Source organism: Vipera berus (genome assembly GCF_964194415.1).
Source record: "Vipera berus genome assembly, chromosome: 5".
NCBI lineage: Eukaryota > Metazoa > Chordata > Lepidosauria > Squamata > Viperidae > Vipera > Vipera berus.
Window position 1 is genome coordinate 29757967 of NC_138207.1, and position 66065 is coordinate 29824031.

The 66065-nt window shown below is 38.7% G+C and overlaps 1 long non-coding RNA gene across 1 annotated transcript; it reads right to left on the reverse strand.

The window, feature by feature from the left end:
* Positions 1–9233: 9233 nt before the first annotated feature.
* On the reverse strand, positions 9234–48109 carry LOC308668407. Its single transcript, XR_014026508.1, has 3 exons — positions 48080–48109; positions 18744–18857; positions 9234–10013 (listed from the first exon to the last, which is right to left on the reverse strand). It is a non-coding gene; the product is annotated as an uncharacterized lncRNA (long non-coding RNA).
* Positions 48110–66065: the final 17956 nt, after the last annotated feature.

Genomic DNA, 66065 nt, shown 5'->3' on the forward strand with positions numbered 1-66065 from the left:
GAAGGTAGGATTATTGAAAAAGCAACAGCCATATTTCCATGATTCCAATGTAATTATGACAATAGTTAGAGAAACATTCGAGCTCTTGCCCAAGCTGAAAATTCTCGGTGTGTAAAGAACAAGTATTTGAATTTTCTAGCAATGCAGCTATTTTTCACTTATAAACAACTTGTTTCTTTTGAATGTTTGATATCTAACAATAATGCAAAGGCAATTTAGAGGTTGAAGCCAAAACTCAAGTAGGTAGGATTTGCAGATTTATTGCACAAGTATGAGGGCACAAGGGACTCTTATTCTTTAACTTTCAAGGATAGTTTTTGCATTGCCAGCTATTACAGAGATGAACAATGCTATACTATCCTTAGAAAAACCAGAGGCAAATTATATTGTGCTGCTGCTATTGAAACAAACACATATTTGTTGATCCAAATAGTTCTACTATATTGGAGTTTGTAATAAAGTAATAGTTTTGAAAATTTGGGCTGGAGATTATAATTTTCAATATTTTTTAAATTAAAATTGCCCTAGATTTTAGATCTCCTTCATGGATTACTGCCTTGTCGTGGCGAAGGGGCTTGCGTAATTCAATGAAGCTATGAGCTATGCCATGCAGGGCCACCCAAGACGGACAGGTCATAGCCGAGAGTTCTGACAAAACGTGATCCACTGGAGAAGGAAATGGCAACCCACTCCAGTATCTTTGCCATGAAAACCCTATGGACAGTACCAAAAGGCAAAACGATATGACGCTGGAAGATGAGCCCCTCAGGTCGGAAGGCGTCCAATATGCTACTGGGGAAGAGCAGAGGGCTAGTACTAGTAGCGCCAGAAAGAATGAAGCGACTGGGCCAAAGCCGAAAGGACGCTCAGCTGTGGATGTGTCTGGTGGTGAAAGGAAAGTCCGATGCTGTAAAGATTTTTTCTCCATAGGAACCTGGAATGTAAGATCCATGAATCAAGGAAAGCTGGACGTGGTCAAACAAGAGATGACAAGACTGAACATCGACATCTTAGGTATCAGCGAACTAAAATGGACAGGAATGGGTGAATTTAATTCAGATGACCATCAGGTATACTACTGCGGACAAGAATCCCTCAGAAGAAATGGAGTAGCCTTCATAGTCAATAAAAGAGTAGGAAAAGCAATACTGGGATACAATCCTCAAAATGACAGAATGATCTCAGTTCAAATCCAAGGCAAACCATTCGAACTTTGGTGCTGGAGAAGACTCCTGCGAGTCCCTTGGACTGCAAGGCGATCAAACCGGTCAGTCCTAGAGGAGATCAATCCTGACTGCTCTTTAGAAGGCCAGATCCTGAAGCTAAAACTCAAATACTTTGGCCACCTAATGAGAAGGAAGGACTCACTGGAGAAGAGCCTAATGCTGGGAAAGATCGAGGGCAATAGAAGAAGGGGACGACAGAGAATGAGGTGGCTGGATGGAGTCACTGAAGCAGTAGGCGTGAGCTTAAATGGACTCCAGAAGATGGTAGAGGACAGGAAGGCCTGGAGGAATGTTGTCCATAGGGTCGTGATGGGTCGGACACGACTTCGCAGCTAACAACAACAAAGATTTTAGATCTTTTCTTGTTTTTTTCTCAAAAGAGCATAAGTACTCACATATATCTATTTACATGATTTTTAAACTCTATCACCTCACCTTGCAACCCAGTATGAAAAATTATATATAGAGAGAACCATTGTGCATGATGTATAGTTACTCTATTTAGATGAGTTTATATGTGTCACTTTAAACTAGGCATAGATAAAAAGATAGATTTTGTTTTTCCTTTTTCATAAAGTTTCATTGGAGTGGCAGCAGATCCCATAATTACATGCCATTGATGTAAGTGTGAATAATTAGGAGAAATTCTAGAAAGGTTCCTTTAAGAGGAATGTTCTATTCTTATTCCACAATCTCATTTTCACTTCCAGTGGTAGGGCTGGTTCTTCTGCTTCCAGTCAGTATTGACCTGTATGGACTAGCAATAACCCCAAATGTTCTTTTGAATTTTTCTACCAAATACATGGGCAGACAACAGAAGAATACCAAAGATTATCATAAAGGAAAGATTCCTCTAGTACAGGGGTGTCAAACTGCTGGCCCACGGGCTGGTTTCATCATACCGAAGTCGTGCCCAACCCATTGCCAGTAATGCAAAAAGAGTCGCAATATGTTGCAACATGACATTGGGTAATTTGGCACCTGTGCTCTAGTACCTTTCCTTAAAAAGACCAATGGAAAAAGCTGCCTAGAGATACTCTCTCTTGGGATTTAAAGAAGCATGTGAAACCAGATAAATTGCAAACCATCAAACAGATTACTGTGTAATGGTAAACAACTTTATACATGTCTTGTAACTAAATATAAATCCAAATATTAAATAATAATAATAATAAATAAGTGCCAAAATGCCACATTTTATTTGTGAAAAATTCTCCAAACTTATTTTCTTTCTTTCTTTCTTTTGAAGGGATTTTTGAAGGCAGATTCTTTCATTAAACCAAAGAGCTAGAAAGGGGGAAATATTGGCAAATTTCTCTGCACAGCAATAAAGTGAATTAATAGACTGACTCAATCTAACAAAATCTCCTCTGCCCTTTGAAACCATGATCATTGTCCAGTGAGTCTCCAGATAAGTATTCTGTTGATTAATTAGTATGGCTACTATATCGCAGCTGGTAAGTATTGAAATAAACAACATGAAAACTAGCAATGGTTATGTATACTTATAACTGTTTAGTTTTAAAGACACCAAGCATCATACCAAGTATCCATTACTTTGGAAGAGTAGAGAAAGAACACTATGTTTCATTTTTGTTCTGGCTAAAAGCAATCAACTATTGTATATCATTCCATTCTAGTCTATAATAAAGATTATAATCTAGACAATCCATGCCAATAAATCATCAGCCTAGTCAAGCCAAGAAGTCAAAGGAAACCATTGAATGTTAGAAAATCTTCTGAATCATGAGTGAGGAACCTGATAAGCTGTTCATGTCTCATTGTTAGATCTACCTCAACTTCATCAAACTCAAAGCTAAAATCACAACACATTGATATGAAGTTTGGGATCAGTGAGGAAGAACCTATATGATATCTTGCAAAGATTTAAAACCACACTGCTAGCCAGGAAAAGGCCAGAACAGATTTTTAAAATGATAAAAAGAGATTATTATTGGCTTTATTCTTATCTGCTTTATAAAGTAGGTGGTCAGAAATGAATATAGTCAAGATTGAGTGAACTAGAACAGTGCGTGGTTTGTAGAATTTAAATTGCAAAATGAATATAGAAGCTGAAACAAGGAGAGTATTAATTAAGGGGGATCTGCATGCTTCCAACTGATTCAGAAGAAGTATTTCAGAGCTTAAAGCAGGGGTCTTCAAACTTGGCTATTTTATGACTTGTGGACTTCAACTCCCAGAATTCCTCAGCCAGGCATCTGTTGCTGATGAATTCTGGGGTTGAAGTCTGCAAGTCATAAAAGGGCCAAGTTTGAAGACCCCTGGCTTAAATCAATTGGACATATTTTAGCTTGCTATGAAAGCCTAAAAAGTGTAACTGCTACAGTATTTGGAAAGTTAATGCAACTGCCAACTTAAAGAGATAAAAAAATAGTAAGGAATGTTAATTTTATATTTTTATCCTTAGTGTATTTCATACTTGTTTTGTATTTCTACTATTCTTATATTTCAGTGAATCAAAGAGTTCTCTAATCCACCCAGAGAACTTTTGTAATTGAGTTCATTACAAATGAACAGGCAAGCAATCAACCTAGACAACCTGCTCTAGGCTGATAAATTTATGCTCCCCCTACCACCTATTAATACATTTGTACTCGAGCAACATAAATACCAGAGAAGAAAAAGAACAACAACTACTATGACTACCATGAAACTGGGTAATAATTGCAAGTTAATCTTGCTGCTTTACAGCTGAACATGAATGCTAGATCCATCTACCGGAGGTCATTTGAGATCTATTAACATCTTTCTCATCATTTCTGTTTCTGTTTCTCCAGGGCAAATTACAGGAGGCTGTGTTCAGAGCACAGATTTAAATTTTCTATGCAGTTGGATATTTGTTGTAACAATTAACATATCAATCAAAATATTCATAAAAAACAACTCAAATTTGGCATAAAAATATGCTATATATATATGTGTGACTACTGCCTGTCAATGGCCTTCAGGATAGGCTGACACAGGAGATAAAGATTTGTCCCATGTTTGGGGCCTAGCAAGGTAATCTAATAGTTAACAAGCATTTGTCATATATCTCCCCTTGCTTCTCTGCTAACAAAGCGAGAGAGATCCTGTGGCCTAGAGGTGAAAAACAACTGCCTAATGTGTAATCAGCCCAAGTTCGAATCTCGGAAGGGTATGGCTGACTGATGAAAACTAATAAGTTTGAAATGCATATCAGTCTCCCTTAATTCTTTGTTAGCAATTTAAAATTTACACAAATATGAGCTGTCACCGGTGTGACTACTGCCTATCGATGGCCTTCAGGATAGGCTGACACAGGAGATAAAGATTTGTCCCATGTTTGGGGCCTAGCAAGGTAATCTAATAGTTAACAAGCATTTGTCATATATTTGTCATATATATAGAACCTTCAATTCTACGCGGGGAAAAACCCGAATGACCAAAGATCCACATACAAGCACCCACGAAAACCTCAGAAAACAAACATATATATATATATATATATATATATATATATATATATATATATATATATATATATATATATATATATATATATATATATATATATATATATATATATATATATATATATATATATATATATATATATATGTGTGTGTGTGTGTGTGTGTGTGTGTGTGTGTGTGTGTGTGTGTGTGTGTAAGTTTTAAATTGCACATTAGGCAGTTGTTTTCACCTCTAAGCCACAGGATCTCTCTCGCTTTGTTAGCTGAGAAGCAAGGGGAGATATATGTCAAATGCTTGTTAACTATTTTTAGATTACCTTGCTAGGCCCCAAACATGGGACAAATCTTTATTTCCTGTGTCAGCCTAACCTGAAGGCCATCGACAGGCAGTAGTCACACCGGTGACAGCTCATATTTGTGTAAGGTAATCTAAAAATAGTTAACAAGCATTTTATATATATATATATATATATATATGGATCTTTGGTTATTCGGGTTTTTTCCTGCGTAGAACTAAAGGTGTAGGGGCGACGTTTCGACGGAATCCCATCTGTCATCATCAGGCTGGTGGCTTCTGCTTCCTTCTTCTGGGAGAAGCATGTGGCTGTTTGTTCCTCTTTTTTAAACTGCCAGAGGGGGTGTGTTCTGTGGGTGGAGGTGTGCTCTGATTGGGTGGGGGAGTAAGTGTGTTCTGATTGGGTGGGAGTGTGTTTTGAATGGTGGGTGTGTTCTGATTGGGTGGGAGTGTGTTTTGAGTGGATGGGCTGGTCTCAGCTGCCAGCCTTAGACCTGAGCTGGTGAGTTGTGCTGCTTTTGTTCGGCTTCGTGTTTGTGGTGGTGCCATGTTTTTATAGTGGGTGTCAGTTTGCTTATTGTGTGGTTTGGAGGGGTTTAAAGTGGCTGATGTTGCAGCTGTAGTTAGGTTTCTGTTTTGTGGTTGTGCCTCGCAGAAGCCACCAGCCTGATGATGACGGATGGCATTCCGTCGAAACGTCGCCCCTACACCTTTAGTTCTACGCGGGGAAAAACCCGAATAACCAAAGATCCACATACGAACACCCGCGAAAACCTCAGAAAACAAATATATATATATATATATATTTATAATATACATATATATATATATATATATATATATATATATATATATATATATATATATAGAGAGAGAGAGAGAGAGAGAGGGATGCGGTGGCTCAGTGGGTTAGGACGCTGAGCTTGTCAATCAGAAGGTCAGCAGTTTGGCAGGTCAAATCCCGAGTGCTGCATAACAGAGTGAGTGCCTGTTACTCGTCCCAGCTTCTGCCAACCTAGCAGTTCGAAAGCATGTATAAATGCAACTATAAAAATAGGGACCACTACGGTGGGAAGGTAACAGCGTTCTGTGCGCCTTTGGCGTCTAGTCATGCTGGCCACATGACCACGGAGACGTCCTCGGACAAACGCTGGCTCTTCGGCTTTGAAACGGAGATGGGCACCGGCCCCTAGAGTTGGAAACGACTAGCATGCATGTGCGGGGGAACCTTTACCTTCATATATATGTGTGTGTGTGTATATATATATATATATATATATATATATATATATATATATATATATAAAATCAGGATATTTTTAACTTTCTAGAACTGTGTTCCTTTGTCCATGTCCCTATAGATTAGAAATTAAGTACCTGCAGCATTTTGTTTTTACCTCATTAATTGGAATGACAGAAAAAGTCATACTTCCACTCCATGGTTATAAAGAATTTGTGTTGTTCAGGTACAGCTTAAATAAAGCTAGCTAATTTCCACAGAACAACCATCTTCTGGGTTTTCAATCATTCAATTCTGTGGGAAACTGATCAGAACACTTTCTCTTTTAGAAAAGGTTCTAGTTATTTGATATGTTTGGCAGAAAAGATTGCAACTATAATTTTATTAGTACTGATTAGAAAAAAGGTAGAATAATATATTTCAAATATTGCTGTCATAGAGAAACCAGAAATTACCATATCTGGGATCTACAATTCCATATGTACTATTGTGAGAATGCATAACAAGTCTATCAACTCTTAGCATATCTGCAAACTATAACAAAATTCTCAGTAACTATCCAACATGGCATGTTAAATATTCATATATGTATTGCAAATTATATGGTCACAGTAAAATCATGCTGTTCATTATTGTGATATCATGTTAACATTGTTTTGATACTGAGCAGACACACTTGCACATTATGCTCTCAAAAACATGCACATTTTTGCATATACATTTGATCGTACATTTTGTACAGTGGTACAAAAATAACAAATGAAATGTTGGGGCTTCATAAATCCAACCCCAACCCTCATAGCTGTATCCTAAGATATGATACTTTTAAGTCACATGGTATGGGTACAGTGGTGGGATTCAGTTAGTTCGCACCACTTTGGCAGAACCGGTAGCTAATTTTTTGTGGCCCAGGCCCAGAATGGACTTCCGGAAGCTGCATCCACACAGAGAACCGGTTGTTCACATATTTGAATCCCACTACTGTTTATGTAGTATGTTTTTTTCTCCACAACCTAAAAAAATAATAAGATGAAACAAGCAATGCATTATGAATTTTATTCTGTATTTGCTTCCCTCTTCCATAAAGTACCAGTAAATGAATACATTAATCTACAGATTAGAATAAAGATCATAGTGTGTTGTTTCATAAGAGCTCCTTAACATTTACAAGACAAATGATGGTTCTAATGAAATGAAATGTATTATGAATGGAATTTTGCTTTTGTTTTGAGTCATTTTAATCTATAAAAAGAAGCATTTTAGGTTATTTATTTTATTTTAATTCCATTTATATCCCGCCCTTCTCCGAAGACTCAGGGCGGCTTACAAGCTTAGCAGTAGCCTTCATTCTATGTATATGCCTGCTTATTAGGGCTTTCATACACCCCACAAGCGGCATTATTACAAAGTCAGCTTAATTGCCCCCAACGGTATCTAGTAAATTTGGCTGAAAATGTAATTATTTTTTTTTTCTCACCGCTACTTAAATGCTCTGACAACCTAACATACAAAGCAGTTACAATTAGTTACAACTCTCTCAATTTTGACAATCCTGAGAAAGAATGTCAATTTCTTGAGAAATTAGCACATTGTCTATGTGCTATTACTAAAAAAGTACAATTAAGAACTTAACCTAGTTTTTTAAAATCATATAACTTATGGTATCTTTCTTTGCCAGTAACAGGAAACTTTAATTTATTTGGTGAATACTAGAGATGTGGAAAAACTGTAGTTCAATTAATGAAATGTCTTGACTTTCATACCTAAAACCTATATTTTATTATAGGTTTTAAGTTTTTTGCTATTTTTTTTAAAAAAAAAATCCTCTAGGACATCCTTTGTAGAGCCCATGTTTCAAGCTACCAAATATATGAAGCCCTTCTCAAGATATTTGACACATTTTTGTCATTATCCTAAAGATTATCTGATAGTATTTCTGTGAGAGGTGAATATATTCTTGTTGGTGATATCCAAACTGTTTTTTATTCTTCTGCAACTTCAGGCAGAATAGCAAGAACACTAGCACTTAAGCTTATATACTGCTACATAATGTTTTACAGCACTCTTTTCACAGTTTACAGAGTCAGCATATTGCCCCCAACAATCTGGGTCCTCATTTTACCAATCTCAGAAGGATGAAAGGCTGACTCAACCTTGAATCCCATCAGGATCAAAATCCAGGCTGTGGACAGAATTTGTGTGCAATACTAACCACTGTGCCCCAGAAATTCTGATAACCACAACTGGTAGGAAATCAGTGGGAAGTAGTTTTGACTAAATATTAACATTAGATACAAATATATAAGAAAAAATGTTTCCATATGCTTCTTTCACATATCAGAACATTCTGATTGCATGTATGTATACAGAAACACACAGCCTCTAAAGGCAGATAGATAAGCTATAAACAAAGCATATTTGTGATGATGTGCCCAATTCTGACTCAGTTTGGAATCTTTTTCATTCTAACTTGCATGTAATTTTACAAAATGGTAAAGTATATTTGATGAAGCGAGTCTGCAGAGATTGAGCAATTGTTTTCTGAGGCAGAACCACAACATGCTGCATTGTGATAATGACACTACTATGCTAATCAGCCAAGATGGAGAGAAATCTATTGAGCTTGCATAATTTATAATTTCCAAAATAATTAGCAGCTGTTAATACCCTCTCAGAAACTGGAGCAAGCAGGAAGATCCTTATTATCCTGCTATGGCATAGAGGCCATTACTGATAATTCTGTAAGAGTCTAGAATTCCCACATCATGCTCATTTAGAAAACAACAACAACAGTGATTTCTTAGTACCTCTTTTCCCAGAAGCACAAATTTTCTTTTCCCACAAGAAAGTTTTTTAAAAAACATGATTAACACAGGCCACTTTCCCCATGTTTCCTGTTAGAGAGTAACTATACCAATCTCTTTACCATCAATAAAGTCAATGGGAGAAAAACGTCTTATTAAATTTCAATGACACATTACATTGACTTAAAACCCATATATTTGTGCTGTGACATATAATTTTAAAGAAGGCAAAATAATGTATACTAGGAAAATAGTCTCAGGAGAGGAAAAAGTATAGCTCAGAAAGCTCAAGGTCACTTGGATTACACCAGTACCCCTTTTGATACTCCTCACAACTCTTCAGAGAATGCTAGCACAATTTTTTAAATGATGTTGGGGATGCTAAAAGGTAATATCAGCTACTTACCAAGACTGGAAGTATTCTTTTTAATTCCTCCCCACCCTGCCTTGGGTTACAGCCCTATCCACTTTGGCCTTTAATATACTTTAAGATGATTGAAGCAAAGTAGTCTAGATATAGAATCTAGCACTTGTTTCTTGACTGACTCAGTGGTTTGGAGTTTTTTCTCTGTTTATATAAATCAAAAGAATAATAAAATGATTTGATCAAAATGTAAACAAAGCTTTGGTCACTTTTATCCCTTACAGTTTAGAACATTCTTTGAACTGGGACAAATTCATATTTTGCAAATAAATTTAATGGAAAGGTAAACTAATGATGATTAGACATTAGCTATGGGCTTCAAAAATCCATCTGAGCACTAGATGCAACAAAGCATTCATTTTCTATATCTTTTGCTATTATCTAATGGTTATTCAGATTTTTGCAACCCAAATATATAGTTGTGATTCATACCATATATCTGTTGCAATGGTGTGAAATTTTGTTAGTAGGATACAGGACTTTTCTTTTCTTTTCTTTTCTTTTCTTTTCTTTTCTTTTCTTTTCTTCTCTTCTCTTCTCTTCTCTTCTCTTCTCTTCTCTTTTCTTTTCTTTCAAGGATAATGGAAGGGTTAGTGGATAGGTAATCTGGAAAATTACTTCTTCATTATGTTGAATGATTCATGTGTATATTTGCATCTGTGCCCTTGCATTGTGTAGCTGTACATATATGTGTATATATGAATGCTATTCCGTGCGCCTTTGGCGTCTAATCATGCTGGCCACAGGACCACGGAGACGTCCTCGGACAAGCGCTGGCTCTCTGGCTTTGAAACGGAGATGAGCACTGGCCCCTAGAGTCAGAAATGACTAGCACGCATGTGCAGAGGAACCTTTACCTTTACCTATGAATGCTAAGAATAAACACCAACTTAATGCAGATAATCATAATCATATGAATGAATGGGATTGACTCAACATTTATTGCCTTGCTTTGAATGTGGAGTGCAAACAGTGCATCTTTCAGGGAATAGAAAGCATTGTTCATCAGCTATAAAATCTCATAGAGTGCAAAGCTTCTCTGAATTTATTCATAATCCTTTATGTTGCATGGTAATGTAAGAATTAGACAACATTCAATCACAAATGCTCAATAAACCTTTTTAAAATATTATTCAAAGAAACCCCCACACATAAAAATCAAGAAGGAAAATCACTAGTATTACTAATAATCCCAGCATCAAAGGGCTTTTTACCGTAAAACAACCTTTTCCAACCTAGTGCTACCCATATGTTTTTAGACCAGACCTGCTAGCAATATTACAGGTATGAATTATGTTAAGTAATGCTTGAAATTTTGGTCTAAAATTTCTGGAGAGCACCAGGTTGTTTTAGGGGGTCTATTCAGAACACCTGTTAAGTTTATGGCCATGTAAATATTACAACTATAAATTACAATTATTGTATTATTGTAATTGTATCATTGAATTATTTTGCAGTGTTTGTGCATAAATTTGTGGGGGAAAGTGTGTTATAGAACAAGAACTGGCAATGTGGATGTTTTTTTAAAAAATATTATGTGTCATTCTCACTTGACAAACTGCTAGCAGATTGCAGATTGAAAAAAATTCAGCCATAGATTACATTTTAAAAGATTGTTGGGAGAAAAAAAAATATCACAGGGGATGTTTATGTGCTAAGGTTTAAAATATGACAGTATTAAAAATAAGCAAATACATTCCATCATAATCAAGCCAATGTATTTTATCTAGGTTTTCTTTAAAAAAGCAATTACCTACAAACACCATCAAAGGTGTTTTTACTGAAGATTCTCACTGTATGATTTGCTTAACCATAAATAAATGTGCAGATGGTTACATGTGTTCAGTTTCACATCTTGACATGTCTTATTTTTAATCGTATCAAAGACAGTTTCATCTTTGGTAATCCACTACTATGTGTCAGTTGAAGGGAAGGGGATTCATGGAGATTGCTGACAAAACTGTTGATGTGTATGCTCTTACCACATGTTCCTAAATTATCTTTCTCATTATGACTATTGAGAGGCAAATGGGCAAAGGTAGAAGACATACCGGTAACTGAGGTTTAACAGAACAAATAATAAGTTTTGCCAAGAAGAGACTTCTTCATCATACGGGAATTCAATTGAACAAACAAAAGACTCAATCATATATACAACTTCTGTATTGAAGTCTTAGATTTATCAGACTTTTTACACACTTTTTACTAGCATATTTAACATTGAGATTATAGATAGACAAAAAAACAGTGCTACATGAAAGCAGAAAATTTATGGTTTCTATGGCTGAGGCTATATATTCTATTTTTCTACCTATGTTTGATCACTAAGCTAAACTACAAAAGTCTTCTAATTAGGAATGGTATGTGCTACATCTCAGCCACTTGTTTGTCCTACCTGCCTGTTCTATCTTATCCTCATTTGCTCAATTGGAATGTTGGAAGAAGAGGTGTTCCTGCTTTATTCAGGGCCTACAGTGTGTGGGGAGTTGAACTTTTATTTATACTTCTTGAAGTATAGCTTCCTCCAGATCTTCTGGCTGGACCAACAGAAATCAGACAAACTAAAGGGTGGAGTTATGGCCATGGTCTCATTTTCTATCAGGTACATACACTTTCTGCATGCATACCATTGAGGAGTCCACTCTGTAATTCACTGAATGCATGTAGCTAGGGTTATTTGATATCCCAAAAAGGGGAATATTTCCTCCTCGTTGTCCTCATGTCCTTCATCCCCTATACATACCTTTTAAATCAAATATTGTCTCATTTGGGAGACATCTTGTTTTTTAAAAAACAATGTACTATTTTACAACAGTAGTCTTTCACATATTTTAACCTTGTGTAATGACTACATCTGTCTTTACCTTATCTGCCAACAGAATCAGCAGCCTACATTTACATTATCTAATTCATTTCTTGATTCCAACTATTAGCGTCAATCTATCCTCTTTAAATTTCTCTGTAGTCTGGCGATCACATGACTTGTCATACATTTCTATGATAAAATTTTAAAAGTACAACGTTGTTGATTCTACAGTATATTATTGCTAGAATATCTTCTTGAAAATTTCCAGATTGTTGAAAAATCATTTTATTGAAATTGCAAGGATTGAATACTGGTATTTATGATGTGGTAAAAAGCTATTTTATATGCATGTAGGCCTAAGTACATTACAGAAGAATCTTGACAGACTTGAACACTGAACATTGGGTGCTGTCTAACAAAATGAAATTCAATGGTGAAAAAAGTAAGGTTCTACATTTAGGCAAGAAAAACCAAATACCTAGCTCAACTGTGAGAGGGATCTCGAAGTCCTAGTGGACAATCACTTAAATATGAGCCAGCAGTGTGCTGCAGTTGCTAAAAAAGCCAACACAGTGCTAGGCTTCATTAACAGAGGGGTAGAATCAAGATCATGTGAAGTGTTAATACCACTTTACAATGCCTTGGTAAGGCCACACTTGGAATACTGCATCCAGTTTTGGTCACCACAAACTGTTGAGACTCTAGAAAGAGTACAGAGAAGAGCAACAAAGATGATCAGGGGACTGGAGGCTAAAACATATAAGGAACGGTTGCTGGAATTGGGTATGTCTAGTTTAATGAAGAGAAGGACAAGGGGTGACATGATAGCAGGGTTCCAATATCTCAGGGGCTGCCATATAGAAGAGGGAGTCAAGCTATTCTCCAAAACACCTGAAGGCAGGACAAGAAGAAACAGATGGAAACTAACCAAAGAGAGAAGCAACCTAGAACTAAGGAGAAATTTCCTGACAGTTAGAACAATTAATCAATGGAACAACCTGCCTCCAGAAACTGTGAATGCTCCAATACTGGAAGTTTTTAAAGAAGAGACTGGTCAGCCATTTGACTGAAATGGTATAAGATTTCCTGCCTGTGTAGGGGATTAAACTAGATGACCTCCAAGGTCCCTTCCAATTATTATTATTGTTATTGTTATTATTATTAGTAGTAGTAGTAGTAGTTTTTGCAATTTTTTGCTATAATTTTTGTTGTGAATACCAAGAAAGTTAAACAATTACCATGTTTTATTTTTCCCTCCATTTGTCCTCCTTTACCATTGTTCGTGTCTTCCTTTGCCATGTCTCTCCATTGACCAGGATTTCCACAAAGATCTCTATCACCTTATAAATCTTTATTATTAATATTAATATTATATTACCTAAGATATTTGCTCGACTTGCATTTCTCTCATTTGATCTTTCTTTCTCTTTTTTCATTGTTCTGAATTAATCTGTACCCATCACGGCCAGTGATAATCAACAATTCAGCTAAATTGTGAGGGTCAAAGCAATCTAATTGCCTTGCATTCACTGCAAGTGAGACCACAGAAAATAAGAAAAGTAATTAGCAGATTTATTTGCCATCTCAGAATCGCCTTAGTCTTTTTCAGTCTGTAAGGAATTACAATATTTTTTCACTTTGGCTTTCATTTCACCTGCTTATCTCTTAATATTTCAAAAGTGCAATATTACTAGTAAAGATTAAAAGTGATAAAAAGAATTCTTGAAATGTTGGAATTTATTATTTTCCCCCTTAAAATAATGATCAAAAACCTTTGAAAAACAGTTATTTAATGATAGAAACATATTTGTGCTTTAAAAAAGAATGGTCAATTATCCCTCCAAGATCACAAAATTCCATATAATTCCTTTTCTGTCCCTAAATCCCCTTTCATTGAAAACATGAAGCTAAAATATGACAGCTAACTGATAAGAAAAGGGGTATAAGATAATTATACCATTTGTGTTGGAGAAAATATTTTAAATAGTATTTTCTTTTAGGATTAAGACATTATAGATAACTCTAAGTTTTCCTCCATGACAAATTGTAACCATAATCACGCCACTATTGTCACCAGTGCCAAATCAGTATTGCCCTACCCGGGAATGCTTTAAAATTAGTTTCATATCTTATATAAATATACTTCTATTTTTTTAGAAGGCATTTTCCATGCAGACGTTCCTTAATCATACGATAAAAAATCAGTGAATGATTTTAAGAACCTATCAAACAAAACCACCCCAAAATGGAATTATAGAATGAAGAGAAGCAAAAGCAAAGTGATCTCAGTGAGGAAAATTTAGCAAATGGCTTGGAAAATTTGCTAGAGATTAAAGCAGACATGAGGCTTCCATCTTATTTCCAATTACGTGGGAGTAAGACTTATTGAACTGATGTAGTTATTAAAATGCTGAACTATGACAGGAGATACCTAGTTTCATAATATCAATTAACATATGAAGTTATTGGATGCATAGGACTAACATATTTGCTATCCAGGGCCCTCAGTATTAGGTGTCTATAATAAAGTCCTCTTCATGGATTACTGCCTTGTCGGGGCGAAGGGGCTTGCATAATTCAATGAAGCTATGAGCTATGCCGTGCAGGGCCACCCAAGATGGAAAGGTCATAGCAGAGAGTTCTGACAAAATGTGATCCACTGGAGAAGGAAATGGCAACCCACTCCAGTATCTTTGCCATGAAAACCCTATGGACAGTACCAAAAGGAAAAATGATATGATGCTGGAAGATCAGCCCGATGCTGTAAAGATTTTTTCTCCATAGGAACCTGTAATGTAAGATCGATGAATCAAGGAAAGCTGGACGTGGTCAAACAAGAGATGACAAGACTAAACATCGACATCTTAGGTATCAGCAAACTAAAATGGACAGGAATGGGTGAATTTAATTCAGATGACCATCAGGTATACTACTGCAGGCAAGAATCCCTCAGAAGAAATGGAGTAGCCTTCATAGTCAATAAAAGAGTAGGAAAAGCAATACTGGGATACAATCCTCAAAATGACAGAATGATCTCAGTTCAAATCCAAGGCAAACCATGCAATATCACAGTAGTCCAGGTCTATGCCCCAACCACCAGTGCTGAAGAGGATGAAATTGACCGGTTCTATGAAGCCCTACAGCACCTTATAGAACTAACACCAAAAAATGATGTTCTTATCATCATGGGGGATTGGAATGCTAAAGTAGGAAGCCAAAAGATAACCAGAATAACAGGCAAGTTTGGCCTTGGAGTACAAAATGATGCAGGGCACAGGCTAATAGAATTTTGTCAAGAGAATACGATGGTCATAGCAAACACTCTTTTCCAACAACCCAAGAGACGGCTTTACACATGGACATCACCAGACGGTCAACACAGAAATCAGATTGATTATATGCTCTGCAGCCAAAGATGGAGAAGCTCTATACAGTCAGTAAAAACAAGACCAGGAGCTGACTGTGGCTCAGACCATGAGCTTCTCATTGCAAAGAAAGTAGGGAAAAGTGCTAGGCCACTCAGGTATGAATTAAATCATATCCCTGTTGAATATACAGTAGAGGTGACAAATAGATTTAAGGAATTAGATCTGATAGACAGGGTGCCTGAAGAACTATGGACAGAGGTTTGCAACATTGTAGAACAGGTAGCAACCAAAACCATCCCAAAGAAAAAGAAATGCAAGAAAGCAAAATGTCTGTCTGAGGAAGCTTTGCAAATACTGTAGCTGAGGAAAGGAGGGAAGCGAAAGGCAAGGGAGAAAAAGAAAGATACGCCCAATTGAATGCAGAATTCCAGAGAATAGCTAGAAGAGATAAGAATACCTTCTTAAATGAACAGTGCAAAGGAATAGAAGAAAACAATAGAATAGGGAGGACCAGAGATCTTTTCAAAAAAATTGGAGAGATGAAGGGAATGTTTAATGTAAAAATGGGCATGAAAAAGGACCAAAATGGCAGGGACCTAACAGAGGCAGAAGAGATTAAGAAGAGGTGGCAAAATTACACAGAAGAACTATACAAGAATGAGCTTAACATCCCTGATAATCACAATGAGGTGGTCACTGACCTCGAGCCAGACATCCTAGAATGTGAAGTGAAGTGGGCCTTAGAAAAGCTGAGCAACAACAGAGCTAGTGGAGGTGACTGTATTCCAGCTGAGCTATTCAAAATCTTAAAAGACAGTGCAGTAAAAGTGCTACACTCAATTTGCCAGCAAATTTGGAAAACTCAACAGTGGCCACAGGATTGGAAAAGATCAGTTTACATTCCAATTCCAAAGAAAGGCAGTGCCAAAGAATGTTCAAACTATCGCACCATTGCACTCATTTCTCATGCTAGTAAAGTCATGCTTAAAATCCTACAAGCTAGACTTCAGCAGTATGTGGATCGAGAACTACCAGAAGTACAGGCAGGATTTCGAAGAGGCAGAGGAACTAGAGATCAAATTGCCAACATACGCTGGATCATGGAGAAAGCTAGGGAGTTCCAGAAAAACATCTACTTCTGCTTCATTGACTATGCTAAAGCCTTTGATTGTGTGGATCATAACAAACTGTGGCAACTTCTTAAAGAGATGGGAGTACCAGACCATCTTATTTGTCTCTTGAGAAACCTATATGCGGGCCAAGAAGCAACAGTGAGAACTGGACACGGAACCACTGATTGGTTCAAAATTGGGAAAGGAGTCCGGCAAGGCTGTATACTGTCGCCCTGCCTATTTAACTTATATGCAGAGCACATCATGAGAAAGGCAGGGCTAGATGAATCAAAAGTTGGAATTAAGATTGCCGGAAGAAATATCAACAACCTAAGATACGCAGATGATACCACTCTAATGGCAGAAAGTGAAGAAGAACTAAAGAGCCTTGTGTTGCAGGTGAAGAAGGAGAGTGCAAAACCTGGGTTGAAACTTAACATTAAGAAAACCAAGATCATGGCATCCGGTCCTCTCAATTCCTGGCAAATAGATGGGATTTTATTTTCCTGGGCTCCAAGATCACTGCAGATGGGGACTGCAGCCAAGAAATTAAAAGACGCTTGCTCCTGGGGAGGAAAGCCATGACAAATCTAGACAGCACACTAAAAAGCAGAGACATCACCCTGTCAACAAAAGTGCGTATAGTCAAGGCTATGGTCTTCCCAGTTGCAATGTATGGCAGTGAAAGCTGGACCATAAAAAAGGCTGAGCGCCAAAGAATTGAGGCCTTTGAACTATGGTGCTGGAGAAGACTCCTGCGAGTCCCTTGGACTGCAAGGCGATCAAACCAGTCAGTCCTAGAGGAGATCAACCCTGACTGCTCTTTAGAAGGCCAGATCCTGAAGCTAAAACTCAAATACTTTGGCCACCTAATGAGAAGGAAGGACTCACTGGAGAAGAGCCTAATGCTGGGAAAGATTGAGGGCAATAGAAGAAGGGGACGACAGAGAATGAGGTGGCTGGATGGAGTCACTGAAGCAGTAGGCGTGAGCTTAAATGGACTCCAGAAGATGGTAGAGGACAGGAAGGCCAGGAGGAACGTTGTCCATAGGGTCGCAATGAGTCGGACACGACTTCGCAGCTAACAACAACAACAATAAAGTCTAAATAAAGAAATAATTGATCTGCATTGTAAAAATATGGATACACTAGGACAGGTGTGTCAAACTGCCGGCCTGCAGGCCAGATACATCATGTGCCCACCCCATTACCAGCAATGGAAAAAAAGTTGCAATATGTCACGACATGTCACGTGACAATGCGAGTTTGACAACCCTGCACTAGGATCAGCAAAGAGTCAGAGAAAACTCTAATCTCTAACCCTCTGATGATTTATAGACCACATAGCATAGCTTCACTGTAATCTATCTAGTTAATATTCCTCACAGTGTTGCAAGTATAAAACTGGTGGGTGTAAGAAAATGTTTGCTGCCTTTCATTCCTGGAGTAAAGCTGGTGGATGAAAGCAATCACTAAATATCTGAGATATGTGTAGACATGTATAGCTGCCTATAACTGAGTTTCTACTTCAGAGTTTGCTAGAGGCAGAATCAAAAGCTTTATTAGGTTTTATTGGTTCCTTGTATCATTTGATTACTAATGAGCTGTTAGCTATAGTATAGCCTTCTGCAATGGTGGTGCTGTAGGGCTGCAGAAATTATGCCTACCATTTAGAAGAAGGTGTTGGTGCTTAAAACTTTAGTTCCTAGTCTGAGATTTCTTACATTAACATTTCTCAAGCTGAACTCCACGAAATATATTGGAACACAATTCACAGTACTTCAACATGGCTGTTTAGATATTAATATTTAGATGTTAATCTAAATTTCTATATGTTACTTAGAATACACAGAACTGGACCACAGATAATATTTATAGTATTATTATAACAAATATGTAGGTTTGAAATGAAGTGGAAGTGTACCAGAATTGATCGTAAATACACACAAATCTTTCTGTCTCATTTCCTGCATTGCCAAGAAATAAGTTTCTCTATCTTATTTCTATACTTACCCTCTAATTAATATGACACATTGCCACATGATTTCTGCTAATATGCATATTTTTGTATTCATTCTTTGAGTACTGTAATTCTTCCTAATGTGCTTATTTAATTGGACAACCATTCTGGAAAAAAATCAGAAAGGTACAAATTAATAACAATTGTTTTTTATGTTGGATTTTGTATCATTCCTAACTTGCACTATGCTGATAATGCTGTTCTCATAACCCCAAATGCAAAGGATCTGCAAGCTCTTCTACCTAAAGTCTACTACAAAAGGTGACAGTAAAAAAAACACTTATAAAAAGAACATACTTTGCAAAGACCCACCTCTCTGAAAAAGGCTCTAAAGCTGAGAAAAGTGGAAAGAAAGAGAAGAGGATAACCAGAAGCAGGTTGAATGGACTCAGTTACAAGAACAATAAATCCACTGTTGGGAGACATGAAAGACCAGATTAAGGAAAGATGATCATGGAGAAAATCTATCTATGTGGTTGCTTTGTTGTTGTTAGCTGCGAAGTCGTGTCCGACTCATTGCGACCCTATGGACAACGTTCCTCCAGGCCTTCCTGTCCTCTACCATCTTCTGGAGTCCATTTAGGCTCACATCTACTGCTTCAGTGACTCCATCCAGCCACCTCATTCTTTGTCGTCCCCTTCTTCTATTGCCCTCAATCTTTCCCAGCATTAGGCTCTTCTCCAGTGAGTCCTTCCTTCTCATTAGGTGGCCAAAGTATTTGAGTTTTAGCTTCAGGATCTGGCCTTCTAAAGAGCAGTCACTATGTGGTTGCTAGGACTTGAAAATAACAGTGGCACATAATCTAACCTGTACCTGCCAGACACTCTGATATGCTAGAGAAGATTATATTAAATTTGATTAAATTTAAGCCAGAATCAAAATATCATTAAACGTATGAAACTATTAGAACCAGAATAGAACCTTATGGTTTCTGATAAATATGCAAGCAGCTGAGATATTCCATTTTGCTACTTAAGAATTATAATTCAGCTAAGATTTAACCCATCATAAATGCTACAAAATTAATAAAGCATTAAGCTTATAAGCACTTTTCCTTCCCATGTGGATCTTAAAGAAATAGGGTGATTAAGAATTAAAAAGAACAGCACAAAAGATTATTTGGCTTGAGATCTAAACAATATGAAATACATGGGCTTTGCTGCAGAATATTTCATTAAAGGCAGCTTGATAATTAGTTTTACAGCAGAGAAAAAAGTGTAATGGCTTTAACATAATTAGTCTGTCTTTTTATAATGCAGTGATACAGAGTCCTGTCAAACCATAATAAGATCAAAATAGATTTCAACTCTGCTTATGCCTGTAGTGATGATTTCTTTTAGTACAAAGCACCATTCATTTGTGTTTCCTGCTGAGTTCCTACCTATCAGAGTTGTACTGAATTTTTCTTAAAGTAAAATTTCAAGGCTCCTGCTTGGGAGCTCATCAGAGAGTTTTACAAAGATGCCCAATCAGCTACAATAAAGCTATTGAAATTCAAATTGTTAATGCATATGCAAAAAAAAATCATAGGTGAACACAAAGCCTATTTTCTGAAATATACAGCATTCCTGCAAAAAGCCTGATTTCTCATTGTAGAACATTATATGGGCTCTTTCAGAGAAAGCATTTGTGCCTATCCCATTTCCCCAGAGCTGTTTCTATGATGTCACCCTCCTTGAACACCCTATCAAATCTCTTCTGACTGTGCTGCTCAAATTGCACAATTTCCATTTCATTATTTGCAGTGCTGAAGCTCTACAGTGATTGGGTAGCAGGCTATTTTCCCTTTTGTAGAAACTCTTTTTTAATCCATCTTATTGGGACTTTTGAATTTCACAGAGAATCATCAGTCCTGAACTTAATCTTTTGAATTAGTTTCACAATATCTTTGAAAACACGCTAGATTTATTCTTCCTTGCTTATAAAAGCAATAGATGTCAAACCTCTCAGCTGAAACAAAACATTACCACACTCATACACTCTATATGGCATTAATAACCATGATTGAAGATTAGGAAAATTACTTAGCTATGCCATTAAAGAAAAAGTAGAACCTATGGAGTTAAGACAAGATATAGCTTGCTCGAGAAATTCTGGACCAGGGATTTTACACAAAGTAATGGTCTCTTAGTGGTCTATGCTTTTGGATCCCATGTGTATAAAACTGGTGAATTCAAACTATATCTCAAATGATGGGAAATGACATCAAATGGACATGTTTCTGCCTAATTTCAAAACACCATATCTAAATTACAGTACAGGATATTCCTCCCCCCAGGTCAGGGGTGTCAAACTGCCAGCCCACGGGCTGGATGCGTCATCCAGAAGACATGCCCACCCCATTGCTGGCAATGGCAAATCTGTCCTGATACATTGCGCGATGTCACGTGATGTCACGAGTTTGACATGTCTGCCCTAGGTCATTCCAAATAGGCATAACTGAATCAAACAGAATAAAATTATACAATGTAATAGTTAAGTTAGAATTCATTGTAAAACAGAATATCATTCAGTAATGGTTAAATGAAGTTTTTATGTATTTTTTTCATATGATAAATAAAGTGCTACAAGTTTTAGAATATTTCCATTTACTTTACGCATGCATGTCACCTCTTCCTGATTTCTCATTTCACAGTTAGTCCCTTCTCTATAAATAAGGTGTATATTTGTTTAGATTTATTAAAATATGTAGATGAAGCCTAATACTTAATGTATTCAATGAAGCAGGATGATGACCTTAGCTATTCAATAACAAATATGTATACAACATGAAAAACCTGGGTGCAGTGCTATAATTTTTTTTCTATATTTTTCCAGAATCTTTAGCCACTAGCATGTTAAGGAGAATGATCTTGACCTAATATTGCTGGTGTAAATTTGCATTCTGTGAAGATATAGAGGAAAGGGGCAAATGCAACAGAGGCCAGTAGCTTTTTTATGATTTTGCCCACTGGGTTTGCCAAGTAAGAAGTAGCATCATAAAACTGTGCCAATGGCTATATATGTATCATTCAGCTCTAATAAATTTACTGAACCTGTCTGTATTGTGGGAGGAGATTTTGTAATTTTAAGATCATGGATTAGTCTTCTTTAAAAACATATTAAATAGTTTTTATAATATTATGGAAATTTTCAAGAATACAGTTAGATTTTTGAAAGCATAAATGCAATGTAGTTTTACATAGAGATTCTGGCACAATATAGGTACAGAAAAGGATGGGGCTTTGATCGTGTGGTTATAGCCACCCTCTTGACTTTTCACTCCTTCTATAAGAAACACATACCTTTCTCTGGATACACCTGTGTATGGTTAATTTCAGCATGAGAATTACTGAATCATTGAATTTTAGTTTTTAATGAAAATGTTTCTATCTCATGCATGGTACCACTGTGCAGGGTAAAAATTATAAACACAATTGAATAGAATAAAATGGAGTGATATATAGAAATAACATGCAACAATAAAAACAATAAAAACACATTTTACAGGCATAAATAAACTACAGAAAATATATTGGCCATCGTTCATCTGGAAGCACCATGATGGCTTGAAATGTTGCTTCAAATACCAGCATTAATAAAAAAAAATATCTCTGCACCTAAAATGGAGAAAGCTGGCATAGAAGTCCTTTTGAAGAAAAGGGTTTTCCAGAGAATGGATGAATAGATTAATTGTTTCTGTGCTTATTCTCACTCTTCTTATTTATTCTCCTTAGTTGGTTGTTTTTTTAAAGAAAAGAGGAGTTTTTTTAGACGTATGCTAATGTAATCATAAAAAATAACTGTGACCTAATTAGCATAATTACTATTTGAAGAAAGGACAAGAAGTTAATATAAAGCTTGAGTAATTGTTTTAGAAGTTCTTTCTTCTATGTTTCTTTCATGCTATTTTTTTTTTTAAAAAAAACTAGAAAATCCAGTATAGTATGACATTTTCTTGCAAGATGCCAAGGTCAATTTGTGCAACATTTATTTTGAGGTGTTTATTTTCAGTAAAAAATAAACACTAATGTTTTGCTTAGTGGACAAATGTCCATATACTATGCCAGGGAGCATTATAGGTAACCTGTAAAATATAATTTTGGATGTGTGTATACGTCTTTGAGTCAGGTTTTTTTTTTCCCTTGTGACTGCCTGGACACATCTGCAGTTTTCAGGCAAGGCTTTGCCCTTTCATCCTTCCTAGGGCTGAGACAGAGTGGCTGACTCACTGTCACTCAACTACTTTTAAGCAAGATTCATGTCAGCCTTGCAAGTTAGTCCAGATAAGAAGCCTGCCCAAATGAACTTATTCTACTTTATTATAATGTTACATTAACAGAATCCTGAAAGACTGAAAGTGTATTTCTTCCCCTGTTGCCTATGCAGACCAAGGAACTCGGAGGGTTCTTTCTAAGACAGGCATGTCAAACCCGCGACATCACATGATGTTGGGCGATGTATCACAACTTTTTCCCCATTGCCAGCAAGGGGGTGGGCACGGTTTCAGTATGATGCAAACTGCCCATGGGCTGGCAGTTTGAAATGCCTGCCCTCTTTCCTGTTGCAGGCTAAGATGCCTCTTATCCAACCATTGCCCTGGCTATGGCTTTTCCCCTGTCTCCTAATGTCATTCCCACATACCATGCAAATATTCAAGAAAAGGAATCATGACAGATGCTCTGGGATGTTAAGAACTAGCAGTAATCAGGTGGTGCAATAGTGAAGGCAAGCCTCCAGGACTTATGTTAGCTTGGTATGGCCATGGCACTGTTCTGGCCATCTGGGATAAATAGGCCAGGTGTGGGTCTGAATAACCTGATTAGTAAAAGGTAATTTCCAGGTAATTAAAGCATTCATCTTGCTCCATTTAGTTGCTATTAATATACCAGTTATTAACTTTTGGTCTCTTGTGGAAGACCATAATTTGCTGTTTTTGATCAATTATCACAGTATTAAGCAAAGAATGTTAAGGTCCTTTGCATCCTTATTATGGAAGGGAGACAATAAACATGTCATCAGCAGACAGGGGAATGAAAAAATGTCTATCAGCTGATTCTGAAGCCTGGAAATTATGGTTGTTAAGATATAGAACTGAGTTCACGTAAATATGTAGTGATGCAAGAATACACATTTGCTTTACATCCCATACTGTATTGATCATATGTTTAGTCACCCTTAGAGACCATATCTGACCTTTACACTGATGATGCTACAAAATGTATACATCAATAGTAGCCATTGCTTATCATATTAGTAGATGGTAATGTCTTCCTAACTTATTTCTAGATATAGAATGAAAGCAGATTTAATGTCTACAAAAGCTGAATAAAGTGAACGTTTAGATCCGTTAGTACATTTTTCCCAACTAGATGTTTGAAGTCTGCAAATCTTTCTGTCCCATATCCCACTAGCTTTTCTACAAGGATATCACTGTCCTCAATCAAATCATGAAGCTTCTCAAATAAGTAGATTTTATTAGAGACTGATTAGCAATCATTAGCAGGATTTTTCTTTTGCCTTCTTTTAACACATTGCAATTGTAGTTGGTTTTCTGGGATATAGCAATAGCAATAGCACTTAGACTTATATACTGCTTCACAGTGCTTTACAGCTCTCTCTAACTGGTTTACAAAATCAGTAATTGTTGTGTACTGGGCTCGTTGCTTGAGAGAAGAGACAAGGCAAGTGAGTTCAGTCAGGAACCTTCTTTATTCGCTTTCAGGAACCGAACTGGGAAACAGGGCTGCGAATGCAGCTATTTATACCCTGGCCTCTAGGTGACAGCCAATAGGTTTGAAGCAACTTATTGCCACCCTAGAGGCAGTCAATGGCGGTGCTGGAGATGGGTTTTCTGAAGAGCTGAGAGCCGTTAGCCAGCTCCCTGCTTAAACAACCTTCCAGCATTCAAACCCACGTGGTACACTCAGTAAAACAAGGGCCAATACATTACAGTAATTGCCCCCAACAATCTGGGTCCTCATTTTACCGACCCAAAAGGATAGAAGGCTGAGTCAACCTTGAGCCGGTAAGACTCAAACTGCCAGACTGCTGGCAGCTGGAAGTCAGCAGAAGTAACCTGCAGTACTGCATTCTAACCACTGCACCACCAGGGCTCTTCTATAAGTGGTGTTTTCATTGTGTTTAAAAAGTGATGCCAGTATAGGGGCCCATCAATTAATATTATTTCTAAAGACTGCATAGGAGTTAGATGACTGTACTTCAGTTGTTCAAATTGTTATATCATTTTTTTGGATGGCAGCACAGAAGGTTTTTAGGAGTTATTGTAATCTCAAAAATGCTAGATGTTTTGTGTGTCATATACCAAATGAAACTAAGCTTCCCTGGTCATCTATGATATACATGGCATTCAAATTTTGCAACTAGATTTTATGATACATTTCCAAAATGTGTGTGAAACATTCTATTTTGCAACCTTAATCACTTGGAGATGATTGCATCTCTTTTTACAGATGTTTTTTGTGACCTTTTATTATTATTAAACTTTGAGGATTTATAAAGCTAGTTATTCCTGTAGCCATAGACAAGTTTTATTCTCACCTATATGAGTTCCTTATCAAATGATAATTTAGAATTTGCTGTCCTAGAGTGCCTGCTTTCCCTTTCCTTGTTTATTAGAAGCTCCTGTAACTTCCTAATGAGATTTTCAAGACCTAATAATTTGTTGGCCTTCGTTGGCAACCATATTATATTGAATTTATTGCATCACTTCTGAGTAGTGTAGTAACTGGATACTAGTATTATTTGCTTTAATTGATTATTTTCTTCTCTTCTTTTTCCTTACATCTTCTGGTTCAAATTGATAAAACCTATTGATGTATATTTAAAGCTCAAGTAATTTAAAATTTAAAATTATTGGACATGGTTGCTTTATGATCTAGTCACTGCCACATAATTATGCTGTCTTTCTTATAGGCTGAGTACATTTATTTCTGTTACATTTATAGTTAAGATGGGATAAATGCTAGTTAAATTATAATTTAGAGCAGGAACACATGGGCAGAGACTGTACTCATGATGGGCTGTATGGAAATGGAGGACAATTCTAACCTTTAGAAATAGTTAACAGCCTTTACCCATTAATGGGCAACAATATCACGGGGTATGCCCTCAATATAGGGACGCGGTGGCTCAGTGGGTTAGGACGCTGAGCTTGTCGATCGGAAGGTCGGCAGTTTGGCGGATCAAATCCCGAGTGCCGCGTAACAGAGTGAGCGCCTGTTACTCGTCCCAGCTTCTGCCAACCTAGCAGTTCGAAAGCACGTAAAAATGCAAGTAGAAAAATAGGGACCACTACGGTGGGAAGGTAACAGCGTTCCGTGCGCCTTTGGCGTCTAGTCATGCCAGCCACATGACCACGGAGATGTCCTCGGACAAGCGCTGGCTCTTCGGCTTTGAAACGGAGATGAGCACCGGCCCCTAGAGTCGGAAACGACTAGCACGCATGTGCGGGGGAACCTTTACCTTTACCTTTACCTTTATGCCCTCAATCTACAGCATTAACAAACACACCACAGTTATGATACAATGCATGATCTATGGCAACCGAGGAATGCTGTCCATTTAAGCCCTCTTAATTGTCAGTCATCCCCAGCCAACAAAGTGGTCCCATTTATGTTTCTGAGTAGAGCATCCATCAACCCTCTCACCTTTCACTTTCAGCAAGAGACCATACCTGCCACTCCTTATTCTCTCTTCTACTATTTTATTACTATCACAGTAGTTTGCCTGCTGAGTTCATCTTTCTGTCTTCTTTCAGTTCCAGACTTCATTACTTCCTGGTACTTTATTCTGATATCTGGCTACAAGTCCTTCCTTGCCAGGCTTCAGCCTGCACTAAGGCCTTTTCAGCCTCCACCTTTGGCTGTCTCTTTCTTTCAAGTTTAGCTTCATTTCTCCATAAATAGTGAATATCCCACTTTCTCCCTAGCTCCTCGTGGAATTCAAGAAAAGCTGGCAGTCTCTGCTGTCACTTTCTTCTAAGCACCACTGCTGCAATCTGGAGGCAGATAGCAAGCAAAATATCTTTTCCACTAGGTATACCAACCTATTCAGCCTTTTTTTATGTGTGAGGGGAGGGGGTGGTTCTTTAAGATTTTGCCATTCAGTCCTTCTCCTTCCCCTTTGATTCCCTTTCCACCATCCTATATTCAACTCCATCACTTCCTCCCACTACCTCTGGTACCCCAAAAGATGGGATTCCACATGTATTCTATCCCCTGTACTTCCCTCACCATTTAACCTATTGCCATACCACCCTTGTCTTCTGATATTAAAATTCTAGCTCAGCTGTTTTGTGAAGGACGTCCTTTTCTATAATTCCTTTCCGCATAATATTGTGTCATTTATCCTAGAGAATTAAAATTCATGCTGCCATTTTGATATAAATTTTACCCAGAGTCTCCACTGTGATGTGCAACAGGGCATTGCTGATGGATGACAGCTTATACATCATATTGGAGATATATATTACTGGAGGTTATTGAGTCCTGCAGTACTGTTGCCAGAGTAGATATGTGGGGACATTGAGGTTTACTACAAGATCTTGGTTTCTTGTGTCAGTATCAGTGTGGTATAGTTTCAGTTGCAGTTTTAAGCTAGGTAACCACATTCTAGCTTATAACCTCAGGCTTGGGTAAAGAAAATTTTACCCAATCTGAAGGACTTTGATTATGTATTTCAATACTTTTGCTAGGAACTGTAACTGAGTATAAGCGATCTTTTTCCCCACTTTTTGGAAAGTTGATTATTTCTAGGTGCTGGTAATTGCATTATCTCTGCCTGAGTTTATGGTAGTTTATGATTGTTTTTTTTTATTTCTATACCTTGTATTTAGCTCTGGGAAGTCGGGGAGGGGGGAAGGGGAGGGGGGAGGGGGGGAGGGGTGGGTTGGGCTGGGAAGGGGGGGTGGGGGTGGGGAGGGGTTGTTTTGTTAAAGATAAAATGTATTGAAAAACTTTTCAATAAAAAAACAATTGCCAAGGCTTCCTTGTCGATTTGTGCATAATTCCTTTCTGCCTTCCTTTGACAGTGTTCGGGAGTAATATGCAATAGGCCTTTGCTCCCTGTTTCCTTCTATGTGACTTAATACAGCGCCCACTCCATAAGGGGATGCATCACATGCGATGCAGATGGGCTTGTTTTCTATAAAATGTGTGATGGTTGAGTCACTGGACAATAGTTGTTTGAGGTTTCTAAAACTCTGTTCATGAACCGTGGTCCAATTCCATGGGGTTTTCTTATCTAATAATCTGTGTAAAGGCTCTGCAATTGCTGCTTTGTGGGGCAAAAATGCATGATAGAAATTAAGTAAACCCAGGAAAGCTTGCAATTCAGCCTTATTATTTGGGGTTGAAGCCAATTTGATTGCTTTTACCTTGGAATCAGTAGGGTGAATTCCTTTGGCATCAGTCCTGAACCCTAAGAATTCAGTGGATGCCACTCCAATACTGCACTTACTTTTTTTAAGTTTGAGCCCAGCAGAGCGAAACCTGCTTAAAACAGCCTGCAACCTGTCAGCCAAGATCTCTTCAGATTCTCCAGCAATAAGAACATCATCAAAATAAGGACATACACCAGGTATGCCTTTCAGAGTCCTCTCCATCACTTCTTGAAAAATCCCTGGAGCTACAGAGATGCCAAACTGCAAACGGTTAACTCTGAAAGCTCCCCTATGTGTCACTATTGTCTGAGCATCAGCTGTTTCCTTGGAAACTGTGAGCTGCTGGTACACCTGCACATGATCGAGATTTGCAAAGATGGCGCCGCCCTGTATTGCAGCGAGGACATGCTGGAGTGTCGGGACCGGGTAAGCATGCGGATTCAAGGCCCGGTTTGCCGTGTCCTTATAATCTGCACAAATTCTTACTTCCCCATTAGCCTTAAGTGGGGTCACTATAGTGGTCTCCCATTCTCCCCCTTCCACGGGCTCCAACACCCTTTGTTCTACCAACTTATCCAATTCGCTCTCAATCTTTTGCTTAAGAGCGAAAGGGACTCTCCTGGGCTTGATGCGAATAGGTAAAACCCCTGGGTTTAGCTTAAATTTAATGGGGGGGCGTGTATTTACCCATCTTGTCATCGAATACGTCTGAAATCATTTTGCAGACCAATTCAAGACTTTTGGGTTGGATGTTATGTACTCCCCCCAACCAAATGCCCAGGGCATCGAACCAGTCCAGCCCCACTAGACTGGTCCTCTGCCCGTCAGTCACCAGGACGTCCAAAGGACCCTGGAATTCCTTGAACCCCACAGTCACGGTGGCCTTTCCCCTGATTTTAATGGGGGAATGCTGAAAGTCAGACAGCAGCAATGTGGTGGGTTTTAAAGGGATTCTCTGCTTGCTCCGGTCGCAAATTCCTTTAAATGTCTCATATGAAATTATTGAGACTGCGGAACCAGAGTCAAGCTCCATCATGCAAGGTACTCCTTGCAGATGGACCTGTATCATAATTTTAGGCTTGAGCAACTGGTGTATCTCCATATGAGACACGGTCCGTATCTCCGTATGAGACACGGTCCACCTGCTCCCCCCAGATTTCGGTGATATGTGCTGCGGGGACCCAGTACCCTCAAGTGCTGATGCCATGGCTTGTAATTCATTCAGGCTGTCCCAGTTGCAGTTCCGGCAGATGGCTGCGATGTGCCCCGTCTTGCAGCAGGAGCAACATTTCGCAGATCTGAATCTGCAGGTCGCTCTCGGATGGTTTCCTCCGCAAGCTGGCACATTTTTGGCTGGCGTAGTTGGTTGCTCTTGGTTCTCTGCAGCTGCAGCTGCAAGCAGTGCTTTTGCTGACCAATGTGTATTTCTGATGGCTTCTGTCATTGTCCCGCCATGTTGGCTGTTTCCCAGGCCTTTGCTGGACCACATCTGTCTCTGCGTCTCCATCCGTTTCTCCGTATCCGCTGTTCGTGGCACATTCATGATGTATTGTCCCTCCTGGGCTACTGCCAGGACGGTGTGTGGGCTTGCTGGCACCATTTGCTCCCTCGTGAGCCATTACCTCGTCTAGGACTTCTCGCAGATTCATCGGTGGTTTTGCGAGGATTTTTTGTTGGCACTGATGGTCTCTAAGCCCAAACACCACCTGGTCTCGAATTCTATCTTCGAGATCAGGGAACTTACACAAACGGGCAGCCTGTCTCAGAGCCGCAACGTAGTGTGATGTTGTCTCGCCCGGGAGCTGGATGCGCTGGGAAAATTGGAATTGCCAAAAAATTGGAGCCCTGGACAGCATGAAATGTTCAGCTAGTATATCCATGAGTTCATAATACGGGACGGATGCAACGGGCGTCGGGGTGTACAATCTGACGGCCACATCATATACATCCTGGCCACTGAGACACAGAAGGGCTGCTGCTTTCATCCGGTCTTCCGTGATCTTGTTGATCAGCAGAAACCCTTCGATCCATCCCAGGTGCGCTTCCCACCACTCGGGTTCATCGATGTTAAAACGGAATTCGCTGGTGTGTCCAAACCTCGCCATGGTGCACCCGGTCCGTGGATACTGCTTCGCTTGGAAGGTTTCTCGGGAAAGATTTGCCTTTCCTCCTTTCCAAGTGATTTCAGATCTGCGTGAAGCAGAATCCCACCTTCATCGCCACTATTATGTAGTGGGTTCTAGACCACATGGACGACTCCGGACAACAGGGCTCAGCATAATAGACCTTTATTGAAGTTAACACATGACTGCAAACAAAGGGCTATTAGCCCCTCTTATATACCTAGCCAGGTATACCTGGGACCAATTCCCTTATCTGGATTTCCTGCCAAGTACTACCCTGCCAATCCGGACAGGGTACCATGCCACCTGGTGGTGTCAGTGGCTCACTACTGCGGAAACATCCCCTATATACATAACAATGTTGTCCAGAAAGTGTCAGTTCATAGATCTGAATAGTTCATCAGAAACAAGCTAAGAATTCAGTAGAATCAAACCAGAGGTTTCCCTTGTGTGACATCTAACACTAGACATAAAAGCAAGTGATGCTCTTCATAGGCACCAGCTGCTTGCTTCAAAACAATTTCTTAACCCTTTGAAATAGAAATTTCACCACCCTCTCTGACATTGATTTTTATAGAGAAATTAGCTAGAAGAGACTCATCTTTCGTGGCAGTGTCCTACCATACGCTCCATTTATTTAAGATCCTGCTTCCAGTCTTCCTGCCAACTGAAATGTATCCAATGGATATTAAGAACAGAAGGATTAAAAAATACCTATGCTGGTGTCAACATTTTGGACTATTTTTATAGTGAATGTTCTTGCCATTTTACACGTGTCATAATTCGGCAAAAATCTTTGACTCAAAGATAGTTTTATGGAGGTTTGAGCTGAGAAAGATTATTTAAAAAATCTGCTGATCCTATGGAACAAATTCTTCCTGGGCATTTTGATCCATGATTGCGTTCTTTATTTGGTGATTTTTTAAATCACTCTTTACTGTTTTAAAAAGGTTTAGCACAAATGATTGAGGGAAATATCAAAAGAATATGAAAATTCTTTTCATAATGGTAGTGGTAAAAATCATTACAACATGATTGCACAAGTTTTCCAAATTATGTAATCTTCATCAGTCAAAGCATGACACAAATGACATACAGTATGTAATTCACATCATTTGCATGATGATGACATGATACATGTGACACATATGCCTCTCCAGCAGATGCTCAAGAGTGGATTTAAATCAATGTGAAAAAGTTGACTCATTTGTAAACAGAGATCATGCTTGTAGCTGATAAATTCTTATTCCACATAATTAGGCTACATATTTTACTATTAGTGGAAACTTCATTCCCATTGTATCCTTCACTGGTTAGAAAAACAACCACAGAATTCTGTTTTTCAACTTCAGCGTGAGCTGGCAAGGTTATACAAAAATATATAATATTGTATTTTGTTGCAATAGTATAAATGTTATAAAATTCAAATTAGGTTTCACTGGGAGAAAAAAGATGAATGCTTTTCATATTGGAACAATCTAGGTGAAAAAGTTTCTCTTTTCCATAACAATACTAAAATAATAGTTCTTTTGGATTTTAACCATAAACAAAGACTATGAAAAAAATCAAACAATACCTTATTAAACAGTCACTGTCGTTTTTCTTTTATAATGTTGGTAAATATGTATGATTTATTTTTTATCACTGGCACTTGTTCTTTTCCTCTTTGTACTGCCAAACCACACTGCTGTAACCTTCCTTTGATGTATAATTGATACACCAAGAGAAAGATTTGCTTTGAGGTTTCTTGATTGAAATATGCTTGAGCAAACTACCAAATCTGTTTTCTTTACAATCTTTAAAACACTTGGATTGAAATCCAGAGCCTGTTGAAAGGAAGTTGTTTTAAGTATTTTTCAAGCTCATTTGCAAACTTCAGTGAAAAGTTGTTCTGTGACTGATTTTTTTTTCCTGAGAAAGAAACAATGTTTGCAGAAAGAGTTGTGAAAGAAGTAAAACTGTTTTTTTGCATCGCCACAGGTGAAATTGCAAAGCGGGTGTTCTGTACTGGGTTTGTTGCGCAGGAATAAAGACAAGGCTAGTGAGTTCAGCAAAGATCATGCTTTATTGCTTGCAGGATCTGAACTGGGGAACAGGGCTGCAGATGCAGCAATTTATACCCTGGCCCCTAGGCGGTGGCCAATGGGTTTGAAGCAACCTATTGCAGCCCTAGGGGCAACCAATAGCAGTGCTGGAGACAGGTTGTCTGAGGAGCTGGGAGCCATTAGCTAGCTTCCCTGCTCAAACAGCCTTCCAGCAATTACCATGTGGTGTTCCCTTTACAAAGCAAGCCCATTACAGGGGGAGTTGAGGTCTCAATCAGTAGTTCAGATAGTCTTGACATAAGGTTAGTAGGAACTTTTCCTGTATGATTAGTGGGAACGGTCTCCTAATGTTACCTAGCCTGGGAATGAAATGTTTGTGTTTGGAAACCAATCCACTACCTTGGAGAACAAACCTCCACCTTCCACGCACATCCTAAACTTGAGCTACAGATATTTGCTACTATTGCAAAACTGTCCCTATCTACCTCTATGTCTATCTTTATCTCTTTGTCTATATTTACTGTATGTCTATATTTATGTCTATGTCTATGTCTATGTCTCTATCTCTATCTGTATCTATCTCTATATATCTATATCTATATATCTATCTATTGTGGAAAAAATAAATTTTGAAACGTAAATAAATATTAGATACATTTTTATAGTTTTTAATGTTATAGTAATAATAATTGATATTTGGCTTTTCTTTATTCACGTACTCTGCACAAACATTGGGTGCTACTTAAATATGAACAATGAAAAATGAAAGACAAATATGTGGCATCTGATAGCACCCTTTTAACAAATTAAATTCTTTAATAATGTCTTATGAAAAAAAGGAAGAGAAAACCTTGTGAGAAAATGGAGAACAGAAGCTTCTTTGGCAAAAGTATTTTTTTTCCTCCTATATTCCACAGACACTGACAGTGAGAATAAGCATTTAGCAACTATCTGCAAAACCAGCCAATTTCAAGTAATTGAGTACGAGGCGTGAAATGTTACCTCTTCTAGGATTAAAGAGCTTATTCAACCTCTATCTTGCATGCACATTTTTAGTATTCATCACTGGGAAGTAGGCCAGTCATTTCTACTGAGGGAAGAAAATAGAGTATAAGATATATAAAACGTATTCAGCAAATTCATGGTTGATTGTAAAAGCTGCCACATCTTAACATATGTTCTTCTTTAAAGAGTTGACTAAAATAGTCCCCAGTCTGAATCTGAGCAATATTAAATAGAGCCGAGGATGGACCAAGAACCAGTGAAGTTGACTGCAAATGCCATCATCATCATCAGTACAAACAACAAAGATCAGGGACTGGTAATTTTTGTTTCAAACACAACTCCTCCTCTCCACTCTCCCCTCCAGCCTTCTTAACATAATGCATGCAAACAAGGTAAGAGTTTGTAAAAATATGCATTCTAGATGGGTTGGTGTTTTATGATATGCTTGATCTCAATTTAAAATTTAAAAACTTATCTAGATGATGGATTGTCACACCACTGGATGAATATCATGTACACCAACTCAGAGTAAGTGTATATTTATCTGGATTCATGTAGCATCCTTTTTTTCCCACCTTGTGAAAAAGATTTATCACTCTTTCCAAATTTTGAAGAATTAAAACCTAGCTTCAGATTGTTTATACCATCACTGGCCAAGTATGCTTGCTTGTTATTTTCATCCTGTCCTTCTACAACATAATTTTAACAAGATCAGGTTTCCTTTATCTTGACAACAATCCTTTAAAGATAGGGATTCCTTTTGTACAATATGAAAGAAAATTTGATAGGCATTATTATGTCCTTTCTTGAATGCAATTAATATTTGGTTTGGAGGAGAAATCAGAAAGATAAGCTATTAACTCTTAGGTCCTTCTCATCTTCTCTTGCTGGCATTGATGCTGTAAAAATGATGAATGGTGTCTCCAGAGGTTTTGACTAGTATCCAAAATAGATGGTGATTGGCTTGACGCTAAGAAGATTAATTTGACGGCAGATCTTTCAATCACTAAAACCAAATCATCTCTCTCACTTTCTTCATCATCATGGTATTTTATCTAAGTACTAAAAGGGAATGTTTGTTTTGGAAAAATTGAAATCTCTGAAGTTTTGTAATTGGAGATCATTAAGACCCAGAATCTCTTGAGTCAGGCCAATCTGCTATATACTGCGGATTGAAAATTATTTTGTTTCACCAGTACTAATATTGTTGTCATTTTTGTTACCTCTTTCGGGAAAACCAGAGCAATCTCAGAAACATATCATATATGGCACAGGCATTCAATTGTCTTAGAACAGGTCACATTCCTGATTTTTAAAATTACATTTTTGCATGATATATGTACTATCATAAAGCACTGTTATTTTTTGCAAAAAAGGTTGCTATCTATAAAGCTAAAATTTGAATTAGCTGGTTTACATTTTTTAAAATGTAAACCACAAGGGACGCGGTGGCTCAGTGGGTTAGGATGCTGAACTTGTCGATCGGAAGGTCGGCAGTTTGGCGGGTCGAATCCCGAGTGCCGCATAGCAGAGTGAGCGCCTGTTACTCGTCCCAGCTTCTGCCCACCTAGCAGTTCGAAAGCACGTAAAAATGCAAGTAGAAAAATAGGGACCACTACGGTGGGAAGGTAACAGTGTTCCGTGCTAGTCATGCCGGCCACATGACCACGGAGACGTCCTCGGACAAGCGCTGGCTCTTCGGCTATGAAACGGAGATGAGCACCGGCCCCTAGAGTCGGAAACGACTAGCATGCATGTGCGGGGGAACCTTTACCTTTACCTTTTATTTTTAAAAAAAAATGAAAATTCAGTCTGCTATATGCTTTTTTCAGCAGCAAAACATGGGGCTGTCCTTGAGGACCACTCAGAGGCTTCAGCTGGCGCAGAATGCAGCCGTGCAGGTTGTGATGGGGGTTTCCCGATACTCCCATGTAACACCTCTACTCCGCGAGCTACATTGGCTTCCGGTTGCCCTCCGGGTGAGATTCAAGGTGCTGGTGATGACCTATAAAGCCCTAAATGGCTTGGGTCCAGGATATCTGAGGGAACACCTGCTGCCAGCATCAAGCTCCCTTCGTCCTGTGCGCTCCCACAGGGAGGGTCTTCTCAGGGTACCGCTGGTAAAAGATTGCCTGCGGACAATACCCAGGGGGAGGGCCTTCTCTGTGGGTGCGCCAGCCCTTTGGAATCAGCTTAGAGCTTAGGACTGCCCCTGACCTTCTCTCATTCCGCTCGGACCTGAAGACCTGGCTCTTCGAGCTTTCTGGCCTGGACTGAGAGTATCAACTGGGGTTTTAATTGTATTTTAATTGTAATTGGGTTTTTAGTTCAAGGTTAGTATAATCATTTTAATTGTTTTTAATTTTTCTAATTTGTTGTATTGTTTTTAAAAAACCTTGTGAACTGCCCTGAGTCCTACGGGAGAAGGGCGGTATATAAGTCTAATAAAATAAATAAATTAATTAATTAAAAATAAAACCTTTTAGGTCCCATGGAGAAAGTCTCCAGTAGATGTTCAAATGAAATGACTTCTTTTACAGAACTTTTAAGATGTTCCTTCTGCCTCTGACCTCCCTAACCCATTATGCTTCTGGGCATTGTTTGCTTTTCATTGTTGATATTAATACCTTTTACTTATATGAAAGTGCTCTTCACTGGAAATTTCTCTGAAGGTAGAAAGGCAGGCAGCATGGTGAAAATGGAATAAAAGAGGGGAGATCAGATGGAGAAGAGATGGCCTTTAATAGCATTATCAAAGAAGACACTGAACCAGAAATAACTTATTAGGAAACTAAAAATCTGAGGGGGCTAGTTCTCACTATGTCAGCCCACATAACAGATGGTGAAACAGAACTGTGGGATTATTGTTGATTTTTTAAGGTTATACACCATCAGAGTCACCATATAAATCTATTTAAGAAATAAAGCAAAATTGCAGCCCTTTGGCAAAGGCCAGTATATGCCTCATTTGAATAACATAGCGAGGACGTCCCAACGGTGCTTTTTCAAGAGGCAACTGGATTTGAAAAAGCACCTTTGAGAAAACCATGACCTGGATGACTGAGAATCTCCACAGACAAACAAAGCAAGGAACTGCCTACTAATCCTCATAAGGGGAAAATCACATTATTTTGGTTCCTATGTTTATGTATATTTGTACCTGTATTTGAATATGTGTGGAAGTTAACAGGACAGCATGCTTATTAGACCTCAGGGGGGGGGATCCTTTTGTCATCTATATTTTTCTTTCTTTCCCTTTTCTACATTTTTCACACGTTAGAAAGTTCTACAAAGGCAATTCCACGTTCACATCTTAATCTAAAATGCATGCTTATTGACTAAGGAAATCTCCTTGTTGTTCATCCCCCCAACTCCTGGGATGATGTATATTTCATTAAAGTGATTTGTTTTTAATAATAATTTTAAAAAACTAGGCCTATAAGGGGAAAAAGCATATTTACTTCTATAACCTTTGAAATTAAAATTCCTGATATAGTAATTTGCTATAAATGTGCTCTTATGTTGCTGCTTCTCTGGCTCTGTCTGGTTGCTGCTAATGAAAAGAATTCTGATGGCCACACTGAGCTGTTTACCGTGATGGCAAGTCTATCCACACAAAAATTCCATTAAGCTGATGAAGCTATATGTTAAGCACATAAGCATTCTATGCACAGACAATTGGTTTATTATTATGCTTTTTCCTTTGTTCACCAAAACACTAAGAATGTTTTGGAGGTCAGAGTGATTTTCCAGCATCACTCCAAGATTCTGTTCAGCCCATCAAAAATGGAAGTGTTGCAGCCTGCATTTATAAGAACCGCAGGGAAGAAACAGTCACTGTTTTATTTTCTCCCAATCTATATACACTGAGTTTGAAAAATCAGAGAACTATTGAAATGCATATATTTAAGCTGTAATAACATGGAGACATAGCAGAATGTAAGCTTTTCTGTATACAATGAAAGTTTAAGCTTTACATGAAACTACTGCTTCTCAATGTTAAATTTCTCTACCTAAAATCATTTCTAGAACAGGGGTGTCAAACTCAATTTCATTGAGGGCCACATCAGCATTGTGGTTGCCCTCAGGGGGATGGGTGGGTGTGGCCTGGGTAGGTGTGGCCTACTGGGTGGGCGTGGCTAAAGTGCATATGGCCTACTGGGTGGGCATGGCCAACTCTACATTGTTCACATCAAGGGTACCTATGGGGGCCTGGGCAGGAGTGGGACAGATCTGAGGGTCTCTGGCAGGAGGAGGGTCTCTGGGCCAGGGCCAAGGCAGTGGGGGCCGTTCCCTCACTGTTTCCAGGATGGCTTTGTGGGCCACATGAAACCACTTTGCGGGCCGGATCTGGCCCCTGGGCCTTGTGTTTGACATGTCTGTTCTAGAATGATGTTATCTCTAAAATTCCCTCTCTGTAAAGACAGGTCTGACACACAAACAAAAAAATCTGAAATTCAAGCCCCTTATCACTTCCTAACACAAAAATTCCAACATTAGGAATTCTGAAAAAGAAACATTAGGTCTTTCCACATTCCGAGCCTTTCCAAGGTTTTCTCAATCTTAATTTTTGAATCTAATTACAGATTACGCCCAATATTAAAAATAATAAATGGTCAAAAATATCAGATTAAGTCTAAATATCTGGCTGACTGTGCAACCAACAATAATACAGGTAGTCCTCAACTTACAAAAGTTCACTTAGCAACTATTCAAAGTTACAACAGCATTGAAAAAGTGACTTATGACCATGTTTCATACTTACAGCCATTACAGTATTCCTATGCTCACATGATCAAAATTCAGACACTTGGCAACCTATTTATATTTATGATAGTTGCAGTTTATTATTTATTATTTAATGTATGATGAGAACAAGACAGAAGTAAACATATATACACAGTCCACATAATTATAAGTAAAACTTCTATGGGGGGGTGTATGGCAGTGGCCTCATAACTGGATGTCCGATTCAGCTATCCAGGTGATTGCCTCTGGCACTGTTTTGTGCAGATCTTCTAGGGAACCAGAGACCACACGTTGTGGGCAATCTTGCACAATATATTTAATAGTTTGCATATCAGAATCACAATCACAACAAGAGGAATCTTTCCATCCTCGCTGATACAGGGCACAGACACTTCTTCTAGTATCACACCTAATTCTGTACAATTTCAACCAGACAAAGCAAGGCAAGTAAAACCAGGTGGTTTGATAGAGGGATCACTAATGGTCAGGCCACAAGAAGTACCTTCTTCTAATAACCATGTTGCTAACTTAAAAACTGCAGTGATTCACTTAACAACTATGGAAATCAACACATTCAGTTTTGGGCTCAGTTGGGATTGTAAGTCAAGGACTAACTGTAAATATTTTTAAAGGACATTTTGTTAGAAATAAGTTCTGCATACCTTTCTTTGCTGCTCTTCAGCTGTGCATGGGGGTGCCAATTTAAGAACAGATTTAGGAAGGCTGTCCAAAGCTTTAAAAAGCTTTTTTCTTTCAGTAATGATTAGAACAAAACTCCCTTCAACACTGCTTCATGGAACCATAACCTCTGCTCCTAGTAACCAAGTAGAGGCCAATTGGCTTCTTTTTGCCTCGCTTCTGAAACCTCCTCCAAGAATTCCAATAGCTAGCAAAGGAAATGTTGGCTTAGCCTTTGAGCAAATGTCAAACACTTCATCAAGGAAAATGATGCTGCTCTCCTGCTCTGTTGTGTGAATGGAAAACAAGCCACTACTCTCAGACTTAATTTTTTATTTAAAAAATGCTTACGTTAATTCGTTTCCAAAGCTAAACTGGGATTGAAAAATTCAAACAAGGAAGTGTTTATATGTACTATGATTATGTCCTTGCATTAGAGTTTTTATGTTTTATCATATTTGTCCATAGGGTCGCGATGGGTCGGATACGACTTCGCAGCTAACAACAACAACATCATATTTTGAGAAATATGGCAATTTCAAACATATTTTAATTGGTCTTATAATTGCTTTAAAAAGTTAATTTCATTCATTTTGTCTCACATTTGGTTTACATATCTCGAGAAAAATTCCTATGTCCTTTCTGCAAACATATGGATAAGTAATACCTAGGAATCACACCAATACAAACTCAACGTTTCAAATTCACAAACCATATAATTGATATTAGGATTAAGATTTAATCCTGAGCAAGAATTTATGAATACAATTTACTGAAAAAGGAATGTTTAAACCAGGGCAGGCATGCATGTTTATTATACCTCCTGTGAATAATGTCATTAGTCTCACCAGGAGTTCTATGCTATTAAATCATCTCTAAATTCTTTCACATTTGGTCTAGGGCAGACATGTCAAATTCATGACATCACGTGACATCGCGTGACATATCAGAACTTTTTCCCCATTACCGGCAATGGGGTGGGAGCGGTTTCCTCATGATCCATCCGGTCCATGGGCCGGCAGTTTGACACCTCTGGTCTAGGGATTATTGAAATAGCACTATATAATATTAACTTCATTAAACACTTTCTGATATACAAGTCAGTAGTACTCCAGAAATTCCAGCATGCTCATCATTGCTCAGATGAAGAAATTTTAAAAGTTTTACTCTAATATAACAAATCATGACTATATTGCAATGCCAAAATATTACAAAAATGAGATTTTCTTGATTTGTTTTATACAATGAATAAAGTGTTTTCAGATACGTATAGATGTAAGGTAACAGTATAGATATGTAGACATTTGAGAATTTCCCATGCCTAAATCTCACTATGTGGATGCCATAAATCCAATATGTACTTCAGACATTTTTGTTATTTTAATCCCTCTAAATTTAATATCACTTCCTGTATTGTTGAAATTCTCTGGCAATAAATACCATTACAGAAGCAAAGCCCAAAAGGGAATTTTCAAGAAATGCTGAGATTTGCAGTAATTTAAAAAAAACTTTAGATTAAAAAAAAATCTAATGGGAAAAACTAGCAAGCAGTCAACTGAAGCTAGTAAGGTCTCTGGCTATGAAAAGCTAGTAGCTATTGGGGAGTTAACAGTTAGTAACTGATTGGGAAAGTGGTAATAAAAAATATAAGGGAAATACAATGCATTGGATTAGATCTTCATGAGGAATAACTGAAACACTGTTTTGCAGTTTCTATTTGCTCTGAAAACCCAGCATTTGTTCTTTTCAAGGAATGATGAGTTATTCCATACTTTACAAACATATTTTTCATATTTGAAGGAATTTTTGCATCCAATCATATTCACCTCTAAGTACATAGTGACAAAGGTACTTCATGTTTTTGACAGCCTCTAATGCAATGTAAAACTTTTATTATTACAGTACAAAATGGTTTGGGTAACAGGGCTCTGCATGAGTGTCTGAAAATATAGTATCTCTCTAGTTTTATTAAAGCAGAAACTTTTTCAAGCTTTTACAGATGGAGATGAATGTGTTTTTGTATAACAAAACAAGTTTGCACATTATAATTTTAAGTGATTTTGATTCATGAGTTCATGAGCTGCTAAATAATTTTTTCTTGGGGCAGTTCATTGATTTCAGAGCATAGTCTTTCATACGACTACCAACAAAGTAGAAGTGATTTTGCTGTAATGAGCAAATATTCATCAAAGTTTCCAAAATTAACATAAATCATAGATGTTACAGTCTAGAGCAGGGGTGTTAAACTGCCAGCCCACGGGCCAGATGCATCATAGTGAAACTGTGCCCACCCTATTGCCAGCAATGGCAAAAAAGTCGCGATATGTCACAACACATCACATGATGTTGCGAGTTTGACAGCCCTGGTCTAGAGCAGTGTTTCTCAATCTCAGCAAGTTGAAGTTGTTTGGAATTCTGGGGATAGCCAGAAGTCCCTGTCAGCATGTTGAGGTTGAGAAACACTGCTGTAAATGACTCATGATGAAGTACAAATATATATTGATATATATTGATATATATGCGTTACTTCAAAAGTTGTTTTCTGGAATTCACATTAATTCTCAACCGATTTAATGAATTATCAACTAGGCTGGAGGAAGACATCAAGCAAAAGCTGAGGCTAGAATTGTTATGCTACTGCAAACAACATAAGTATGACATGCCCCAGGATCCATAATGCCTTGTCTTATCATTCCCAAGGCAAGACAAACAGTCTGATTCTTGTAACATAGGCAATAAACAATAAAGTTTCAGCCTGAGGCTTTTAATGAGTGATTCCTGTTCCTTGCACCTGACACTTACCAGTATTCTATTCCTATAGCTTCTCTTTAATTCTTCCTTAGTTAGAGCTTTGCAAACAGACAAATTACATTCAAATGTGACATTAAAATGATCTCCCCACTCTATTGTTCTGCCAGTTTGCTTTCAACCTGAAGAAAACAAATTGCTTTTGAAATTGCTTTTAAAGGAAAAGAACATTTAGGTGAATTTGTCATGGATAGGGTGTGGCCTTCAAGCCCTTATTTAGGGTCAAGGAATGTACAGTATATGTATATTCTGTCTTTTATTATACAATCTTCTTTTAGTAGTCTCAGTTTCCATGTGTTCATGAAATCCTAAGGATAGAAGGATGGAACTTCTATCTTGCTTTTTCAGAATAGAAGGTGTGGTCAGTAAGGGAGGTTTTAGTGTGTTAGAAAGATATAACAGGAAACAGCAATATGAGCAGTGCAATATCCGCCACCTCCAACAATGGAATACATTCAAAATACTTATGAGAAATTTGAAAGCAATTCTTAATTTATTGAAGAAAAAAACAAAAAAATAGGAGCTTATTTCACCAGGGAAGATATCTAAGAAACTACAAAAAGTATTTTGGCAAAACAATTGTTTAAATAACCAAAAATGCAGGCTTCAGCAAAACTATGACATTTCTGACTAGACTCATATTGAATGCACTGATTTTATTTAAAAATATAGTAGATTTTAGAAAACAAATATATATTAAAAATCCAGAAGAAAATGTATTTTTGTTTTTGGCATAGGACAAAAAGTGATTGGAAAGCAGCATAGTTTCCATTCCAGTGTTTGCACTCATGTCAGAAGCACCAAGGCGCTGAAAGATGACATCACTGTTGCCCTGAAGACACTCGGTATGGAGCTCCTTTCACGTCCCAACAGGAGCTGGAGTGAAAGAAGAGAGTTCATCCCCTCCCTGTCCCAAGGCAGCTCTCTGGTCTCGAACTCCATTCGAGTTAAAACCATATCGTGCAATAAAATTTTCATCATTTTGTTCTTTAAATCAAGGCATCTGTTTTGTACATTGAATATCATTTATACTGGTATTATATTTGTGGTACTCCTATAAAGTAATGTCTATTTTAAAAAAAGGGAAAGAGAGAAAGAGAGGCGTCATTGTTAATTATCATGCTTCGCCCAAGGCAATGACTAGAACAGGAATTTCTCTCTTCTGGATCCTAAAACTTCAAATACAGTCTTGGCTAAGCAGATCATTTGATCTTCTAGCTACCAGCAGAGTTTGCTAGCTGCTTGCATAATCTTGAGTTTGTTCCAATTGCTGCCTCTTTCCAACCAGTGACACAATGATTTATTAAATATTCCCTAAGCATATCACAAGTCTGTGTAGCAAGGCTGTTGCGTTGCTATGGCCTTAAGTGAGAAAGTTGAAAGGAAAACATTGCTGGGAGTCTCACCATGCAGCTTGGCAGCATGTTCCCAATTCTATAAAGTTGCTTGAGAGCCATGTACAGTACACCCAATTTCATTTAAACAATAGTATGTTTGTTCTTTCGATACAGTTCAGTACAGTATACTACAATACACTTCTGTTTTTCTTGAAGCTTCCCCTTAGTTCTTTTAGGAATGAATTTAGGCTGAATGGGTTTTCTTATTATTGAATAAACAACTTTACAAGTTTCACAGATCTGTCATTTCTCAGCAGATTCCTGAATTCTAAACTCTGTATGGCAAGGCTGGCAGCTTTTGTACAATCCTGTGCATTGGTGTAGAAGTGTTGCATTGCAGTCCTCTAGTGTTTAGTCATAAATGACAATTGTAAACTCAGCAGAAAAAAAATCCCCAATTTTCAAGAACTGAAGCAAGGAATATAAAAGGGAAATAATTTCATATTACAGCTGGATCTTTGAAGACAAATCAGTTCATTTGCAGATATTTCTAGATATAGTATGCAATACTTCCTTAGGCTTCTATAGTCCCTAATCAAAACTCCTTTCACTATAGAAATATTGGCTTCTACATCATAAACCTTACTGTTTGCTCATATGTATTCCATTCTTAAATTTAGACTAAAAATCATTGTTTCCTGCAAAGTTCTGCAAAGCACAGAATATGTACATTTACTTCATAGAAGTAAATGAGTTGGCAAACATATCAGAGTAATTTGAAGATAAGGATTCACTGAATGGAGTATAATTTCACCAGACAAGATACATTGGGGAGCATTAAGGATTTGGATGGAACAGATGAAGGATTGCTACTATAAAGGCCCAGTATCTGCTGCCTAAGAAGATTGTCTCATTTGCTAAGGGGAAAAAATGATGGTCTAGTTGGAAGGTATGACGGAGCATCTACGGTGATATCCTATGTCAAATTAGGGAGGGATTTGATTTTCAACATTTGTTATGGACAATCTGATAGACCTTTCATGATTTTATTGGTAAAAATTATAAGGGTGATTCTTAAGATTCAGAATATTGTGATGAAATACTAAACCTATTAATCGTATGTATTGTTAATATGTTTATAGGTTTTTTTTAAAAAAAAATCATTTAAAAATCACTTCTTTTAAAGCTTCCTAAATTCTCATCCCTGAAATCAGATTGATTACTATTATTATTTTAGAAGGGTGTTAAAGATATAAAATTAGTTCCTTAAATCTTGTCTCTAACCCACTGAAAAACCATCTATATCCTCCAAAATCCTCAGGTACTAATTTTATTTTTAAAAATAAATGGGAAAAATGCAGGAAAATTAGATTATTTCAGGAATAATCTAGGGTATTTTGGACCAATTGCAGAACGTGAACCTGGGACATTATGGAAATTAAGATTGAGGTTTTACTTTGTCATCCAACAATTTTCTGACTACTGATGTTCTGTCAATGCCAGGCTAATCAATAGAACCATAAATAGAAGTGGAGCAGAGTGGAAGAAAATTTGACTCAGTTCCATCACAACCAAATTACACACCGGGGGAAAAAATAGTCTGTATCCTGGGGAATCATATAGCTTGTTAGGTCTAAGCAGAGTTCTGGAGAAAAGGTTGGGTATGAGCCAAAAAGAGAATTCAGCAGCCTTAGGATTATTTCCATGAAAGTGATGGAATAAATCTTCTTGCTGCTAGAAGCCATAAAAAAGAATGGATAAGCCTTATGAATTACATTAAGTAAAAGCAGTCCAAAAATAGAATGCAACACTGTACAACAAAGTGCAAATATTTGTCTGAGTTATTACATTCCGTCTATTAAAACTGTCTTGGCAAACAGTTATAAAATTAGCTTATTTGCATCATACATAGATTCTGAGAATATAACGTACTAAAGAATTCAACAAAATTCAACCAATTTAACAAAACAGTAACAATTGCTAGACAATCAGGAGCCTATAAAATAATCATTCATTATTATGAAAAGTTAACTTCACGGCCATAAGAAAAGGTTCAGTGCAGGACCAGCCAGAGACATTCTGGCACCACAAAAAGTTTTAAAGATCTCTCTCTGCTAGTCTCCATTTCTACAATTGTCTTTATAGACACTTTCTGTAAAGTGTAGACTCTTTTCACCCTCCAGCTACATGATGCCTTATTCCACTTTATTCAGGGAAAGAGTCATCTACTATCTGGTCCACATTTCTTTACCATTACTTACCATGTGTTCATTATTTCTTTTAAATCTTCTGCTCAAACTCCAACTTTCATGCTCAAGGGTCATTTGTACCCTTGAACAACACTAAGATCAGACACTAGCATTTCAGGTTTCAAAGGAAGATAGGTGTAGAATTTTGGGGTTCATTACCTAGATATCCAAGGCCAACAAATATTCATTCCCCACGAGGTTAGAGCAGTAATCACAAGATAAGCAACATCTCCTTCAACTCTGATCTTCTATCCTTGTCTAAGAGGTTTATGAAATTATTTATTCCCTAAACAACAACTATATGAACTATCCACCTCCATGTGCTATCATTCAAGAATAAGAAAGTGCTCTATTTGAATGTCTCAGAGAAGTGCAGAATTTACTTAGCAGTGAGCAGCTTTTGCTGTCTATAAATTGTATCAAGAGGTCAGCAAAGGGCTGATTTTCCATAAATAAAGTGAACAGTTTTCAGGAAGAAAACATTTATGTGTAGAGATATACACATTTAAAAGTTTCATATGATTCTGTACTATTTATCAAGTTGATGTGGAAGCCATGCTTTATTAAGCATCAACCTGAGCTGTATTTATGAACTACAGATTCAGATTACAATATCATTTACAGAGTAGATGTTATCGGCATTTCTCTTTGTGTGCTATTTTTATTGCCTAAAAATCTGAATGGAGTAACACAGGCTGAGTGTCAACTTTACAGTGAGCATGGCTGCAGCCATTTTTTCTTCTCATTCTAGGTTGCCACATAGAATGGAGGGAGGGGGGCTGCCCAGATGCTTCTGTCCCGTGGAAACCAAGGTCATCTGCTGCTCCCGTGACTAGGGACTGGGTGTTGCATAAAAAGCCTGCCAAATGAGTATATTGGGGAACATAGTTGCTTGCATACTTTTGTGGATGGGACATTTAACTTTGTAATTGGGCAATTGTTATTTGTGTATTCAGACTTGGTTTCACTTTTGACCATGCTAATACTTTAAACATGTTCTTTGGGGAATTTTCAAGCCTCAGAGTTCTGCTTTATTCATCTCTGTCTGTCAGAACCATGACACAGAGTTCATGTGCAATCCAAAGCTTTCCTAAGACTTGTAGCTCCTACTTGAGGAGCAGGTAGAAATTGTGAGCAGGACAGACTTTGCACAATTGTATCTTCTACTCCAGTTAGTAGATTGGGGGCACATCTCATAGTCACTCATGCCTTAGTCATCTACTATGTGGACTATTGTAACTCTTTCAACAGAAGTTTGTTCTTAAAGGTTTTTTGCAAGCTTTAGCTGGTCCAGATACAGTGACTTGGCCAATATTGGTATAATGCACTCATGTAACACTGTTGCTTCTACTTTGAGCTACCTTGGTTCCAGGTAAGCTTACAAATGTAATTCAAGGTGCTGGTTGTCACCTCCAAGCCCTGCGTGGCCTGAGAAAAGGTTAGTGGTAGAACTGCCTTTTCCACCACAAAATCTGAATAATAATTTTTATTTTTGGAAATCATCTCTTGTATAAAAACATCTGAACCTCTCAAACCAAAGTGAAAGTGAAAATTGTCTGTGAATTTTAAGCAATATTCCAAAAAATCAAAATGCTATGCCCATTTTCTTATTTTAAATTATTATTTTTTTAAGAAACACAGTAGTGGCCAAAATTGTGGAAACGTTTTGTGAAAAGTATGTTTTTGAGGTTTGATGGCTAATAACACCATTTTTTCAAATAGTACCATAAAATTATAATATCAATGGAAAGATAATTTAATCAAGAATGTAATGCAACAAGGTTTGTTCAATTATCTGTACTGTATTCTATGAAAAGTTATAGCAAATAACCAGAAAAAGGAAGCACACCTTGCTTAGGTTGATATCAGGAAGCTTTCCTTCATCTGATTGTAGCCAATGAGCATGAGTGTTTAGAGAGCCAATCAGGTGTCATCTTGTTTTGGCAATGAGCCAATCAGATCACAGTAGGATTCAGTTATTGATGTCATGTATTGAAACTGAGAGAAGGACATTTGTCAGTATTTTATGTGATCACTATCAAGTTGGTTGGGGGCAGGTTGTGTTCTTTCACTTAGTGAGCTTGTAAAACGTAATGAAATTAAAGTAATGGTGCAAAGAGTTGACTGGTTGCCCAGAAAGCAATGTAAAATAGCCTTATTAAGTGAACAAGGCTACAGTTATAAAGAAATTAGAAGAAAAATTGGTGGAAACTTAACCAAAGGTGGCATTTCTACTGTACACTTTTCCCAAAAGGTTTCTACAATTTTGGCCACTACTGTAATATAAAGTCCATGTGGCTGGCTGGTAAAATATGGTATACTTCATTTCCTCATGCAGTATTATCATTCCTCAGAATACACCCAATTCTGTCAAACATAAAATTCTGATTAAAGTCAACAGGGATTCCTGAATCTAGATCTTGATTTCAGCTTCAAATTGAATTTAGTGATCATCTAATCAATCCAGCAGAAAATTATTGTTTTATGATTTGACAGATTAGTGTCTAAAGCAAATGTAAAAAAAATGCTGCATTTATTTTCCTTAAGAATAATTCCTTCAAAATGTGAACTTTGTCACAAGAGTAACCTAATATGATCTATGAATACTATCTGAAGTATGTTCAATATTATATTTCAATTTTTTTCACTAATGAAAGAAGCGATAGAAAAATCAATGGGGGGAAATGCCATATGGAGATAATTTGAAAAGAATGCAGCTTCTGTTCATGAAATACACGCTGCTTTGTGATCATGTACAAGTACATTTGGCTCCTTGCTGTGCATTAGCAGCCACTGAGCCATGAATTGTACCACCTGTTCAGTTTTGTAAACTTTACATACTCACCTCAAATAAAGAGCTCTACACTTTTTCAAAGATGCAAAAGATTTGAATGTATTAACTGCAAGCAGTATTCCCACCATAAAATAAAAATTATAAAAAAGTATGCTTACCTTTTAAAGTGCATTTCATCTCTTATTAAAGGACAAAGAGGTTGGTAACTGAAATGAAGTCACTAAAAAGAAAGTTTAGAGAATGTGAGGGTGGAGCAGATTCTATGCATTGGGTTTTGGAGCTGGGAGATTAATTCAGGAGCCAGTACAGTACATGGCTAGCCTAGGGCCATAGCCTAACCCACCAGAAGTAACCCAGCCTCCCCAATGTATTTTGGCTTCTCTGAAAATATAGTCCTAAGCACTAAAAAGTTGTCTATACTTGTGGTTCCAATCTGATGAGGTTGAAGAGATCATAGTAGTTCCTATGCATTGGTGCAGCTCCTCTTGGACTTAAAATAGCTATTCCAAACTCAGTTTTAAAGCATCTAATTGCATAGTTTTCTCAAACAGATCTTATTCGCCTTTATTTTTCGATATTCAAAAATGAAAAAAAAAAACTATTTTGTTAGGGAATATTGTTATCTGAGTTCTGAACATTCATAACTGTGATTCTTAAGTAAGAGAGTGCTTTTTGATAAGTTGGGAATGGCTGGAGAAGGAATAGGAGAGAAATATAAACAAGAGATAAGAGAGGGACTCAACTGATAGATAACCTGACACTTAAAAAACAGCTCATCTAAGGTGGCACAAAATTGGGAAGAAATGTTTCAAACCATTCTAAGTGACTCTGCCTTCATCAGCTTACTATAAATAAGGATTTATATTTTGTCTGTATTTACCTCAAGACTAACTTTACTGAAGTCTGTGTAATTCTTTTTTTTTTAAGAAAAATTTATTGGTTTTCTAGTTTTACATTTAAATATTTGACAAGCAATATGGCAGCTGAGTTGGTCAATAATTCAATAACATGCACATATCTTTAGTACAGATCTCAAAGTGTTACATTAAATATTTCCTCTCTTTTTCCCTTAGTATTTACTGTCTCAAATTTAAATTAATACAATTCTTATTATATCAAGTAAATAAAAAATAAATTTCTTACATTTATCGATCATTTTTATTTTATGCATATTTATTTTATTTATTTATTAGTTTTTATAAACCGCCCTTCTCCCGAGGGACTCGGGGCGGTGTACAGAGGAAGGAAGGTATACAGATGAACAATAAAAATAATAAAAACAATAGTGAAAACAAACTGGGACCCCAATTAACGCTATCATGCCAGGCCGGACTGCTGGAACAGGAAAGTTTTTAAGTCGTGTCGGAAGGTACGGAGGTCGGGGGCCATCCAGATTTCGGTTGGTAAGCTGTTCCAGAGGGCTGGCGCACCCACTGAGAATGCCCTCCCCCTGGGGGCCACCAGCCGACATTCCTTGAGCGGTGGCACCCTGAGGAGGCCCTCTCTGTGGGAGCGCACAGGACGGTGGGGTGCTGACATTGGCATATCCTAGTTGTTTTAACATTCAATCTTTTTGGACAATGTCCTGGTTAATTTTTCCCAATTTTTAGTTTCCCATTAATATTTATATTTAACGTATGATATTTATAGCTTCTAATTTTTAAATAACCCCAATTCCCTTTATCACAATTCATCACAAGATCTAATGTTCAGGATACACATCTGATTTATTTGAATTCTCACCTTCTTACATCAACTAATTATTAATATAACATAATATTTTTATTTTCTGGTAATTACGAGATATCTTAAATGTAGTAACCAAAATTCCTCCTATTTCAACATTTAATACTTCCTGTCTTTTTTCTCTTAATATCTACTATATCATATTTAAACCAATAATTTTTATTATTACCGCTAAATAAAAACATATTTATTACATTCATTGATAGATTTTTAGCTTATATATATCTTAATCACTTTTACATTTAACCTTTATAAGTAAATCAATGTTCAAATTTAACTATTAATATTTATACTTCTAAGTGATAAATGACCAAAGTTTTCTTTATCTCATCTCATAGCAATATGTAGTATTCAAAGTACACATCTTGTCTATTTGAGTATATTCTATTTTAATTCTCACGAGTAAGTCAAACCCCCAATTTTCTTCAGTCTTATTCTGGCTTGCTTTCTTTGCCAAATTGTCTTTTATGTCCATGCTTTTGAGTCATCAAACAAATCTCCCTGTGTTGTTATGTAGAATGTTTGATGTAGAAAAGACCATCCAGTCACCATTTTGTTGAGAGGACTAACAAATCATCCCTCTATTTTTCCATTTTGATGTAGTTGTCCTGAACTGTTTATCTTCTCTTCAATCTGGTCTTCTTCTTGATCCTCAGATTCCTTCTGATTTATGTAGAAAGTCTTTTCCTTTTCCCATATTGTCAGTCCCTTTTCTAGGTTTTCCATTGACTGTATTTGTTGATCCTAATTGATTCCAATTAGGATCAAGTTATTCTTTCAATGTTTTAAACTCCCCTGGATAGTCAGTCAAAGCTGTTTCTACATGGAAGGATAAAATCTCCCTTCCCTCTCCACAGGGGGGAAAGTACTTTAAGCAGCTTATGTAGGTAAAAAAAAGGATTTAAGAGAGGTAGATCTCACCCAGTCTCATCTGCGCTGCTTTAAAATTGCCTAGTGGTAAGTGTGACTTCGGCTGTCTGCAGCCTAGTGACGAGCCATATTGCTATGGCTGGTCTTTTGTCTGCCAGCTTGGAGGGATGTCCTGGATCAAGTGGAAGGGCTACCACCTTCCCACGATCCAATGGTGATCCCCTCCTTGCTGGTCACCCCTACAGGGTGACTTTTGACCCTTTCCAGGGTCCCCCAGCAAAGTGAAACTGGACACAGAAGATGGAGCTCACCTTCCAGATGTCCATGGCAGCCGCGTTGGTCATGTGACCACAAGATATTGTGACTCTTGTAAAGCATATCCAGTTGCTAAGCATATGAATCATGATCACATGATCACAGGGATGCTGTGATGGCAACACCTGCCTCCTTTGCTCACAGCTCGGTCGATGCCCTAGTGGAAGCCTGGGAAAGGGCAGCCACAGAGGCACTCGACCAAGTTGTACCCATGCGGCCCTTGACCCGACGCAGATCCCAACGGGCCCCATGGTTCTCCATGGAGCTCCGTGAGATGAAGCGTCGGAGACGGGGCCTAGAGAGCTGTTGGAGGTCCAGCCGATCCGAATCCGACCGGTTACGACTAAGGTCGTTTACGAGAACTTATCTCGCAGCGTTGAGGGTGGCTAGGTCTAACCACTTTGCCACCCTCATCGCGTCCGCAGATAATCGCCCGGCCGCCCTGTTTAGGGTAACTCGCTCTCTTCTTAATCAGGAGGTGAGTGAGGAACCCTTGCAGGGTCGAGCCGATGAATTTAGCCGATTTCTGTCGGACATAATCGCTCTGATCCGGACCGGTTTGGACTCCGACTGGGCAGAGTCTGACGAAGAGGATACGGGCGGCCTTGTCGATTTAATCTGGGAAGAGTTCGATCCTGTGACTCCTGAAGAAGTGGACAAGATCATGGGGAAGCTGAGCTCCACCACGTGTTTGTTGGACCCGTGCCCATCCTGGCTGACTTATGCAGCCCGGGATGGGACATGAGGCTGGCTCCAGGCAGTGATTACTGCCTCTTTGAGTCAGGGTAGTTTTCACTCCACCTTGAAGGAGGCGGTGGTGAGACCCCTCCTCAAGAAGCCTGCCTTGGACCCAGCAATTTTAAACAACTATCGTCCGGTCTCCAACCTTCGCTTTTTGGGGAAGGTTGTTGAGAGCGTGGTGGCGCAGCAGCTCCCTTTGTTCTTGGATGAAGCTGACTACCTAGACCCGTACCAATCGGGTTTCAGGCCCGGGTACAGCACGGAGACGGCATTGGTCGCGCTGGCGAATGATCTCTGGCGGGCTCGGGACAGAAGTTGCTCCTCTGTCCTAGTCCTTTTAGACCTCTCAGCGGCTTTTGATACCATCGACCATGGTATCCTGCTGCGGCGTCTCAGAGGGTTAGGAGTGGGAGGCACAGTTCTCCAGTGGTTCTCCTCTTACCTTCTGGGACGTTCGCAGTCGGTGTTGGCAGGGGGGCAGAGATCGACCTTGAGACCTCTCATTTGTGGAGTTCCTCAGGGATCGGTTCTCTCGCCTCTCCTGTTCAACATCTATATGAAGCCGCTGGGTGAGATCATTCGTGGTTTTGGAGTTGGGTATCACCAATATGCTGATGATACCCAACTTTTTATTTCTACCCCAAACCACCCCAGCGATGCCCTCGACGTGATGTCCCGTTGCCTGGAGGCGGTCCGGGTCTGGATGGGGAGGAACAGGCTTCGACTCAACCCTGACAAGACTGAGTGGCTGTTCGTGCCGGCATCCCGGGAAATTCCGATTATCCCATCATTGGCCATGGGGGGTGAGCTATTACCCCCCGTAGATAGGGCCCGCAACTTGGGGGTCCTTCTAGATTCACAGCTCTCTTTGGAAGAGCATATTGGAGCTGTGACTAGGGGGGCCTTTGCCCAGGTTCGCCTGGTGCGCCAGTTGCGGCCCTATCTAGACCGGGATGCCTTGCGCACAGTCACTCATGCGCTCGTGACCTCTCGTCTAGACTACTGTAATGCTCTCTACATGGGGCTGCCCTTGAGGTCCACCCGGAGACTCCAGCTGGTGCAGAATGCAGCCACGCGAGTTGTCTTGGGAGTTTCCCGATACTCCCATGTTACACCTTTGCTCTGCGAGCTGCATTGGCTACCGGTTGCTCTCCAGGTGAGGTTCAAGGTGTTAGTGATGACTTACAAAGCCCTTCATGGCATGGGTCCGGATTACCTACGGCAACACCTGCGGCCGGCGTCAACTTCCCTCCATCCAGTGCGCTCCCACAGAGAGGGCCTCCTCAGGGTGCCGCCGATCAAAGAATGCCGATTGGTGACCCCCAGGGGGAGAGCGTTCTCTGTGGGTGCACCAGACCTTTGGAACAGCTTACCGGTTGAGCTCCGGACGGCCCCCGACCTTTGCTCCTTCCGGTGCGATCTCAAAACTTTCTTTTTCGAACAAGCTGGCCTGGTCTGACGGGATGGGGTTGGGTTTTTATAAATAGTTTTAATTGTAATATGTATTAATTTTAAGGGCATAATGTTTAATGGCTTTTTAATTTTTGTATAATATTTTTATTGTGTATTGCCCTGTTCACTGCCCTGAGTCCTTCGGGAGAAGGGCGGTATAGAAATCAAATTATTAAATTAAATTAAATTACATTAAACAATTGTGAGGACCAGTCCTGAATCTCCTTTTTCAGTGCTGACAGAACTTTGAATGGTCACTAAATGAGTAGTCAATAAAGAAGGACTACCTTTATATACTAATTTATACTAACATTATCAGAATTTAAAACTTTATTGTAACTAAAGTTGCATCACTGGTACATAAAAGAAATATATTGGCAAATGTGGAGGGAATTGTACAGTTTGCAGAAATTATTCCTTAATGGAATGTAAGAATATCTGAATGATATAGTGGAATGTATATGTCTAAGGGGAAAGAACAGAAATCCAATAGGTTAACATTTTGGGACATTTTGTTTCAATTTCCCACTATTTAAGACTGGCTAATATTACTATATGGGACGCGGTGGCTCAGTGGGTTAGGACGCTGAGCTTGTCGATCGGAAGGTCGGCAGTTTGGCGGGTCGAATCCCGAGTGCCGCGTAACAGAGTGAGCGCCTGTTACTCGTCCCAGCTTCTGCCAACCTAGCAGTTCGAAAGCACGTAAAAATGCAAGTAGAAAAATAGGGACCACTACGGTGGGAAGGTAACAGCGTTCCGTGCGCCTTTGGCGTCTAGTCATGCCGGCCACATGACCACGGAGACGTCTTCGGACAAGCGCTGGCTCTTCGGCTTTGAAACGGAGATGAGCACCGGCCCCTAGAGTTGGAAACGACTAGCACGCATGTGCGGGGGAACCTTTACCTTTACCTTTAATATTACTATGGACATGCTTCAATGTATATGTCCTTAGCTTCTAACTATATGCAATTAATGTTTGAACCCAGAATATTCCAAACTATAGATTGTTACAACAATAGGTGCAAATTAAGAGTTAATTTGTCACTGCAATTTTTTTAAAGATTAAAATGGGATCTGAAGTTAATCAACAGCTTTGGATCCAGGTTCCCTTTTGACCAGGAAAATTTAGGGAAGTTTCAGGAAACATTCACACATTATGTATTAAATACTTTCTGTTTTACTGTCCCAATCTGTAGGTTTCATTTAGTCAGTCAGATATATCTTATCAATATACCCAGACTCCATCCCGTCATTCTGAAAAAAATCTTACTTTTATATTTAGTCTTACAATGTACAATAGAATGTTTTGAATGTTTTTTTAAGCCTACATTGCTGTGCTACACAGTTACTTTATACCCAGTCACCTCATAAATAATTCCCTTAAGCAGTTAGACATAGCATGCTGCAGAGTTGATTACTTGCCTGTAATTCCTCCAGTCCCCCCAGCCCTGTGCTATCTAGCAAGTTTTTCAATTTGCTAAATTGTATTTAGGCTTCTGTTCAAACTGCCTATCTAAGAAAAGCCTCTGTCTCAGAGGCAAATTAATTATCCCAGTGGCCAAAGTTCTCAAGGTCTGAAAGAATGAGGGCAAAATCAGGAAATGAAAGACTCCCATTCCTGCTTATTCAAAAGCCATCTCTCTTTTTTTATCTGCTCAGATTCATGAAGGAAGTTTGATGAGGTAGGTTAAATACTTTGAAATGAAAGGGCTTGATTGTCACAATGGATGATGTAGTTTTACATTCATTTTACACCCCAGAGAATATAAATCAGTATTTGAACAAAAAGACTGAGTTCAGTTCCCTTGAGTAGATGAAATGACAGTGGATGATCACTATTACAAGCAAATGAGAAAATCATTTTAAACACTTCTGTATAATACAATCATATCTGTTTAATACAATCATATCCTTATACCATGAAGTAGCCCCACAGGTTCCAGAAGATGTTCTGTAATAGGTTTAGGAGATTTATTTATTTTATTATTTATTTTATTTTAATTCCATTTATATCCCGCCCTTCTCCAAAGACTCAGGGCAGCTTACAAGCTTAGCAGTAGCCTTCATTCTATGTATATGCCTGCTTATTAGGGCTTTCATACACCCCCCAAACGGCATTATTACAAAGTCAGCTTATTGCCCCCAACAATCTGGGTCCTCATTTTACCTACCTCGGAAGGATGGAAGGCTGAGTCAACCTTGAGCCTGGTGGGATGCGAACCTGCACTAATTGCAGGCAGCTGGTGTTACTTAAGGAGGCATTAGCCCACTGCTCCACCAAGGCTCTGCACCTCTCAAGTAATTTATGGAATTCACCAGCACAAGATTTGCACAAATTGTTTTGAATTTTCACTTCCCCACCTTATCACAAAGATAGACCCACAAAAGAAGTAGAGCTGGAGAATATTGCTCCTTTTTGCCACTCATTAAGTGACTTCATATATTATGCTAAGTCACAATACAACTTACTTGCTTGGAAGTTAGTATCTTCTGTGAATCCTGCCAATGTGATGTATGACTTAATCTGTTGTTCAACCCCACTCAGTTGTACTTTTTTCAATAAACCATGGTTGAATGAACCACCCCTTACAGTAGCTTACTGTATAAATCTAGTTACTGGTTAGGGACATGTCAAACTCACAACATCACCTGACATCGCACAACATAATAGGACAGTTTTGCCCAGTGCTTTTTTTGTAAAAGAAAAAGGTGCCAGAACTCACACATGTCATATAACCCACCTTGCCTACCCTACAAGGTTCCATCCAAAAAACGTGCCGGAACTCCGTTCTGAGCGTTCTATGAGGAAAAAAAAGCCCTGGTTTTGCCATTGCCTGCAATGGGATGGGTGCGGCTTCCGGATGACGCGTCCAGCTCACAGGCTGGCAGTTTGACACCCCCGGGTTAGGGTATTTTGAACAGAACTTTATTCTGGAAGCATTCTCTCACTAAAAGTCTGAGGAGGTATTTGCACCTCTCTGATTAGGTATCATCTCCAGTCTCCCAAATTCATTTAAAATTAAACTCAAAGAGTTACTCTTTAACCATTCTAGACACAGAGATTTAAAGCAAAACATATATAGGTAGTCATTGACTTATGATCAGTCACCTAGCAAAGTTAAGTCACACTTCAAAAATGAGACTTATGACCCTGTAGTTATTCTTCTATCTATTTTGTAAGAAAATATTCTACTTTTCAGGAGTTTTGTCCATGAATGAGACAACACAACAGTGATACATACATTGAAGAAGGAAAACCTTTTCTTGCATCTTTCCTGGTGAGAAGTGATAAATGCCTCCTAAACAGCTCTGATTGGGCAGTGTCCACCCAAAAATAGGAAGCAAGAACAAAGATACCAATTTGTGGGAACTTTTTAAAAATGATTTTTTAAAATATTCTTAAAAATTACCCAGTCAATGCTTGCTATTTGTATTGTATATGTAAACATCCTTGAATAGGTGACATAAGACTGCCCCAATTCCGTAGGGAGAGGCATCGCAAGCGATGCATATTGGGGTGTCTTCTCTGAAAAGGGTGATAGTTGAGCTTTGACAGATAATCTTTTTTAACGATTGGAAACTATTTTCATGTTCCTTGGTCCAGGACCAAGTTGTACCCTTGTCAAGGAGCCTATGGAGAGGCTCTGCAATAGTGGCTTTGTGGGGAATGAAAGCATGGTAAAAGTTTAACAGTCCCAAAAAGGATTGAAGCTCTTGCTTATTCCTAGGGCTGGGTGCGGTTTGAATAGCCCTTAGTTTCTCAGAGGTGGGGTGGATGCCCTGGCTGTCGATTTTATACCCTAGGAATTCTGTAGAAGTGACTCCAATGGAGCACTTTTCCCGCTTAAGTTTGAGACCGGCTTCTCTGAGCCGGCTCAGCACAGCTGACAACCTGTCAGCTAAACTAGCTTCGTTTTCTCCGGCGATGAGAACATCGTCGAAATAGGGGCAGACCCCGGGTATTCCCTTCAGGGTCTTTTCCATGATACCCTGGAAGATACCCGGGGCTGCAGATATGCCGAATTGAAGCCTCTTAACTTTAAAAGCACCGCGGTGGGTGACAATAGTTTGAGCTTCCGCGGTGTCGTCTGTGACAGGCAGTTGTAAATACGCCTGCGTGAGGTCAAGCTTGGCGAAAATGGTGCCAGAGCGGATGGAAGCAAATACGTCCTTTACCGCTGGCACCGGGTAAGCATGGGGGCTGAGGGCTAGGTTGACTGTCGCCTTATAGTCAGCGCATACTCTCACTTCGCCATTAGGTTTGATTGGGGTGACAATAGGGGTCTCCCAGGTTCCCCCATCTGTTGGCTCAAGCACCCCTAGACTCACGAGTCGGTCAAGCTCGTTTTCAATTTTTTCTTTGAGGGCAAAGGGTACCCTCCTAGCTCTTATTTTAATTGGTTGGATTGCTGGATTTAATTGCAGGGAAATGGGGGAACCTGTATATTTCCCTAAAGTGCCATCGAAAACGTCGGCGTACTTTTCGCAAACGGCTTCCAGGCTGGGTGTTTGAATGGTATTAACCCCTGATAAGGCGATGCCTAGTGGAGTGAACCAGTTAAGCCCTATCAAGTTGGTACGGTTCCCTGGCGTAACTAAAACCTCCAGGGGACCTTTGAACCCCTTATACTGTACAAGGACCTTGGCTTTCCCTTCCAACGGAATAGGGGTTTTCTGGAAGTCTGCAAGGTGAACCTGAGTTTGTTTCAGGGGAATTTGTCCTCGGCCTTTCTGACAGATCTCCTGATAGGTTGTTAGCGAAATTAAGGAGACCGCTGACCCTGAATCCACCTCCATGTGGCAAGGCACCCCCTGAATTCTGACCCAGACCTTAACCTTGGAACTTATGCAGTTTACCCTATTGATTGTCTCAACCCGGTTGCCTGGTGGGGTTTCCCTGTTGGCCTGGGCAGCCGGCCTACCTGGGGGGTTTGCCTCCACCTCATTGACGTTGTTCCGGCCCTTGCTGCGGCACACCGGCTTGATGTGGCCAGTCTTCCCGCAGTTGTGGCATTTTGCGTTCCTAAAGCGGCAGCTTCCTCGGGCATGGTTGCCCCCGCAGCTGGCACAGGCGGCTCGTTGCACGTAACGCGGGGGTGGCGGTGGAGGGTCCCTGAATCCTCGGCGGTCCGACGTTTTGCCCCTCCTCGGCTGTCGGTGCTCCATCCTGTGCTGTAGGGCTTCTCCATCGGTGAAATCTACCGACTCTCCGCTGTCGCTGAAGGTTGCGCTTTCCTGGTAGACGGTCGCAGGGGTCTCTGGGGTCGTGTTCGTCGGCTTCTTTTTGTGGCTGTGTTCGTATGCCATGATCTCCCTGGTCAGCTCAGCCAGATTCATGTCGGGTTTGGACGTCAGTTTTTTTTGTAGCTTCTCGTCCCTCAGACCGATCACCACCTGGTCTCTGATGCGGTCTTCCAGGTCGGGGAAGCAGCAGTTCCGCGCGGCGTGTCTGACCCCGGCGATGAACTCGTTGGCGGGCTCGTCCTGCCGTTGTTTCTTTTGTGCGAATTGCACCCGCCAGTACAGTTCCGAGCGAGCCGGCATGTAGTACTTGTTCAGCTGGTCCACCAGGTCCGCGTAGGAGACTTCCGTGATGGGCACTGGGCTGAACAGCCCGACGGCTGCGTCGTACACCGGGGGCCCGCTGATGTACAGCAGGGCGGCGGCCTTTGCTCGGTCGTCAGTGATTTTACTGACGAGGAGAAATCCTTCAACTTGGCCGAGGTGTGATTGCCATCTCTCGGGATGGCGGGTATCAAACTCCCTCACACGGCCGAAGTTTGCCATGTCGTCCGGTCCTGGGTTGCTCCGATGGAAGTTAAAACTTCCGTGTCAGCTCTTGCCGGGAACTCTCTTCCTCGGCCGTGACTTCAGCTCCGGAGCGATCCCATCCTCGTCGCCAGTGAAGTAGCCGAAGGACCGCTCGGGACGACAGGCTAGTTAACAACAAGTTTATTTAGAGCAAGACAACATTGAATGACTTGTTCGGCTTTTATAGCCGTCAGCTGGTCGCGAGGACCAATCAGAAGTGTTTGTTTTGGCGCCGTGTCAGACGGGGACCAATCAGCGTCGTCTTCTTCTGACAGCTCCGGCTTCCGCGTGGTGTGGTGTTTTGACAGCCGCGGGCTGTCAGTGGTTGCGCCTGCGCTGTGCGGTGGACGCTTTGACAGCTCAGGCTTCTTCACGGTCCGGGGTTTGACAGCCGCGAGCTGTCAGTGGAGGCGCCTGCGCAGTGCGGGGAACTTTGACAGCTGTCAAAGTTCCCGCGTGTATTCCTGTCAGCGGCTTTACTTATATACTTTGACGATGCCTTAATATTTGTACAGTTAACATATATACACTTCCATTGAAAGGATGTTTACATATACAATACACTATTGTCTTATGAACATAGTGAAAAAACAAGAAATGGACATGTTCCTGTAGGGGTCATGCAGATGATTCTGTCCATCATGGAATTGGAGAAAGTAATTTATGGCAATCTTACAAAACAGTCCACTGCTGCTATTTGGTCCTTGTGTTCTCTCAAGTGTGTCTTTTGTTAAGGAAATATAGTGAAAGGATTCAAACTGATAGCAGTAGCAAGGCATTCTATTAAGGACTGGAAGGAAGTGTACTGTGAGTGTATTTAGTGTCATGCAAGGCTGCATAATTTCCCTTCTTTTATGCTGTGACTAAAATCTCTCTACATCTCTCAGAGCAAGCTTCAGACATAGGCAGTATAATACAGAGTGGCTCAGAAATTGCCTTTTTATGTATTGCAAAGAAAACTATTACAAGGGTCCTTCAACGTCTTGTGTCTTACAAGAGCAGAGATTCAGGGGAGGATGCAAACTCTATCAAGTGTCATTGCAGAATCAAAGTAAGCCAGGAATAGTGTCAATGTACATATACTCTATTTTTTTAAAAAAAATCTTTGCCTTTGCATCACAGTCTTGTCTCCTGGTGACTGCCTGGACAAATCTCCACAGTTTTCTTGACAAGATTTCAGAAGTAGTTTGCCATTGACTGTGTGTTAGGAATCAGAGGTGACTTCTTGGCTAAGTCAGGACTAAAACTCATGGTCTCCTGGTTTCTAGCCTGATGCCTTAGCCACCACACCAATTGGCTCTGTACACACAGTATTTAGCATTTATTAGATAAATAAACATATTTATTTTATTGAATTAATTGAACCATCTTTTAAGTAAATTTAAGTCAAATTTATCCTTGTTTTTGTTGTGCTGCTGTTTGATCTGTGCTATATAGTCAAAGGTTAGAAATTGTTTACAGTATATAAAAATTTCACTGTCCTATGCTGGGAAATCATCTCAGTCAAAAGCATTCTATGAACATTCCCTGGGTATTCTAGAAAAAAAAGTCCAATTTATTTATTTATACAGGTGTCTTAACTACTAGGGCCTCTAGGCAATTTAAAATTGATTTTTTAAAAATTACAAAACACAAAGACAAAAACTGGAGAAAAAGTAATATACAACCCTTCCCCACACACAAACACACCAAAACTCAAACTCCAATCCATTCTGCAGGCATTCACTCTTCTGTAATGTTTAAGAAGAGGCCATCTATACCTCTCCATTAATATCCTTTTGGGTATCTAAGCACACCAACAGAGAAGACTCACTCCTCTGTCTCAGAAAATGACACTAATGCTATAATCTCTACTCAATCTGCCCAATTGGGCAGAAACAACTGGAAATGGTATCTCAAACAATCAGGCCCTATGCCATGACAAATTTTAGAGATGAAAAACAGCATTTGAACTGCATTCAGAAGCAAATGGGTAACCAATTTGAGAGGATAAATAATATCGGTAAACTGCTGCCTTTTTCTCCATCTTTTACAAACAAGATTTGATAAATAGTATTAGATTGGGTAATTGGATTATAACTGGTACAACAGGGTTCTTTTTTAATATATTAACATTGCTAGCTAAAAGAAAGTGTTACTCCACAATCTAAATTATTTATAGATGCTCTTCCGCACTTAAATCCCCTGGGAGTTTTGTTAACAGATAATAAGCATAACTCAGCTACAGAGTTTTCAGGTTACCCTCAAGTGTCATTAGTGATTCTTGATGGTGTTAATTAAGACATGCCATGTGTTCAACAAGGTGATAATCAGCTTTTGCACTAAATAGTTGCCAAAGTCTGTCGCATGCAAGACTTTTTCATGAATTCAACATTATGTGACAAGAAATAAATTTTAACTTTCTCTAATACACTTTGAAATCCAGTCCCTTTTTTATTTTATTTTGTTTTCCTTAATTTTTGTTCTGTTGAAAGAGTTGGTCCACACACATGTAAATATGAATTACTGGATATAAATAAAAGGAGTGTTTGTGCTTCACATTGCTCATTTTGCAAAATAGGACAAAAGGGTTGAATTTAAGGCAGGCTGCAGGTTTTGTCTCTGCTGTTCAGAACTGAACAAACTTCAAGATTTATGTAGAACACGTGATGTCTCATTTCTGAATGCTCAATGTTTCCTTGACATATTAAGACACTGAGCAAAATGTTTGACTTTATTATATGGAATTGTTCATTCAAGGAAATGTGAAAACATGGAGGGAGGGAAGAGAGAAAGAAAGTTATTTCTTTTCAAAGCCTTTTTTGGTTCTTCAAAGAAAATGAAAAATAAAAATAGGAATACAAAATCTGTGACACACACAACAATCCCCCCTCTCCCCCAGCTAGGTAGCTTCCAAAACTTTGAGTATATTCTCTAAAGATTTTCAAAACATAGATAGTTATTTTTTTATATGTCAGAAACAAAAATATTTACTACATATAATATTATTAACCACATTTACTTAATTTAATTATATGTAAAATATTCATATAAGCTTCCTCATGGAAGGCATCACTTGATGGAATGAGAATAGGGCTCCACTCTATTTTATTTTTATGGCCAAATTCTTCAATAATATCATGGGGAGATACAAAGTGGATCCAATCAGAACAATTATGAGTAGAGGAGTGAATGCTTAAGGAATAAGAAAAAGAGAGGTGTTTCAAGGATGTCTCCTCAATAAATTTCTGTGTACCTGGGATGACCTCATTGCAGCCACACCAGAAGCAATTAGATGGGTAGCTTCCTTAGATATTGAACTATAACATTTATTTATTTATTTAATTAATTAATTAGATTTGTATACCGCCCTTTCCCGAAGGACTCAGGGCGGTTTACAGGGTAATTAAAACAAGAAATACAAAAGTTAAAAACGATTAAAAAAAATTTACAACAGTCCCTGAAAAAGTAAAAGCCCCCAATTAAAATTAAAATTAAAATTAAAATTCTCAGCCTGGGCCAGAGAGCTCGAAGAGCCAGGTCTTCAGGTCCCAGCAGAATGAACGGAGGTTGGGGGCAGTCCTCAGCTCCACGGGCAGCTGGTTCCAGAGGGCAGGCACATCCACTGAGAAGGCCCTCCCCCTGGGTGTTACCCGCTGGCAATCTTTTACCAGCAGCACCCTGAGAAGGCCCTCCCTGTGGTGCCATTTTATGGTGAATTTATCATGGTTTTACCTTAATTAAATATTTTATTTTGTTATTGTGTTGTCCACATAGTGTTCCTTTGACATGATTTAGCAACTCCCTGTTGACATTTAGGATTGCAATAACTATTTCTCTCTGCACAAGTAGAGATCCATTGGAATAGACCACCTACCCAGGAGCTGATAGATTTCAGTGGATTTCAGAAAGCACTAACTAATTTTCTAGATAGTACTGCTAGCACTATTGCCAAAGATTTAGATTCCTTGTGGAATGCAGAGATGACCAGGGTAATTGAAATAATTACTCCTGAGTGTTATTTCTCTCAGTGTGAAACCCATTCAACCCCTAGCTATACAATTCAACTAAAAATAACAAAGCAAGCTGGGAAATATTAGAATACAACTGGAGAAAAGTGTATCTTGAATCAGATACACTACTGAGCCCACTTTGTGAAAGTGATTGAATGAGGGAAAAAAACTCTCTCTCCCCTTCCCCCACTACTACTACATTCTCTCAGTCTTACCCAAGAGAACTTTTGTAAGATATGTAAATCCTTGAGACTTAGGCACAACTAGAGATCATATTGAATCATCATTGTGACAAGTTGACTAGGCACTTTGAGGGCAGAGTGGATTCAATATGTCCAACTCTATAGTTTTAGTCTGTAGATGTATGCAGGCCTAGTCTAAGTAGGCTTTTTTGGAAGAATTTCAGTTTTAAGGTCTAATGATATCAGTATAGTATTTGGTTGACTTCAGTCAACCACATTTGCTTAATCCTTTATTTCCATGCTACATTTAGTAGAAAAGGGTGGGAGACAGAATATTATAAAGTGATTGAATTTTAATATTATGGCATAGAAGTAACCATATCTAGTAACTAATGAGTTAAAAAGCAAAAAGAAGCAAAAGCAAAAATTCAATCAAGAAAGAGATGAGAAGCATTGGAAAAGCATAATGAGATATTTCTATTTCTGCTGAATATTCATTTGGAATAAAAAAAACTAAAAGTGATTAGAGAGTACAAAATAGGCTCATTAAAAACATGTGTAATGGAGAAAAAACAGATCAGGCTGTTTCTTATCAGTGTCAATTTTGTATGTGTTTATTCATAAATATCTTCCATCTCATTTCTGGATCAACATGGATTTAGAAGAAATCCTTACAAAGCTGTGTGCATGTGTAAAAGAGAGAAAGAATGTGTATATGTGTGTGTGTGTATTTTCTGAACTCATTCCTCTATACAAATAATCCATTTCTATTAGAATACTTATCTATAATAATTACTTTATATGGATTTTAATTTAGGATGTTGAGTTCTATAAACATCACCCAACAGAATAAGATAAAAATCAAAAACTTCTGAAACCTAGCTGTCACAATCCATCATCATTTAAAATTTTATTCATATCAACAAATAAATTTTGCAAAATGCAAAATATTAGTTCAATTACAAAGGGAAATGTATTCCAAAGTTCTTATATCCTGTTTATGAACATAGTTGTTCTGAAGTTCAATGAAAATACACATCTACGCACAACCATACACCATATATATTTACATATATATACACAAGTATGTATCTATCTAGCCTTTCTCTGGTTTCCTTTTAACAAACCTTCATACTTCCATTTACATCTTGCAGTGCTCTTACTTTTATTATTGATTAATCATGCTAGATTTTTATTTAGGCTTTTGATTGCTGTAAAGGATGGCAGATTGACATTGGAACATTTTAATTTCAATTATTATTATTATTATTATTATTATTATTATTATTATTATTATTATTATTATTATTATTATTATTATTATTATTATTTTATTTTATTTTATTTTTATTTATTTTATTTTTATTTTATTGGATTTATATACCGCCCTTTCCCGAAGGACTCAGGGCGGTTTACAGGGTACTTAAAACAGTGATACAAAAATTAAAAACAATTAAAAACAATTAAATTTAATCCCTGAGAATAAAACCCCAATTAAAAACTAAAAACTCTGAGCCAGGGCCGGGGAGCTTGAAGAGCCAGGTCTTCAGGTCCCGGCGAAATGAACGAAGGTCGGGGGCAGTCCTAAGTTCCACGGGCAGCTGGTTCCAGAGGGCAGGTGCACCCACAGAGAAGGCCCTCCCCCTGGGTGTTACCCGCCAGCAATATAATAATAATAATAATAATAATAATAATAATAATAATAATAATAATAATAATAATAATAATAATAATAATAATAATGCGACTTGCCTGTGTCCAAAAAGTCGTAGGAACATAGGGTGGAAAACGTTGTTGAGAATGCGAGGGTGAAGATCTTGTGGGACTTTCAAATACAGACAGATTGCCATTTGGAACACAACACGCCAGATATCACAGTTGTAGAGAACCGAAGCGTACAGCTGATTGATATTGCTGCACCAGGAGATGCTAGAGTCTAAGAAAAAGAACTGAAAAAAATTACAATATCACAACCTGGCCATCAAAACTGCACAATTATGGAAGAAATGTGCAACAGTGATACCCATTGTCATCGGGGCACTGAGAACTATGTCCAAAAACTTTGCAAAATACATCAAGAAACTGCAGCTTCCTGCAATAACTCCAGCAATGCTACAAAAAACTGTGCTACTTGGAACATCTTACATTTTAAGGAGGTACCTGCTTGAAACCTAGGATGTTGGCAGCAACCCATGTCAACCATTAGTGCCAGTAAATTTGAGTGTTCAGTTGACTGAGTTTCATTTTTAATGAATAAAAGTTTTATAACAACAACAATAATAATAATAGTTGGAAGGGACCTTGGAGGTTATCTAGTCCAACCCCCTGTTCTGCCAGGAAACCCTATATCATTTCAGACAAATAGCTGTCCAATCTCTTCTTAAAGACTTCCAGTGTTGGAGCATTCACAGCTTCTGGAGGCAGGTTGTTCCACTGATTAATTGTTCTTAATTTCACAAATCTCCTGGATCACCAAACTAACAAATTTTGTAAGAAGCTGTGGCCTTCCTGTTTCTTGCGTAACAGGAGAACAATCTGAAAAAAGAGTTGCCCAAAGAATTAAGGATATAGAAGCACAAACTGATATAGCTATCCTTAGTAAGGTGGGTAACTTGAAATGGCTGAGTAAATACAAATGTACTTTTCAAGTGGACAGTTATTTGAAGTTACAACTCCCAAAACATCTTAGGGAGATATTTACGAGAGCAAGATTCGAACAGCTTAACACAATGGTCAAATATGGGAGATTTCATGCTATACCGTACAATGAGCGTCTCTGCATTTGCGGAGCGGCAGAGGTAGAGGACCTGGCTCACATCCTATTTGACTGTTGTCTGTATAAGAAGGTGAGAGACAGGTAACTTGGTCTATATACCAAACGAATGACCCATTGGGATCCCCATATCAAAATAACTTATCTTATGTCCGGTCAGAACTTGAAAATAACATTTAACGTAGCACAGTATTTAAACAAAATGATCCAGTTAAGATCTGCACATGTGGGACTGATTGGGGTAGATTGCAAGGGCGACTAC